Source organism: Myotis daubentonii, chromosome 9, assembly GCF_963259705.1.
Source record: "Myotis daubentonii chromosome 9, mMyoDau2.1, whole genome shotgun sequence".
Lineage (NCBI taxonomy): Eukaryota > Metazoa > Chordata > Mammalia > Chiroptera > Vespertilionidae > Myotis > Myotis daubentonii.
Window position 1 is genome coordinate 44,363,243 of NC_081848.1, and position 71,690 is coordinate 44,434,932.

Below are 71,690 nucleotides of genomic sequence, written 5' to 3' on the forward strand. Positions count from 1 at the left end.
TTTATTAGAACTTCAGATCTTTTTGTGTTTGAGGGGATGAGTACAAACCCTGGACATTCTCTTTTAGTCAAGTCCCAGTAATGATAAAGTCCCAGGATGAAAATGAGAATAAGTACTAGGTAAGTTTTGGTAGATGAAGAGACAGTTCATTTTCACCAGGTCACTGAGGACACTTAAATATATGGGTTCAGCCCTCATTGGGTAGCTCAGTTGGTTAGAGCATCATCCCAATATGCCAAGGCTTGGTCACCTGTCAGGGCACATAGAAGAAACAATCCATGAGTGCATAAAAAAGTGAAACAACAAATCAGTGTTTCCCTCTCTCACTTTCTCTCCCTCTCTCAAGTCAATAATAAAAATTTAAAAATATAGATTCTAAATATGCCTTGCCCAGAGAATATCAGGCAGAGTCACTGATGCCAGTGTAACCCAGGCTACACAGTGCTTTTTGAGGAATCAACTCATCATTCCATTTATTTAGCATTCCCCACAACCTTTACAATACCAGCCAAATGCTTTGTTCAGCCCCTTCCCACACCCATCTTGAGGCCTTGACTTGCCCTTGAATGTGCATCCCTGTAAATACTCAGTACTGACATCTGCTCTAGCTGGAGGGCCACAGCTGCAGGGCCAAGGACCAAACGTTAGCATTTCTATAGATACCAACTGAAAACATGAATCAAAGACATAAATGTAGGCACCTATAGTGTTCAGTGGGGTCTGTTCTAATTTTAGTGTTTGTTGCTGAGCAAACAGTAAACATTTATGGAGTTATAAGTCATTACATATCTCTTATGTTCCAGATATTAGATTTCTTATTTTTTTTTGTTTGAAAATTCAAAATTTAAATTCAGGTCTATTTGGCTTAAACACTTTGAAGTCTTACACTGCCTGTATTGGCCATGACAGTACTAGATACTGGAGATCTGTAAAGTGGGAGCTGGCTGGACCAGATGATCTGAATGAGCTTGTTCTCTTCTCATGTTCCATGGTGACATGATTTGGGGCCCTTCAAATAAAACCCCTTCCTATTTTTCAAAAAATCTTCGGTTTGCCCCTCTGCCATAGTGAGCCTTTGAGTTCTTCCTGCAGAGCCAAGCATTGTGATAATTATCTCCTCATTTTTACTATTTATTTTACTAATTCAAATCACATTTCTTCAGAAACCTCATTCAATCTCATTTTTTATTCATTTTGATGATTTCAAAATTTCTGTTCTCTTTTTTTTCAGTTACTATGAATGAAAGAGCAAGGAAACGAAGAACTGAATGAAAACTCGTTACTCTTTAATCTAGTTCCCTTTCATCCCAACCCTTAATACAGCATCTCTTAGATGAATATGTTTATTCACGATTAGTTTGTATATATAGTTTGTATATAATAAAGACCAGTGGCTCCTTCAGATTAAAACAATTTATATTATTTTTTTTAAAAAATATATGTTATTGATTTTTTACAGAGAGGAAGGGAGAGGAAAGGAGAGAGTTAGAAACATCGAACCGCTGCCTCCTGCACACCCCCTACTGGGGAAGTGCCTGCAACCAAGGTACATGCCCTTGACCTGAATCGAACCTGGGACCTTTCAATCCGCAGGCCGATGCTCTATCCACTGAGCCAAACAGATTAGGGCTATTTTTATCCAATTTTACTTGGGTTTCCATAGGACCAATCAGGAAATACTCCCTGTTATTGGCAGTTTAAAGTAGGTGAATTCTGCCCCCTCTGCATAACTTGTAGAAATATGAGGATTGATTTTTACCTGGGATGAATATCACAATTGTTTTTCTTTTATTCTGTATTGATTTGTCTATTATTGAGTAATTCACAAATCCTCAATCCCTTAGGTTAGAACTTGTCTAGTTGGTCTGTAGGTCCAATGAACCGTTGGATATTTGTGGGATCTATTGCTCTTGGCTGTGTTGGGAGGATCCAAATGCTAAATTAAGTTGAATATTAAAAGAACCTTAGAGCTCACAAGAGTAAAATTATAAACTACACTTTAAGACAAGTTGCCCCAAATGAGGGACAACCCTTATACAATCAAGCTTATTTTTCCCTGGTATCCAGATGATGGCTCTTTCCTTTTTATGTTTTGTGACTATTACAGTGTGATGAGGGGTGGCATTGTTAAGGGATTATGTATGGTGAAAGGACAGGGTTTTTTTGTTGTTGTTGTTTTGGTGTCTGTTTTTACTAAAATGCCCATTTTGGTAGCACAGTTGGATTGCCATGTTTTCTGATTCCTGTGAAATCCCAAAGCAATCACTTAAACCTGGAAATCAGATTAGGTTCGGTCTTATATTATTATCTCCAGGACAATAAAAGCTCAAAGATATTTAAAAATTATAGCTTTCCCTCCAGGATAAAATCATTTCTCTTCTACCACTCTAAGATTCTGTTACCTTGTGACTGGGTCTCTGGGAAAGTCAAGTTGCCTAGAAACAAAAGCTTGAATCCACCATGCTCTCTTTACCACAAACCAAATACTTTTCTTTCTTTTTTCCACACAAAAAGGAAATGGTAAATGTGTGATACGACAGAGGTGTAATCTGATGCTATGGTGGTAATTGTTTTTAACATACATATAAGCCAAATGCTTTTCTAAAAGGCTCTTCTTAATTGGAAGAATTGAAGGACAATCTCATAGTGAGAGTTGAGACACCAAGCATTCAGGCCACCGGCAGGATGTTATGTTGGATGGATCTTAAAATACCCTCATACTGTGGCCCAATTAGAGAAACAAAGGGGTAGTAATTTGCTTGGACACAGAGTCTGGGTTTCTGATAATTATCTGACTTGAGCAATCTCTGTGCTTCAGGAGAGTAGCCTTCTTCACTTCCTATCCCTTTTTGGGGCCATAGACCTGACATCCACGGCCCTAAGTACACCTCCTTATTTTCCTTCCAGTTTCTGCCATCTGCTCATCCCCCATCCCATCCTGCACCTGGCAGCAGCTGACAGAGAGGGGATGTCAGACTCACTAACCTGGACCCCACTCTTCTAAATAATATAGATGGGATTGTGCCTGGGCCTCAAGTTACTCACCCTGCTCGTTGTTGCAGCCCTCTCTGCCTGTCCACATTCTGAAGGAGCCCAAGATAACTCTGCAACTAAGATGTTACCTTTATAGCACTGGCTGGATGCCTTAGTGAGTTGCTGCTCCCCAGGGATGTCTGAGCTACAGGTCACAAAGGAGGCTCTGTGCTTATGTTTTTCTGAGCAATGGGAATGTGTGGGCTATGTGTGTTGCCAAGGAGAGTTATAAGGAAATCAGAGATATAATTTAAAAAATCTACATTTTTTAATTACTTGTGACAATGATAATTTTAGCATCCATTCTCTTCTTTTTAGACTCTTACAAGAACTTCCAAAACATTTTCTTTGCACTCTTTTTCTCCTGCACTTTCACCTTTTCAAAATAATAAACAAAGTTAAGGTGGTGCAACATTTTACAATTTGATAGCCTTTCCATAGCTGACTTTTATTATTATTATTTATATATATTTTTTGTTGATTTCAGAGCAGGAGAGAGAGAGAGAGAGAGAGAGAGAGAGAGAGAGAGAGAGAGAGAGAAATCAATGATGAGTGAGGATCATTGATTGGCTGCCTCCTGCACAACCCCAACTGGGGATTCAACCATGACTTTCTGGTTCATAGGTTGCCATGCAACCACTGAGCCATACCGTGCGGACCATGGCTGACTTTTAAACAAAGAACAAAGGACAAATATTTCAATGAGTTCTGAAAGATCCAAGAAATCTCACCCTTCCCATCTTCCTTAGCTCATTTCCTGTTCTTCCTCCAAGACTAACACAAATTCTGAGCCACATAAGCCTACTCACCTTTATGCAAGTAAACCAAATAATAGCATACTTCTTCTTGGTGTTTTTCTTTTAAATTGTTTCCCTTTATTAGGTATGGCTTCCCCTTGCCCATCATTTCTGCATGACTTACTCCTCCTTACCTTTCACCTCCTTCTTACCTGATTCCTTTCTGTTTTCCTCTAAGCAAAGCAGTAAACCCTCTTTGAGGTTCCTCCAGCACTTAGTGTGTACCTATCGGGCCCTATTACATGTGGTTTTAGTTGTGTATTTACAAACCTCTATCCTCAAAAGAAGAAGAGAGATCATGCACATTTCATTTTAATATATCTAATAATGAGCATAGATTCTTACACAAGTAAACACTGAATAAAATAGCGGAAATTAATGAGTGCAGAAAAGAATCAAGACTGTTCTTCACCCGTCAGTCTAAAGGTTTCCATTTGCCTGCCATACTCCTGATTATGTATCTGGGTCAAGGCTCAAAACAAGGACTTTCTGGACGTAAGATATGACTGATTGGCCATGTTTTCCTCAGGCTCCATGGCTAATTCCTGGTTTCATCAGCCTTGACACTTCTCCCTCAGCACTCTGAGCATGGCCTCCCTGATGGGCTTGGATTTGACACTGTAGATGATGGGGTTAAGTACAGGGGGCACGACCAGGTACACATAGGCAACCAGGGCATGTACAATTTGAGGCAGGTGCCTTCCAAAACGATGGATCATGGACATGGTGATGACTGGGATGAAGAAGACAAAGACAGCAAGGATGTGTGAGACACAGGTGTTGAGGGCCCGGATGCGCTCCCGGGGAGAGGCCAGCCCAAGGACTGTGCGCAAGATGAGAGAGTAGGATAGGATGATGAGCAGGGAGTCTATGCCCCCAGTGGACACAACCACATAAAATCCATAGCAGATGTTGATGGTGATATCAGCACAGGCTCTTCTCATTACATCAGGATGAAAACAGAATGAGTGGGATAAGAGGATCTTGTTAGGGCAGAAGTTCAAACGTTTAAGCAGGAATGGCACTGGGAAGAGAGATAGCATAGCACGGGCCACAACGGCCAGTCCAATTCTGATGATGACGTTGTTTGTGAGGACAGCTGCATAGCGCAGGGGGTTGGAGATGGCCACAAAGCGGTCAAATGACATGGCCAGGAGCACCGAGGACTCCACCACAGAGAAGGAGTGGAGGAAGAACATCTGCGCCAGGCAGGCATTGAAGGCGATGAGACGATGGTCAAACCAGAGCACGGCCAGGGTGGTGGGCATTGTGGACAAGGTGAGACCCACATCAGTGAGGGCCAGCATGGACAGGAAGTAGTACATGGGCTGGTGCAGGCTGGGAGTCCTCCTCACAGCCAGGAGGATGAGGCAGTTTCCAGTGAGGGCCACAGTGTACATGCAGGAGAAGGGAATGGAGATCCAGCCATGAGCCGCCTCCAGCCCTGGGATGCCAATCAGCAGGAAGGAAGCTGGCTGGAAGAAGGAGATGTTGACATAGGATTGGGAAGAGAGCATCGTTGGAAGGCAGAAGAGGTCTCCAGAAAGCTGTGACCTCCTCAATCTGGGCAGAGAAACGACACTGACAGTGCACCTGTCAGGAAAACATTTGTTTATACTGTATAGGCTTTTAAATGAATTATTTACTATTTCTCAGTTCTTACTTTGCATTATGAGTAAGATACATTAGCGAATATGTCTTCAAAACAAATACAGAATGTAGGGTATAGTTTAACTTCTTCATGATTACCAGAAAATGAATGACTGAAATGGATTTAGAATTTAGTTGTTTCTAAGTGTAAGTTTTATACTTTACCATGCAGAGTCTTCATTAAATAAAGTGATATTTATTAATATACTTTAATATATATAGTACTTTCTAAATGATCATCAACACCATCATCATCATCATCATCATCATCGTCGTCGTCATAGTCTTTGTCTTGGTCATTACTTTTATTTTATTCATGCTGCATTGTGCAGTATTTCTAAGTGCTTTCACATAGTTTTTCATTGTTGTCTTACAATGAAAGAGAAGGGAAATATTTTAGCTAATGTGAAAGGAGAGAAATTATGTACCCCACGATAGGGTGATAGCTTTCCCTTGGACCAGTTTATTAGAACTTCAGATCTTTTTGTGTTTGAGGGGATGAGTACAAACCCTGGACATTCTCTTTTAATCAAGTCCCAGTAATGATAAAGTCCCAGGATGAAAATGAGAATAAGTACTAGGTAAGTTTTGGTAAAGGAAGAGACAGCTGATTTTCACTAGGTCACTGAGGACACTTAAATATATGGGTTCAGCCCTCGTTGGGTAGCTCAGTTGGTTAGAGCATCATTCTGATACACCAAGGTTTGATTCCCTGTAAGGACTCATAGAAGTAGCAACCAATTAGTGCATAAATATGTGAAACAACAGATCACTGTCCTCCCTACCCCCGCCCTCGTAGTGGCTCTCTCTTTCTCAAATCAATAAATACAAATTTAAAAAATATGCTGTCTAAATATGCCTTGCCCAGAGAATATCAGGCAGAGTCACTGGATGCCAGTGTAACCCAGGCTACACATTACTTTTTTAGGAATCACCCCTCACTCCATTTATATAGCATTCCCCACAACCTTTACAATACCAGCCAAATGCTTTGTTCAGCCCCTTCCCACACTCAGTTGAGGCCTTGATTTGCCCTTGAATGTGCATCCCTGTAAATACTCAGCACTGACATCTGCTCTAGCTGGAGGTCCACAGCTGCAGGGCCAAGGACCCAAAATTAGAATTTCTACAGACACCAACTGAAAACATGAATCAAAGACAAATGCAGGCACCTATAGTGTTCAGTGGGGTCTGTTCTAATTTTAGTGTTTGATGCTGGGCAAATACATTTATTAATTTATCAATCATTGAATATATCTTATATTCCAGATATTAGATTTCTAATTTTTGGTTGTTTGTTTGAAAATTCAGAATCAGAATTAAGGTCTATTTGGCTTAATCACTTTGAAGTCTTACACTGCCTGTATTGGCCATGACAGTACTAGATGCTGGAGATCTGTAAAGTGGGAGCTGGCTGGACCAGATGATCTGAATGAGCTTGTCCTCTTCTCATGTTCCATGGTGACATGATTTGGGGCCCTTCAAATAAAACCCCTTCCTTTTTCTCTAAAAATCTCCTGTTTACCCCTCCGTCATAGTGAGCTTTTGAGTTCTTCCTACAGAGCCAGTCATCGTGCTATTCATCTTCTCATTTTTACTATTTATTTGTACTAATCCAAATCACATTTCTTCAGAAACCTCATTAAATCTCATTTTTTCCATTTTGATGATTTCATAATTTCTGTCCTCTTTTTTTTTCAGTTACTATCAATGAATGAACAAGAAAATGAAGAGCTGAATGAAAACTCCCTACTCTTTAATCTAGCTCCCTTCCATCCCAACCCGTAGTACAGCATCTCTTAGATGCATATGTGTGTTCATAATTTATACTATGTTGTTTGTATATAGTAAAGACCACTGACTCCTTCAGATTAATACAAGTGATATTTATTTTTAACCAATCTTATTTGGGTTTTCATAAGACCAATTATGAAATACTCCCTGTTATTGGTAGTTTAAATCAGAATAGCAGGTGAATTCTGCCCCCTCTATATAACTTACAGAAATATGAGGATTGATTTTTACCTGGGATGAGTATCACAATTGTTTTTCTTTTATTCTGTATTGATTTATCTATTATTGAGTAATTCACAAATCCTCAATCCCTTAGGTTAGAACTTATCTATAGGTCCAATGAACCGTTGGATATTTGTGGGATCTATTGCTCTTGGCTGTGTTGGAAGGATCCAAATGCTAAATTAAGCTGAATATTACAAGAACCTTAGAGCTCACAAGAGTAAAATTATAAACTACAATTTAAGACAAGTTGCCCCAAATGAGGGACAACCCTTATACAATCAAGCTTATTTTTCCCTGGTATCCAGATGATGGCTCTTTCCTTTTTATGTTTTGTGACTATTACAGTGTTATGAGGTGCCTGGCATTGGGAAGGGTTTCTTTGTGATAAAAAGACAGGTTTTTTTTGGTGTGTGGGTTTACTAAAATGCCCATTTTGGTAGCACAGTTGGATTGCCATGTTTTCTGATTCCTGTGAAATCCCAAAGGATTCACTTAAACCTGAAAATCAGATTAGGTTTGGCCTTATATTATTATGTCCAGGACAATAAAAGGTCAAAGATATTTAAAAATTGTAGGTTTCCTCCAGGAATGAAATCATTTCCATTTTCCTACTCTATGATTCTGTTACCTTGTGAGTGGGTGTGTCTGGGAAAGTTAAGATACCTAGAAACAGTCATGCTCTCTTTACTCCAAGCCAATTACTTTTCTTTTTTCACAAATCAGAAATAGTAAATATGTAATATGATGGAGGTACTATCTAATGCTATATTGTGGCAGTTATTTTTAAAATACATATAAGCCAAATGCTTTTCTAAAAGGCTCTTCTTAATTGGAAGAATTAAAGAACAATCTCATAGTGAGAGTTGAGAAACCAAGCATTCAGGCCACCGGCAGGATGTTATGTTGGATGGATCTTAAAATACCCTCATACTGTGGCCCCAATTAGAGAAACAAAGGGGTAGTAATTTGCTTGGACACAGAGTCTGTGTTTCTGATAATTATCTGACTGGAGAAATCTCTGTGCTTCAGGAGAGTAGCCTTCTTCACTTCCTATCCCTTTTCGGGGCCATAGACCTGACATCTATGGCCCTAAATAGACCTCCTTACCTTTCTTCCAGCTTCTGCCATCTGCTCATCCACCACCACATTGGCTCCTGCACCTGGCAGCAGCTGGGAGAAGCTGACAGAGAGGGGATGTCAGACTCACTAACCAGGCCCCCTTCTTCTAAATAATATAGATGGGATTGTGCCTGGGCCTCAAGTTACTCACCCTGCTTGTTGTCGTAGGCCTCTCTGCCTGTCCACATTCTGAAGGAGCCCAAGAAAACTCTGCAACTAAGATGTTACCTTTATAGCACTGGCTGGATGCCTTAGTGAGTTGCTGCTCCCCAGGGATGTCTGAGCTACAGGTCACAAAGGAGGCTCTGTGCTTATGTTTTTCTGAGCAATGGGAATGTGTGGGCTATGTGTGTTGCCAAGGAGAGTTATAAGGAAATACAGATATAATTTAAAAAAATGTACATTTTTTCCATTACTAGTGACACTCATAATTTTAGCTTCCATTGTCTTTTTTTTCTCTACTCTTACAAAACAACTCCCAAAATGTTTTCCTTGCATTCTTTTTCTCTTCCACTTTTACCTTTTTCAATGCAATATACACAGTTAAACTGGTGCAACATTTTACAATGTGATAGCATTTCCATGCCTGGCTTCTATATATATTTTAAATCCTTACACAAGAATATTTTTCTATTGATTTTTAGAGTGTGGATGAGAGAGGGAAAGATAAAAACACATTGATTGGTTGCCTCTTGAATGTGGCCTGACCAGGGCTGGGGCAGGGGAGGAGCCTGCAACTGAGGTAGGTGCCCTTGTTGGAATTGAACCTGTGTCCCTTAGATTCACAGGCTGATGGTCTATCCATTGAGTCAAACCTGCTAGGGCGCCATGCCTGACTTATAAACAAAGAACAAAGGACAAATGTTTCAATCAGGTCTGAAAGACCCAAGAAGTCTCACCACTGCCCATCATCCTTAGCTCATCTTCTGTTCTTCCTCCAAGACTCACACAAATTTTGAGCCATATATGTCTATTCACCTTTATGCAAGCAAACCAAATAGTTCCACACCTCAGTTTCCCCCCCTTTACTAGGTGTGCCTTCCTTTTACCCACCTTTTCTGCCTGACTAACTGCTCCTCACCTTTCAGCCTCCTTCTTACCTGTTTCCTTTCTGATTTAGTCTCAACAAGGCAGTTAACCCTCTTTGAGAGTCCTCCAGCACTTAGTGTGTACCTATTGCTGCCTCATTCCACTTGGTTTTAGTTGTGTATTTACAAGCCTCTGTCCTCCAAAGAAGGGGAGAGATCGTGCACAGTTCATTTTAATATATCTAGTAATGAGCACAGATTCTTACACAAGTAAACACTGAATAAAATAGCTGAAATTAATGCGTGAAGAAAAGAATCAAGACTGTTCTTCACCCATCAGTCTAAGGGTGTCCATTTGCCTGCCATACTCCTGATTATGTATCTAGGTCAAGGCTCTAAACAAGGGTTTTCTGGACGTAAGATATGACTGTTTGGCTATGTTTTCCTCAGACTCTATGGCTAATTCCTGGTTTCATCAGCCTTGCCCCTTCTCCCTCAGCACTCTGAGCATGGCCTCCCTGATGGGCTTGGATTTGACACTGTAGATGATGGGGTTAAGTACAGGGGGCACGACCAGGTACACATAGGCAATAAGAGCATGCACAATTTGAGGCAGGTGCCTTCCAAAGCGGTGGATCATGGATACACCTATGACTGGGATGTAGAAAACCAGAACAGCTAAGATATGAGAAACACAAGTGTTGAGGGCCCGAATGCGTTCTTTGGGAGCAGCCAGACCAATCACTGTATGAAGAATCAGGGTATAAGATAGCACAATAAGCAGGGAGTCTACACCCACCGTGGACAGAACTACATACAGTCCATAAAGGATGTTCACAGTAATGTCATCACAGGCCTTTTTCATGACATCTGCATGGAAACAGAATGAATGGGACAGGAGCATCTTGCCAGGGCAAAAGTTCAGTCGCTTCAGTAAGAAGGGTACTGGGAATAGGGACACAGTGGCTCTAGCCACAATGGCCAGTCCAATTCTGATGATGACGTTGTTTGTGAGGACAGCTGCATAGCGCAGGGGGTTGGAGATGGCCACAAAGCGGTCAAATGACATGGCCAGGAGCACCGAGGACTCCACCACAGAGAAGGAGTGGAGGAAGAACATCTGCGCCAGGCAGGCATTGAAGGCGATGAGCCGATGGTCAAACCAGAGCACGGCCAGGGTGGTGGGCATTGTGGACAAGGTGAGACCCACATCAGTGAGGGCCAGCATGGACAGGAAGTAGTACATGGGCTGGTGCAGGCTGGGAGTCCTCCTCACAGCCAGGAGGATGAGGCAGTTTCCAGTGAGGGCCACAGTGTACATGCAGGAGAAGGGAATGGAGATCCAGCCATGAGCGGCCTCCAGCCCTGGGATGCCAATCATCAGGAAGGAAGCTGGCTGGAAGAAGGAGATGTTGACATAGGATTGGGAAGAGAGCATCGTTGGAAGGCAGAAGAGGTCTCCAGAAAGATGGGACCTCTTCAATCTGGGCACAGAAAAGACATGTACAGGGCACCTGTCATTAGGAAAACATTTAGTTATGCTGTATAGGCTTTTAAATGAATTTTTTCCCATTTCTCACTTCTTACTTTGTATTATGAATAGTTATAAAAATATGCATACATTAGTGAATATGTCCTCAAAACAAATACAAAATGTGGGGGGTAGTTTAACTTCTTCATGATTACCAGAAAATAAGTGACTGAAATGGATTTAGAATTCAGTTGTTTCTAAATGTAATTTCTATGCTATTTTCACCTTACCATGCAGAGTCTTCACTAAATAAAGTGATGTTTATTAATATACTTTAATATATATATATATATATATATATATATATATATAGTACTCTCTCAATAATCATTAACACCATCATCATTATCATCATCATCATCATCATCGTCATCATCGTCATAGTCTTTGTCTTGGTCGTTACTGTTATTTTATTAAGGCTGCATTGTGCAGTATTTCTAAGTGCTTTCACATAGTTTCCTCACTGTTGTCTTACAATAACCTTGCTGATAGAGAAGGGAAATATTTTAGCTAATGTGAAAGGAGAGAAATTATGTAGCCCACCATAGGGTGAGAGCTTTCCCTTGGACCAGTTTATTAGAACTTCAGATCTTTTTGTGTTTGAGGGGTCTGAGTACAAATCCTAGGACATTCTCTTTTAGTCAAGTCCCAGTAATGATGAAGTCCCAGGATGAAAATGAGAATAAGTACTAGGTAAGTTTGGGTAAGTGAGGAGACAGTTGATTTTCCCCCAGGTCACTGAGGACACTTAAATATATGGGTTCAGCCCTAGCTGGGTAGCTTAGTTGGTTAGAGCATCATTCTGATACACCAAGGTTTGATTCCCTGTAAGGACTCATAGAAGCAGCAACCAATTAGTGCATAAATACGTGAAACAGCAAATCACTGTCCCCCCATCCCCTTCTCATAGTGACTCTCTCTTTCTCAAATCAATAAATACAAACTTGCTGGAACCAGTTTGGCTCAGTGGATAGAGCGTTGGCCTGCGGAGTGAAGGGTCCCAGTTTTGATTCCGGTCAAGGGCATGTGCCTAGGTTGCGGACACATCCCCAGTGGGGGATGTGCAGGAGGCAGCTGATCGATGTTTCTCTCTCATCGATGTTTCTAACTCTCTATCTCTCTCCCTTCCTCTCTGTAAAAAATCAATAAAATATATTTAAAAAATAAATACAAACTGAAAAAATATGCTGTCTAAATATGCCTTGCCCAGAGCATATCAGCCAGAGTCACTGGATGCCAGTGTAACCCAGGCTACACAGTGCTTTTTGAGGAATCAACCCCTCATTCCAGTTATGTAGCATTCCCCACAACATTTACAATACCAGCGAAATGCTTTGTTCAGCCCCTTCCCACACCCATCTTGAGGCCTTGACTTGCCCTTGAATGTGCATCCCTGTAAATACTCAGCACTGACATCTGCTCTAGCTGGAGGTCCACAGCTGCAGGGCCAAGAACCAAATGTTAGAATTTCTACAGACACCAACTGAAACACATGAATCAAAGACATAAATGTAGGCACCTATAGTGTTCAGTGGGGTCTGTTCTAATTTTAGTGTTTGATGCTGGGCAAATACATGTATTAATTTATCAATCATTGAATATCTCTCATGTTCCAGATATTAGATTTCTAATTTTTGGTTATTGTTTGAAAATTCAAAATCAGAATTAAGGTCTATTTGGCTTAAATACTCTGAAGTCTTACACTGCCTGTATTGGCCATGACAGTGCTAGATGCTGGAGATCTGTAAAGTGGGAGCTGGTTGGACCAGATGATCTGAATGAGCTTGTTCTCATCTCTTGTTCCATGGTGACATGATTTGGGGCCCTTCAAATAAAACCCCTTCCTTTTTCTCTAAAAATCTCCTGTTTACCCCTCCGTCATAGTGAGCTTTTGAGTTCTTCCTACAGAGCCAGTCATTGCGCTATTCATCTTCTCATTTTTACTATTTATTTTTACTAATCCAAGTCACATTTCTTCAGAAACGTCATTAAATCTCATTTTTTTTCCATTTTGATGATTTCATAATTACTTTTCTTTTTTTTTTCAGTTACTATGAATGAGTGAAAAAGACAATGAAGAGCCGAATGAAAACTCCCTACTCTTTAATCTAGTTCCCTTCCATCCCAACTCATAGTACAGCATCTCTTAGATGCATATGTTTGTTCTTAATTTATATTATGTTGTTTGTATATAGTAAAAACCAGTGGCTCCTTCAGATTAATACAATAGATATTATTTTTATCCAACCTTATTTGCATTTTCATAGGATAAATCCAAGAAATGCTCCCTGATATTCATAGTTTGAATCAGAATAGCAGGTGAATTTTGCCCTCTCTATATAACTTGCAGAAATATGAGGATTAATTTTTACCTGGATAAATATCACAATTCTTTTACTTTTATCCTGTATTGATTTATCTATTTTTGAGTAATTCAGAAATCCTCAATCCCTTAGGTTAGAACTTTTCTAGTTGGTCTGTAGGTCTGATGAACTGTTAGATAGTTGTGTGATCTATTGCTCTTGGTTGTGTTGGAAGGATCCACATGTTAAGTTAAGCTGAATATTACAAGAACCTTAAAGCTCACAAGGTTGAAATTATAGAGCACCATTTAAGACATGTTGCCAAAAATTAGAGACAACTCTTATACAATCAAGCTAATTTTTCCCTTGTATCCAGATGGTGGCTCTTTTTATGTTTTGTGACTATTACAGTGTTATGAGGGGTGGCATTGGGAAGGGATTCTTTGTGATAAAAAGACAGGTTTTTTTTGGTGTGTGTTTCTACTAAAATGCCCATTTTGGTAGCATAAATAATTGCCATGTTTTCTGATTCCTATGAATTCCCAAAGCAGTCACTTAAACTTGGAAATCAGGTTAGGTTTGGCCTTATATTATTATCTCTAGGACACCAAAAGGTCAAAGATATTTAAAAAATGTAGGTCTCCCCAAGGAATGAAATCATTTCTATTGTATTACTCTAAGACTCTGTTACCTTATGACCAGGTGTGTCTGGGAATGTCAAGTTGCCTAGAAACAGTCATGCTCTCTTTACCCCAAGCCAAGTACTTTTCTTTTTTCACAAATCAGAAATGGTAAATATGTAATATGATGGAGGCAGTATCTAATGCTCTATGGTGGTAATTATTTTTAATATACATACAAGCCAAATGCTTTTCTAAGAGGCTCTTTGTAATTGGAAGAATTGAAGGACAATCTCATAGTGAAGGTTGAGACACCAAGCATTCAGGTCACTGGCTGATGCTATATTGGATGGGATCTTAAGATACCCTCATACTGTGGCCTCAATTAGAGAAACAAAAGGGTCGTAATTTACTCGGACACAGAGTCTGTGTTTCTGATAATTATCTGACTGGAGCAATCTCAGTGCTTCAGGAGAGTAGCCTTCTTCACTTCCTATCCCTTTTTGGGGCCATAGACCTGACATGCATGGAGGTCTATGGCCCTAAATAGACCTCCTTACCTTTCTTCCAGCTTCTGCCATCTGCTCATCCACCATCACATTGGCTCCTGCACCGGGCAGCAGCTGGGAGCAGCTGACAGAGAGGGGATGTCAGACTCACTAACCAGGCCCCCTTCTTCTAAATAATATAGATGGGACTGTGCCTGAGCCTCAAGTTACTCACCCTGCTTGTTGTCGTAGGCCTCTCTGCCTGTCCACATTCTGAAGGAGCCCAAGAAAACTCTGCAACTAAGATGTTACCTTTATAGCACTGGCTGGATGCCTTAGTGAGTTGCTGCTCCCCAGGGATGTCTGAGCTACAGGTCACAAAGGAGGCTCTGTGCTTATGTTTTTCTGAGCAATGGGAATGTGTGGGCTATGTGTGTTGCCAAGGAGAGTTATAAGGAAATGCAGAGATATAATTAAAAAAATCTACATTTTTTCCATTACTGGTGACACTCATAATTTTAGCTTCCATTCTTTTCTTTCTAGACTCTTACAACAACTTCCAAAATGTTTTCTTTGCACTCTTTTTCTCCTTCACTTTCATCTTTTCAATCCAATATACACAATTAAACGGGTGCAGCATTTTACAATGTAATAGCATTTTTATGCCTGACTTTTATAAATTTTTAAATCCTTACACAAGAATATTTTTCCATTGATTTTTAGAGAGTGTGGACGAGAAAGGGAAAGATATAGAGAAGCACATTGATTGGTTGCCTCCTGCATGTGGCCTGACCAGGGCCGGGGCACGCGAGGGGCTTGCAACTGAGGTAGGTGCCCTGATTGGAATTGAACCTGCGTGCCTTAGATTCATAGGCTGATCGTCTATCCATTGAGTCAAACCTGCTAGGGCGCCATGCCTGACTTATAAACAAAGAACAAAGGACAAATATTTCAATCAGGTCTGAAAGACCCAAGAAGTCTCACCACTGCCCATCATCCTTAGCTCATCTTCTGTCTTTCCTCCAAGACTCACACAAATTCTGAGCCATATATGTCTATTCACCTTTATGCAAGCAAACCAAATAGTTCCACACCTCAGTTTCCCCCCCATTACTAGGTGTGCCTTCCTTTTACCCACCTTTTCTGCCTGACTAACTGCTCCTCACCTTTCAGCCTCCTTCTTACCTGTTTCCTTTCTGATTTAGTCTCAACAAGGCAGTTAACCCTCTTTGAGATTCCTCCAGCACTTAGTGTGTACCTATTGCTGCCTCATTCCACTTGGTTTTAGTTGTGTATTTACAAGCCTCTGTCCCCCAAAGAAGGGGAGAGATCGTGCACAGTTCATTTTAATATATCTAGTAATGAGCACAGATTCTTACACAAGTAAACACTGAATAAAATAGCTGAAATTAATGCGTGAAGAAAAGAATCAAGACTGTTCTTCACCCATCAGTCTAAGGGTGTCCATTTGCCTGCCATACTCCTGATTATGTATCTAGGTCAAGGCTCTAAACAAGGGTTTTCTGGACATAAGATATGACTGTTTGGCATGTTTTCCTCAGGCTCCATGGCTGATTCTTGGTTTCATCAGCCTTGCCCCTTCTCCCTCAGCACTCTGAGCATGGCCTCCCTGATGGGCTTGGATTTGACACTGTAGATGATGGGGTTAAGTACAGGGGGCACTACCAGGTACACATAGGCAATAAGAGCATGCACAATTTGAGGCAGGTGCCTTCCAAAGCGGTGGATCATGGATACACCTATGACTGGGATGTAGAAAACCAGAACAGCTAAGATATGAGAAACACAAGTGTTGAGGGCCCGAATGCGTTCTTTGGGAGCAGCCAGACCAATCACTGTATGAAGAATCAGGGTATAAGATAGCACAATAAGCAGGGAGTCTACACCCACCGTGGACAGAACTACATACAGTCCATAAAGGATGTTCACAGTAATGTCATCACAGGCCTTTTTCATGACATCTGCATGGAAACAGAATGAATGGGACAGGAGCATCTTGCCAGGGCAAAAGTTCAGTCGCTTCAGTAAGAAGGGTACTGGGAATAGGGACACAGTGGCTCTAGCCACAATGGCCAGTCCAATTCTGATGATGACGTTGTTTGTGAGGACAGCTGCATAGCGCAGGGGGTTGGAGATGGCCACAAAGCGGTCAAATGACATGGCCAGGAGCACCGAGGACTCCACCACAGAGAAGGAGTGGAGGAAGAACATCTGCACCAGGCAGGCATTGAAGGCGATGAGCCGATGGTCAAACCAGAGCACGGCCAGGGTGGTGGGCATTGTGGACAAGGTGAGACCCACATCAGTGAGGGCCAGCATGGACAGGAAGTAGTACATGGGCTGGTGCAGGCTGGGAGTCCTCCTCACAGCCAGGAGGATGAGGCAGTTTCCAGTGAGGGCCACAGTGTACATGCAGGAGAAGGGAATGGAGATCCAGCCATGAGCAGCCTCCAGCCCTGGGATGCCAATCATCAGGAAGGAAGCTGGCTGGAAGAAGGAGATGTTGACATAAGACTGGGAATGAAGCATCTTTGGAGGACAGATTAACTCTAGAAAGATTTGACCTGAAACTGGGCAGAAAAATAAGGAGATATGACAAAATTAATGGAAACACCCCAATTCTAATATTAGGTGACTGGGTTCAGAAACAATACCAAATATAAAATGTATAGATTTAAAAATATACTGCAATCTTATGACTCTTCTCCCCCCCCAACCCCAATATGTGGGATATAAATCATAATGCAACAAATGGACAAATAACAAACAAACAAATTCATAGGTTCAGACAATAGAATGATGGTTACCAGAAGAGGGGTGTGGGCAGGATGAAGAAGGTAAAATGGGTCAAATATAGGATGATGGAAGGACTTGAGATGGTTAGCTCATAATTGAATATACTAACAGTGTATTATAAAGTTGTACATCTGGAATTTATCTTATGTTATTAACCAGTGTTACCCCAATGTATTTAATATAACAGAATACTGCATCTAAAAGCAAGCTAGTTAATAACTACATTTTGACTTATTGACTATAAAAGTATCATTTCATAGTGTGAAACACTGATCTCTTCACACATAAATTAATAAAAGAACATAGGAGAAACCGCCACCAAATACCTTTTAGCAGAGATTTCTTTAGCAACCACCAAAAATAGGTCTGTGAGCAAAAAGAGTTTTAGTCTGAACACTGGGGTGTACAGTTATGCCATATTTAGCCAATAGCATGGACTTGCTCTGAAGGTAGGAATGACTTTTTTTTCCTTTTCTTTTAATTTAGGTGTGTGGGGGTTGCTTCTAGAGCAGAGGATTATGCATATTCTGGTTGAAGACTTTAAAAGGAAATAAATTTGCCCGTAGTATCAGTTCTGCATCCTCCATTCCTTCTCTCTCAGATACTATTTTGAGCAAATATGAAGCTCTGGTGGAACTCACCCCATTCAAAGATGAGCAACAAGCAGAGAAGGCCAACAGAATTTGAGCAGATGTATTTTGTAAAAACTCAAAGGGATAAAAGAAGTTACAGATATGTGAAAGTACTTTTGGAAATAAAGAATTATTCAGGAAAGAGCCTGTCCAAAACTTTCCTAAATAAGGAAATGATTAACCAAATTAAATTTTTTTGATATTAGAGTATAAAAATAATCTGGAATCTAATGAACAAAATAAAATGATGAACAAAATAGAAACAGATGCCTGGATACAAGGAACAGACTGATAGCTGTCCAAGGGAGGGGGAAGGTGAAGGGATTAGCCAAAGACATATATGCATAACACAGACACAGACAATAGTGAGGTGGTGGCCAGAGGGAAGGGGGATGTGAGGGACGTGTGGAGGTGGGAAAGGGGGTGGAAATAGGGACATCTGTAATAGTGTCAACAAAAATAAATAAAATAAAAAAAAACCTGATGATAATGCCAGATGGGAAGAGGACTTGACACCTTGTCTCATCCACTCCTTCTCTTCTCTCCCCAGAAATGTGGTCTGGGATTCCAGTTCATCTCTGACCTGTAACTCTCTGAACCGCAGCTAGGCAGCCTCCTCAGGCCCCCCTTTTTTTTTTCAAGCAAGGGATGAGACCACTGTCTCTTTTATTGTCCAAGACTGAATTTTCTTCTTCTCTGCATTATTTCCAGACCTGCTCACTGATATCTCCATCTGAGGCTAAGGTGCTGGCAGTCACCCATCTAAGAAGTGAAGAGGCAGGTGTATCGGGGCCCCAGTTACTCACCCAGGCTGCTCTGCCACTCCACATGCTGCAGAAGTCCAGGATGTCTTTGTGGCAGAGGACTGTTTTATCTCAGAGCACAGAGACGCCTTAGTAGCAGTGCCCAATCTTCAGGGAAGGTGAGGTTTGGGCCACAGAGGAAACACTCCACTCAGGTTCCTGGGGAATAAAAAAGTTGGGGAGTCTTTGGAATCAGGGGAATTGTGTGAAGGAAGTAAACACTAAGTGTGAAAGAGAGACAGAATCATAGACTCTCTAATACCCCATGAGGTTTAAATGATGATATTCAGAGATTATCAGCTTCAAAGGCCCATCTGCATTTGAAATCTTTCCAGCACAACATTCCCAGTGAGGCTTCAGGACGAGTCCCACAAGAGTTCCCAGTCTTTGCGGTGGATAGGGATATAGAGTGATGTGTTGGGAGCCTAGAAGTGTTGGCCTAACCCGGGCTGAGGGAGTCAGGGAAGGCTTTCTAGAGGAGGTAGAGAGGGAGCAGACTTCTGAAAGGCCCACAGACACTGTTCTAAAAACTCAGCTCTCATTCTGGTACAGACACCAGGACTCTGGGCTTAGAGCTCCAGACTTGGCTGACAAAGATTGTGCCCACACTTCTAGCCTAGGACTGACCTAATGAATCAGGCAGGTACGGGGCGGGGGGGGGGGGGGGGGAACATGGACAGTGAAAAGAACATGAACTGTTACAGAATTTACCAGGCAACCAAAAAATACACAGGAGTACTCCGAGATTCAGGATAAACCCATTTATTTCCAGATGCACTAGTACCATGACTCAGGGGAGCCTGTTTTCAAATCCTGAGCAAGCCAATATGGAGAAAGCTTTCTCTTTATACCCTTTGGTTTCTTTGTCCCCCAAATATGGATAAGACTTCCAGACCTTTTGAGAGCTTTGCAAAAAGCCCTGTGATGGGAGCCGTGAGACCACACCTAAAGGCCTGGCCTAGCACCAGCACTGATAACCTCCTCTGGGGGTTGTGTATGGTTCATGGTTTATGGCCTCTGTAAAATGTGAGTATTTAGGTAAACAGTTCTTGCAAGACCAGATAATTAAGGAAGGGGCAGTGACTTGATTATAGGCTAACAAGATAGTGTATTAGGGATACTGATTAACTAGGTACAGAGTCAGGCTGCTAGGCCACCAAAAAAAAAAAAAAAAAAAGAAAGTCTTATTTTCCTCATCAGAACTACAGAGCCAGTCAGACATGGGTTCTAATTCTTGTTCTATTTCTCACCACATACAAGGCCTGTCTCTGTTCTTTCTTCACCCCAAAATAGCTGTGGCCTCAGATGTTTCATAAATCAATTTGGACTAAGGTCATTGACCTGGAGCTGTTTTCTATGGACCCATTTGACTTCCCTTCGACTTTGATTGCACTTTCCCAGCTGAACGGGGTCTAGCCTGTCTACTTTTTCCCTCTTAAGGGAAATTTTGTATATATATATTCTCCCACTCTGTAGGTTGTCTGTTCATCCTCTTAATTGAATCTCGATATAGCAACAGGTTTTAATCGTAATGAAGCTCAATTTATGAAAATTTTCTTAAATAAATTATGCTTTTGGTGTCAATACTAAGAAAGCTTTGCCTTGGATCCTGAAGATTTTCTCCCATGTTTTTCTAAAAGTTTTAAATTTATACTCACATTAAACATTTTTTTACATTTAGGTCAGTGATCAATTTTGAGTTAATTTGTGCATGTATTGAGGTATAAGTAAGAAATAAAGTTGTAATATACTTAAAGTATAAGTAAGAAGTAAAGTTGTAATATACTTAAAGTGTACAATATGATGATTTCATATACATATACACTGTGAAAAGATTCCCACGACTGAGTCAATTACATATTCTTCACTTCACATATTTATCTTTATTTTCTGAGACTATTTAAGTTCTATTCTCAGCAAATTTCAATTATACAATATTGAATTATTAACTCTCATAATCACATTAAACATTAGATCCTTAGAATTTTTTTTTTATCTTATAACTAATTGTTTTGTTCTGATGAAAGAAAGCTCATTCCAACTTGGCTGGGACCTGGAAGCTCACCTGGAAATTCGGCCCCTCCTCCACATCTAGGAGCTGCCTGTTATGATGGAAAGATTAACAACCTTGTTGCAGAAACCAGAGTCATCAGCCCTTTGGATCCCCCAGCCCTTTGCATACCTGCAGGTCTTTGCAAATTTCCAGCTCACATTGCCTGTAAACTGCCCATTTTGCATACCCATTCTTATCCCTTTTGCTTCCTTCCCCATGTAATCTTCCTCCTTCTAACCAATATAAGCAGCTGATTTATGGTGGCGGGAGGGGGGAAAGAGCAGATTTTGTGGATGACCAGCTGTTCACCCATGCTGCTGGCATTATTGGAATAAGCGCTCATATACGGTTCAACCCTGTCTCTGCTCAATTGTCTCAGGTAGTGCCAGGCAGCCCTGACCCATTGATTGTCCAGTTACACTTAGACCATGTGCGAAGGAGATCCCGCTCCTGCAGGAGAGATGGAAGACTGTTGGACTCACCTGAGGCAGAGACGTATTCCACACTGAAGTGATACCATGCAGTATTTGTCTTTTTCTGTTTGGTTTATTTTACTTAACACAATGTCTTTCAGATTCATTTATCTGGTCGTAAATGGCAGGATTTCCTTTTTTGTTTTTAAGGCTGACTATTGTATAACACGTGTATCACATTTGCTTTATCCATTTGTTTATCGACAGACACTTAGGTGGTTTCCAATATCTGGGCTGTTGTGAATAATGCTGCACTTGATATGGGAGTATAGATATCTCTTTGAGATAATGATTTCAGTTCCTTTGGATATAAACCCAGACAAAGTTGGGATTGCTGAATCATACGGTATTTTTTTTTTTTTTTTGAGGACCTTCCATATTTTCTACAGTGGTTTCTCCAGTGACATTCTCACCAACAGTACACAGGGTTTCCTTTTCTCCATACCCTTGCTAACACTTATTATCTCTTATCTTTTGGATTCTATTTGACACTGTTAACACAAAAAAACGATTGAAACCTGTAAAGAATTTTTGTGAGTTTATTTGAGCCAAACTGTTGACATATGCTGGGAAGCACAACCTCAAGGAATTGAAGTAATGCTCTGGAGAAAGACAGGTTACATTTGTATTTATACATTGCAATCAAAGGAAAGGGACGTGGGTGAATTACATGAAATCCATTGATGATAGACTAGAGAGGCGGGAGAAAGCAAAGTGGGGAAACCCCTGGGATTGGATAAAAAGTAAAACGATGGACACATACTTAGGTGGGTGCAGGAACAATTAATATGATAATGAAGGAATTTGTGGTATCTGTCCTGGAGCCCAACACATTTGGGGTCCAGATGTTACAAGTTACCCAGACATTTCAAGGGTATGTTGTCATAGATGCAAAAAGACAGATAGGCTCAGTTAAGGTAAAGGTTGACCTTGCCAGTGAAGATACTGGCCTAGGATGTAACTGCCCACCATAACTACTTTTATTTAAAGTTTAATTTCAGACCATCCTTTGTGGTTACTGAAAGATCAGACAGAGGCTGAAAACCAGGACTACAGGCTTTATTGGAGGAGAAGGACCTGCTGGGCTGTCTCGCAAGGGAACAGCAGCACATGCAGAGGTGAGCATGCCTTTTGAGGGGCAGAATGGGAAGGAATGGGGGCTTATTGTACTTGGTGCACGCTGTTTGGTGGCTTAATTTATGGTCCATATAGGAACAAGTGTTTAGGTATTTGGCAGGTGTGGATTGGTGGTCCAATGTATAGTCCATATAAGGTACATGGTTAGTCGCTCAGGTATTTCCGGGCTGCAGGTTACGTCATACTCCGCCCACCAGTTGGGGGAAGGGAGGATCTATCAGTTACTTTAGGTCTCTGAGTTTGCAAGACTGCCATGCAGGCCTTCCCTGAGCTTGTCAGGTTAGCATGTGGTCCCTTTCATCCATAACAATCACTACAATACCATCTATTCTTTATTTTTGGATTTCCCCTTTTACAGGGCCTGGAATACTGAAATGATTTTTGAATATTTAACATTGAATGACATCAAAGAAATGACTACTAAGCATGACTTTTGGCATCAGCTAAAGAGTTGGTGGTGATCATTGTGGGAAAGAAACTCAAAAATGTGATGCTGGTAATCTCTGGTCATAAACATATACTGAGAGTAAATCTTGCCTTCAATTATAAAAAAGGCTGGGGAGAGCTCTTTTACTAGAAATAAAAAAAAATTATGTTCTGTCCTTATTTTTTGTTAATCCAGTTTGGGATAAATGATGTACTACTGAGATGGAAGCCTCAATGAAATTACTGGGGGATGTACTGTTCTACTTATGGGGCAACCTCACTCAGACTCTGACTCTCAAGGGGACTTGGCTACCTAAACTAGTGCCCTTCACTGACCAGGCCAACATAAACATGGCTGGGAACGGGACAGTGTTTTTTTGGTCTTCAGTCCCTGGAGACACTTTTTCACTGGGAAAGATATACTCACTCTGATGAGCAATTGCCTGAGTCCCAGAGTTCTCTCATAGCAGCACAGCGGCTGCCTGCCTGGGACCACCTCTATTAGTTAACTCAGCTCTCAAGCACCCAGAGGGTATCCTCCTGGAAGCTCTTCCTGACCAATGGGAACCAGAAGGCAAACACTCTCTCAGAACCCTAGTTCATGTGAACAAGGAATAAACAATGGCCATACCCCACTTTAGTTTGTCATCTTCTAGAATACAGTGACATTTTTCTGGAACAGCTTTAAAAACTATGACCTTTCTGTTGGTCTTCATCCTCTAGTGCATAAGATCAGTCATTTCAATCCTATTTAAATCCCACCTCTTTCATCCACCATACTACTCCCTTCCTTTTCCCCATCCCCCATCCTCAGACCTGGTACTGGTATGTGTAAGACCCAGGGGGCAGAGGGGCAGGGGGCGGGGGGTGGAAGAGAGGAAAGGCCAGTTTTTAAGTTCCACACTCCCAGGTTAATGTGACTCAATGAGTGATTTAAAAACAAACTCTGTGTGGCTTGCTTGTCATATCAGAACACACATTTCTATTCTTCCAGTATCCTGTCAGGCAGGGATTACTGCCTCCTCCATGGAAGTAATAATAATGAATACTTATTGACTACATACTTTGTACTAAATACTATCCCAAGTATTTTACATGGATGATTGTACACAATTCTCATAAAACACTGATGGGTAAGTACCGTTATCATCCCTAATAAACAGATGAGGATAACAAGCCTCACAGAAGGTGAATTGACTTCAAAGTCACAGAACTGTCTGCTCTTTCTGTTGGACTGGGCTTCCTTTTAGAGAGCCTGTGACTACTCCTGGGGTGGGCAATCCCCAATCTTTGGGAGCAGGATTGATTTTTGGAAAGAGCCTTAAGTGGTAGATTCAGGGAGTAGGAGATTGAGTTGGTACCATGTTTGGGAAAACAGCAGGTGTGGCCTCAGGGAAGGGGTCCCTGAAGGGTTTCAGCCTTACAGGCACTTTGGAACTGTTCATGGCTTCTCAATGCTCAGAGATTACATCCATCAGATAAGGTCACTCACCTAGTGGCAGAAAAGAAATAATAGCTCAGAGCTCCCAAATCCCATCCCAGGGCTATGTCTCCCAGTAATGCAAGGGATTAAATATCATCCCTTCTAGGCTGCTATACTACCTGCGGTAAAAAAGAAGGAATTCTTACCATTTGCAACAGCATGGATGGAACCGGAGAGCATTATGCTAAGTGAAATAAGCCAGTCAGAGAAAGATAAAGATCACATGATCTCACTCATTTGTGGAATATAATGAACAACATAAACTGATGAACAAAAACAGATCCAGTGACAGAGAAGCATGAAACAGACCGTCAAACCTCAGAGGGAAGGTGGGGGAGGGTGGGGGTAAGGGGGAGAGATCAACCAAAGGACTTATATGCAAGCATATAGGCCTAACCAATGGACACAGACAATAGAGGGGTGAGGGCATGAGTGGGGGGCTGGGGGGGACCAATGGGGCGATAAGGACCATATGTAGTACCTTAATCAATAAAGAAAAAAACCTTTAAATAATATATTTTCTTTAGTCCAATATATCCAAAATACTAGTACAACCATTTCAACATGTTCTTGACATAACATTGATAAGGAAATAGTTTATTATTTCTTTGGTAAGTATTGCAGTAAAACATATAACATAAAATTTATCATTTAACATTTAAATTTATTTAAATTTTTTTAAGTATACAACCCAGTGGGGTTAAGTATATTCACATTTTTGTACAACCATCACCACTATCCATTTCTACAACTTTTCATCACCCAAACTGAAATTCTGTACCCATTAAATAGTAACTCTTCATCCTCCCCTCCCTTTAGCCCATGGTAACCTCTATTCAGCTTTCTGTCTCTATGAATTTGCCGATTTTTATACCTTACATAAATGGAGTCATACAATATTTGTCCTTTTGTGCCGGGGTCCAACCCCAGCAGGTCCAGGGGTCCCCAAAGGTGTGGACGGAGTCGGTGAAGAAGGAATGGTCTCAATCTCCAGAGAGGTTCTGCTTAGGCTCTCCAGCGAGGTTCTGTAGCCATGTTCCCTCGCTAGGTTCTCCAGCCAGGTTCTGTCCAGGCTCTCCAGTCAGGTTCTCCTGCCAATCTCTGTAGTCAGGTTCAGTCCAGGATCCCTTGCCATGTTCTCCCGCTAGGCTCTGTCTCTAGGCTCCGAGGCCAGTCCCTCTCCAGGATCCTCCGGCATGCTCTCTCCAGCGAAGTTCTTCTGTCTCTAGGCTCCGTGTAGGCTCTGTCTTCTTGATTCTGTTCTAAGTTCTGAGTGTTTCTGTCTGGTTCTGTGTTCTGAGTTCTGTGTGTTTCTGTCTTGTTACAACTGTATTTATACCAGTTGATTCAATCCTATCAATCTCTATTACAAAGGTTAGGGCGTTTCTTATCTCCATTCCAGGGAGAAAAGATTATGTAGTTTAAGCATGATTGTTCATAGTTAAAGGGATTAATTACCCGCCTGGCACTTAGTTGAGGGGTTTTATTCCCTCCCTAACTTCAGGGGAAAATCCCTACCTGGGGATTCAACCTTTCTAGGAGAGGTGACCTTGGTTAAAACACAGCGCCAAGAAGGTGAGCAAACATATAAAGAACAGTATGCCATATATGCCAGGTCCCTTGAAACAGCAAGGATGGACCGGCTCCCGGCACTTTTGTGTTTTGCTTATTTCACTTGACATAATGTTCTCAGAGTTCATCCATCTTGCAGCATGTATCAGAATTTTGTTCCTTTTTTTATGGTTGAACAATATTCCATTATACGTATATACCACATTACGTTTATCTGTTCAGCTGTTGATGAACACTTGGGTTATTTCCACCTTTTGACTATTGTAAATAGTGCTGCTATGAATATTGGCATACAAGCCTTTAGATGACTTTTTAAAAATAAAAATCATAGGGCAGCGGGAAGGGTAGGAAAGACAGAAATAGAATATGAATACGTTGGACTTTGGTGGGACACAGTGAGGAATTTGGGAGCAAGAGATACACATTTTATTAAATTGTCTGTTTGACCATGCTCTTAGGCATATGGGAGTAGGCAGGAGGGTTTAACGGAGATATAGTAATGAATAGGAAGTCAGAAGCAGATGGAGGTTGTGGGGACCTCATTATTTGGAGTGAGGCCAAATACCGGAATCTCTACTTTCACAGAGCATGGACATCTCTTTGTTTCTTTAGGGAAATTACCTCTTTCTTCCATTCTCTCTCTTTCCTCAGTCCTGTTCTGGCTGCATTGATTGGCTGCATGACTTGACTGCTCTGAGCAGGGAATCACAGTTGAATGATCCGAGGGTCCCTCCTCTTAAGCAAGAGTCCACAGGTTGAAATCTATTCCAAGGTTTGTTCAGTGAAGCTACTGAGGGAAAATGTAGGCCCAAAGATTGCAGTAAGATTTCAGCTTTTCATCAGATCTTGAGAAAAGATTCATTAGAATCTTCACAGTTATACAAATGGTACCTATAAGGATTCCTGCACTGGTGGGAAAGAAGATTAGAAAACCTCTTGTATCTTCAAATCGGATTTTTTAGGATTCTATGAATATAAAGTCAATAGCCAGGACACTTAGCAAAATTTAAAATAGAATTTTATTAAATCTTATAGCTAAGTTAAAACTTAGACACTTGAACTGTTTGACAGATACAAAATGCATTAAAAAAAGGGAGATACGATTGAGAAGGTGCAAGAGGTAAATAGACAAAAATATTATTCTCCCTTAATCTGGAAAGAAGCAGGATGTAGAATATGAAGAGTAATCCAGATTTGTTGCCCACAACAAGGGCAGGGTTAACTCTCAAAACACATAGTCCTTCATCTCATTAAGCACACAGCAGAGAGAAAACAGAGAATTTGCACAGGCTGAGGAAATAAATGGCAGATGTTAAACAGGAAGCAATATAACATGGAAATTAAGTAACTATATTTGATCATCAAATGTAATTTCAAATCTTGGCGTAGCACACACAAACTGTATGAGTTATCTTGTTAATGTAAGCCTCATTTCTCTCACTTATAATAGGGGACAAAAATATACTTACCTCATAAAGTTGTTGTGAAGATCAGATAAAACCCATAAAACACTCATTACAGTGCCGGGAACATTGTAAGCACTCAAAATATTTTCATTGACATTATTATTTAGGGCTTAGATAAAATTCTCAGATAATGTATAGTAAGCAAACCGTGAGGTCTGTGATAAGCCCTGGTTTATATAAGTTACCTGTTTTATTTTCCCATTTAAAAAGTTATACATACAGCTAAATTTTAGAAAATAGGAAGAAAAATAAGTCACTAATAATTTGAGCATATTTCCTTCAAGGCATAGTTTATTTTTCAAGTTAGTTTCAAGCATGTGTCTATTGTTTTTCTTAAAATTATAGCATGTTTTGTTTTTTAGTAGAGTCTTTAAAGGCCATATAATATTTCTTTAATATGGATTATTCCACATAATATTCCATTAGGTAAATGGGCCATACTTGAGTTTACTCTTCCTTACTTTTACATATTATGGTAGGAGATTTCTAGTATATGATTACTGTAAATAGTGGGGTAATTAATATCTGTTTTGAAAAACCTGTTTTCTGCCACTTATAGATAGTTTGTTAGGATGTATTTTCAAAAGTGCAATTTCAGCATTAAAGCATACAACTTTTAAAAAGTTCTTTTTCATACTGCCAATTATGTCATCAGCTGTGATGTTTAAGACTGTACAGGGTGTCCCAAAAATGTATACATACTTTGAATGATTATAAAGTCAGTGTTTATTAACATACAGCTCATTTTCAAAATTTAAAAGAATCTGCAGAAATGGATAATTTATTTTTGTCATTGCCTGTTTTCAGACTGATGATCATTCTGGTACTGCTAATAACACGAAGCAATGGAATCACAAACATCAAGAATCATTTCGTTCGGTATTCATCTACTGTTGCTGGTTTCATACCATAAACTTTATATTTTGTCTAGTGATATTTTAGGATAAAGTTTCTTTGTTCAAAGCCTAGTCTGGCTTCACCCATTATTTCAAATCAGTTAAACTTGAAAAGGAGTGAAAATTAAGTGAGTTATCAGCTGTTAAAGTGTGTATACATTTTTTGGGACACTTTATATGTTTTAACATAATCTCCTTTTTTATTGTAAATTCTCATTAATAAAAATTGCTAAGTTGATAGACAAAAATGCTACCTTGGATTACTAGTCAGATAGAGTAATTTGTCTCTTGTTTCAAAGCCAACTGTATTTTTGGCACTCTTCTTTCTTTTTTTTTTTTTAAATACTTATTGGAGCATTGGTGGATTTTCTACTTAAATTTTTTACATAGTAAAGATATAAATAACATTTTGACCTATGGAAGGGAATTACGATATCTCCCCAAATTTCACTCTGAGCTGAGACAGAATTTGGAGATCAAACCGGAGAAAAGCATTGATATGCTTATCGGCTAGCATTAGTAAGTCATTATCAAGCCATTACAGATAAGGGAAAGTGAAGTGGGAAGGGTCACCTGCTTCACACAGTCTGAGGGTCCTTGTCACAGCTGAGCTTGAACATAGCTAGGACTCGAGTTCTGATCTGTTTGGTTTTGGCAGCATAGATAATGGGATTGAGCACAGGAGGCAGGAGTAGGTAGATATCACCCATGAGAACATGCACAATGGGATGAAGGCTGTTTCCAAAGCGATGGACCACTGAGAGGCCAATGAGAGGCACATAGAAGGCCAATACCACACTGATGTGTGACACACAGTTTCCAAAGGCCTTGGCCCGCTCTGACTTGGAAGGCAGTCGTAGAACTGTTCGTATAATCAGAAAATAGGACAAGGAGATGAACAAGACGTCCACGCCCATAATCAGGAGGATGGCAGTAAGACCATAGACCATATTGGGCAATGTGTCTGTTTGTGCCAACTTCATCACATCCTGGTGTACACAATAGGAGTGCGAGAGCACATTGGACTGGCAGAAGGCCAGCCGTTTGATGAGCAGAGGCAGTGGGATAAAGAAGAGGGATCCACGGACCACGGCCACCACACAAATTTGGGCTGTTACTGTGTTGTTGAGCACTGCAGCATGGCGCAATGGGTGGCAGATGGCTATATAACGGTCAAAGGCCATGGCCAGAAGGATGGTGGACTCAATGGCCGAGAGAGCATGAATAAAGAACATCTGGGCAATGCAGGCATCAAAGGCAATCTCCCTGGAATCAAACCAGAAGAGGGCGAGGATCTTGGGCATGGTGGATGTGGACAAGGCCAGGTCAATGGCTGCCAGCATGCAGAGAAAGAGGTACATGGGAGCATGCAGGCTGCGCTCCGTCTTTACGATAAAGACCACGATGCAGTTTCCAAACACGGCCACAGCATACATTGAAAGCAGAGGGAAGCCGATCCAGAAATGGACTTCTTCTAGTCCAGGGAAACCAATAAGCACGAAGGTGGCATGTGTGAAGTTGCAGGAACTCATAGCTGGCACGGAGAAGGGCACTGGAGAGGGTCAGGTCACACTGGCAGCCTGGTAAGAGATGGAACACAATCAGAGAAGCCAGCCCTGGAAACCTGGGGACTAATGCACCTCAGTTCTCCTTCCTTTATTCTTTCCTCCCTCTTCCAAGCCTTTTCGGCTTTTTCATAAGCTATGAAGCCCCCTCCAAAGAGAAAAGTGACAGCTCAAATTCATGTACTGTCATATTCTCAAGGTCTATTTATATTTTTAAAAGGGAACCTGGAAAGAACATGCTTATTCCCAAATGTATCCTTCTCAAGTTCCCTTAGACTCCTCCCAGCCCATATCTTCATTGTCTGGACACTGGGTGGTCCTTTTCTCAGATAGGTGTTAAGAGATACCCTTTTGGGAACCCCTTCCAGATATGGCTGTGTCCTCCTCCTCTCACCTCCCCTTCCCTCCCCTCCCCTCCCCTCCCCTCCCCTCCCCTCCCCTCCCCTCCCCTCCCCTCCCCTCCCCTCCTCTCCCCTCCCCTCCCCTCCCCTCCTCTTCCCTTCCTTCCCCTCCTGTCCTCTTTCTTTCCCCTTCTGTCCTCTTTCCTTCCCCTCCTGTCCCCTTCCCTTCCCTTCCTTTCCCTTCCCTTCCCTTCCCTTCCCTTCCCTTCCCTTCCCTTCCCTTCCCTTCCCTTCCCTTCCCTTCCCTTCCCTTCCCTTCCCTTCCCTTCCCTTCCCTTCTCCATTCTCCCTTCCATTCCCCTCTTCTCCCTTCTCCTCTCCTGTCTCCCTTCTTTCCTTCAATTTTTCATTCATTCCATGAACATTGACTTACATGACATACTATGTACAAGGTTATTTGTTAGATGCTGTTGATACAGAGGTGAAAGACACCTTTTGCCCTTCAGATGCCCTACTTAGAGTGAAAAAGGGACAAGTAACCAAATTATTAGGGTTTGGGAATGTGGTAGCATAAGGTGTGCATTTAATGCATGGGAAGAGGAGAAGCATGATCATATTCCTGAAAAAGATGATCCTTCTGTTCAGTTTTGAAACATGAGTAGAAATCAAACAGAGAAGGGAATAAAGGGTATATTGAGGATAGGGAGGGTTTTGTTTTGTTTTATTTTGCTTTGCAATTTTTCAGGATTCCAAGTACCCAGGTTTAAGGTCAGTGTGGGGAGAAAGAAACACAATAGTATTTTTTAAAAAATTAAAAAGAAAAAGAATATGAAGCAAAAGGCCAAAAGTCAATCTATTAAGAAGAAAAAAAAAAAGGAAAATCGCCGAAACCGGTTTGGCTCAGTGGATAGAGCGTTGGCCTGCGGACTGAAAGGTCCCAGGTTCGATTCCGGTCAAGGGCATGTACCTTGGTTGCGGGCACATCCCCAGTGGGAGATGTGCAGGAGGCGGCTGATCGATGTTTCTCTCTCATCGATGTTTCTAACTCTCTATCTCTCTACCTTCCTCTCTGTAAAAAATCAATAAAATATATTAAAAAAAAAGGAAAATCATCTGGGGGTCATTGAATGAAAAGCAGGAACTCCCTCCAATGACTTCTCTGGAGATAAAAGTGCTGGCAGGGTGTGGGGCCTCCAGCAGATCTTAGCTGTTTGGCATGTTCCCTGCGAAGGCTCTTCTCTCTCCCTCCTTGCTGATGGGATCCTACACATGTGAAAGCTGCCTACAAGGCCACTCTTATTGTCCCAAGAACTTGTTCCGAGTCCAGATATTCCTAGAGCTTTGTCTTACCTGGAACATTGGCCAACATGGCATTCATATTTGGGCAGACATTTCCTTTTTAGAAACCCAGTGCTGTTCTGCCGCAACCTCCTCAACCTTAAACACATGTACTCTGACTTCATTAAATGTTTCCCTGCTAGGTTCCCTAGTGTCCTGGCTTTTAGAGATAATTGTATCTCAAGAGCCAAGGAAATGGCTTCAATAAGAACCTCTGAGTCTTGGGAATAAATTCTGCAGGAGTCTTCATCAATTGTGTTCAGGTTAACTGTTCATCTCGCCAAGATTCTTCTTCACTCCTAACCTCAGTCCTTAACTGCAACTGGGAGATGCTCTTCCATTTGGCCTTAGTGGAGAGAGTTTGGAAACCAGCAGTCTTACATAAATATAATAAGATGAGAACTAAAAGATTTGACTTGTATTATCCCCATTGGAGACAAACTAGTAGTAACAAATCCAGGGATTAAAGATTATAAAATCCACACCTCTGACTGCTATTTGCTTTTCTCCATCCTCAGAACATGTACAAAGGCATAACAGCTACCCTCCTTGACAAGCACAGATCCCAACTTTGGACCCTAGCTGCTGTCAGAGAATAAAAAGTCCTTTTCAGAGGCAGATAATTGCATCCCTCAGTGAGATCAAAGGAAGCTTATATCTTGCATCCATCCAACCATCTATGTATCTGACATAGGTAACCTGGGGAAAGGAGATTCAGAAATCCAAACAAATCAGGCTGGTAAGTATGTGGTAATGCTAAGGTAACTTCCTTGGAGGGAGGCCATATCACTGGACCTCTGTGTGCAAGAGAAATGGGGCCCAGCTGAAAAAAAGGGTAGGAATAGAAGTAGCAAGAGGAGCATAGTAACATATTTCAAGGCCTCCTACCCATCCCACTGCATGTAGCACTTTAGATCAGTGGTTCTCAACCATCTGGCCCTTTAAATACAGTTCCTCATGTTGTGACCCAACCATAACATTATTTTCGTTGCTACTTCATAACTGTAATGTTGCTACTGTTATGAATCGTAATGAGTCTGATGTGCAGGATGGTCTTAGGCGACCCCTGTGAAAGGGTCATTCGACCGCCAAAGGGGTTGCAACCCACAGGTTAAGAACCGCTGCTTTAGATCGACATAAGGGTCTCTGTTGGCCGCAGAGTCAGCTACTGTCCTCTGTCCTGACCCATCACTCCACAGGACATCGTTTCTGCTTTCCTGGTAGCAGTCTAAGACTTTGGGCCGTCATCTTGTTTCCCTAGTTACCTATCCCAGAAGACCTTATGTCTCCCTCCCAGGTTGCCTTGCCTTTTGCCTAAGGTGTCCCCTGGCTAGACCCAATTTCTGATTATCTTTGGGTCCAAATGTGGCAATTGCATTTATACTCACTTGCTAATGCTCTGAGACATTCCTTCTTGGCCCATGGAGGTGTAGGTGGCATGCAAGGGCTTTCCCTGCCCTGCTGTGAGGCAGTGTGTGGGGTCTTCAAGGTCCCTTAGGACGCAGGATTTGGGCTGCCTAACCCCAGATGAGGTTGCACTCACTTGAAAACGGTGCAGAGAAAACAGCTGGAGCTGGCTTGCCCTTTTAGGCACAGGCCTATTTATAATGCTGCCCAGGAGGCCCATGGGAACAGGCTGTGGGAGCATGGACTGGGGCTCCAGGGGCTTGGCAGACGGGGAAAATATCTCCATGTCCTTTTGTGTGCCACTCCCACAGGTTTCCCACTGTTTCTCTCTGGGGGGAGGGGAGGGAATCACAAGGGCCCCTGCCTCTGGCATCACTCCCACACTTACAGATACAGGGCTCTCGCCAATCTGTCTCCACTCTTCCAGGTAACTCAGACTCCTCAGTCACTGCTCTTCCTCATTACCCACTTTCCCAAACACAGCAGCCAATGTGCATTTACTAGTGATGTCCGTGGGCTCTAGGAGTTCATATTCTCTTTAAAAACCAAGGTAGGCCCCCAAATGTGCAGTCCCATCATTCAAAATAAGGGCATTCACTTCTTCAGCTTTTCTTTTCCCATCTTTTCTTTCCGTTGATGAAACAGACCTTGATGTATGGAAATCACTCTTTATTGCACCTGTGTTACAGATAAAGATTAGATGAGATAAAAGCTAGTTAATTCGTGATAATATCAGTTGGATAACCAGTTTTTCTGACTCTTTATTCATTCATATTCAACAGATATTTATCAAGGGCTTACAGTGTAAAAAGAAAAATAGACAGCCCCTCCAGAAACTCCCATCCTCATGGAGCGGTATAGACAATACATGGAGCTGCTGTGAAAAACCGAAAAGCATGTTCAATAGTTTAAGGAGGAAAATAAAGGGAATGTGGGAACAGATAAATATCAGGGGGCAGTTGACATTTTGTAATAATATATTTTATTGATTTTTTACAGAGAGGAAGGGAGAGGGATAGAGAGTTAGAAACATCGATCAGCTGCCTCCTGCACAGCCCCAACTGGGGATGTGCCCTCAACCAAGGTACATGCCCTTGACTGGAATCGAACCTGGGACCTTTCAGTCCACAGGCCGATGCTCTATCCACTGAGCCAAACCAGTTAGGGCAGGCAGTTGACATTTTAAGTGAAGCTGCCAGGGAAGAGCTCACATAATGGAAACATTTGAGAAGAAGCCTGAAGGGAGTGAAGAATGTGTCTATAGAGATATTTGAGAAAGGCCATTTCAGGAAGAAGACAGAGAAACTACAAATAAAGTTCCTGAGAAGGGGGTGTATTTGATAGGTTAGAACAACAAGGAAGTCAGTGTGCCTGTGTAACAGACAAGGGGCAGAATAGTAGGGAGATGAAATCACAGAGGTGAAGGGGAGTTGAGTCACATAGGCCCTTATAGGACATTTAAGGGTTTTCACTTGGGCTCTGAGTTTGGTGGCTACAACAGTGGTCTTGTGTCTTCATTTATTTTTCTCCTTAAACTACTGGCTTTTGGGAAAGTCTCCAATTCATTGTGAGCTTGTTTACCTTAGTCAGAACACAACATTTGCTCTGCAAATCACCCATTCCTGATGTGTCCATATTACCCACACCCTAGGGATGAAAGCTTATAAGTTTTCAAAATTATTAGGCAGTGGGGCTGTTCACACATTAGTGTGTGTGGGTGAGGGTGGGGAGACATCTGTAGAAGTAGTGTGAACATCTTGGCCGTCTGGATCTTGAGACTGAAGTTACCTCTTCTCTTTCCTATTTGTAAGACTCTGAATACCCTCAACCTTCTTCTCTAGTCTACGTCACTCTTTTTCTTTCTCCTCTTCCTCTCTTCATACCCTATCTTATGTGGTGTGTTCAAACAAAGAAACAAACAAACACCCAGTATTTAATTCCACATCATCTGAACTTTTCCACCAGTTTCCAACTGTGAATAAGATATTGTCCCTGGTCATGACAAGTGGGCACGGAAGTGGGCTAGCTGCAGTAGATTCTGAAGAGGGAAGTTGTGCAAGAGAAAGAAGCACAGGTACTGTAGGAGCACCTGGAAAGGGCACCAGCCAGACTTGAGCAGTCAAGAAAAAGTCTCTGAAGGAAAGTCATTTTTAAGTCAGGAGAACAGAGAGAGTGAAGGTGACACAGGTGGAAGTAAGGGCTTGTCGAAGGAATGAAGTGAGATAGAGCAACCAGGGTTACGGAAATGCAAGTTGCTTGTTGTGCCTGGAGTATCACATACTGGGGAAGTAATAAGGCTTGAGAGGAAAATAGAGCTAGGTCATCAGAGATTTTATTATTTTTACTATGTGGTAGGCCCTGTTTCAGGGTCTGGAAGACACCATAAATGAAGCAAAGGCCTTATACTCAGTGATCTTACCTTGTAATGGGGAACAAGAAAAGAAATTACCAGATATGTAGTATGTTGAGGAATGAAAATCTAGAAACTAAAAACAAGATGGGCAGAGAAGAGAGTGAATGCAGACAGGAATTGAGGGAGAGGTTGTTGTTATTTTTATGTCAAGAGCCCTGTAATAAGATGACACTTCAGCAGAAACCTGCATGAAGTGAAACAGTAAATCAGGTGGGTACCTGGGGGAAGAATATTTCAGGTAGAGAGAACAGCAAGTGTGAAGTCTGATGTTGAAGTATGTTTGGTGAGTTTAAGAAAATATTGGAGGCTAGTGTGGATGTAGGAGAGTGTATAAAGGGGGGAGTCGTTGGAGCAGTTGAGATGATGGAAAGGAGTCAGATATAACATATAATGACTGTGAATATTCCCTGGGTAAGAGAGGAGACCACTGGAGCATGTTGAACAGAGGAAGTGACATGATTTCTCTTGTGTATTTGTCTTGTCTAGATTGTAAAGCAGAAGTGGATGAAGAAAGACCCATCAGGAGGCTATTATATTTCAGGTCCAAGGTGACGATGGATTGGATCATGGTAGTAGTAGTAGTAAAGGTGGTGGAAAGCAGTTGGATTCCAGATATCAATACTTGAAATATCTGGAAGAGTCATCAGCATTTTTTGATAAACTGGACGTGGAATGGAAGAGAAAGAAGTGCCATGACTCCAAGAGTTCTATCTCAGTGAATAGGCAGTTGGATATGCATCTGGAGTGTACATATTAACTTGGGATTTGTCAGGATGTAGTTGGTATTTAAAACCACAAAGCCAAATAAGATGACCAAAATTCAAATACAGCAAAGAAAAAACACACAGGTCTGAAAATAAAAACCTGGGGTATTCCAGCATGCGAATATCAGGGAGATAAGGATTACAATCATTGAGACTAAAATACTATTGATGAACATGCTGAGAATTTTGACACCATTCTCATTATTAAATAGTAATATAATCACTTAGTGAGTCCTCTGTAGATATGAAAGACTACTGCTACTTCCTTGTTGGATTAGATGCCAGCTATAGGGCCCACATTTACGGAATGATTCTAATGTGACATTGAAATATGTGCTTTAAAATTTGAGAATTAATGGATATACCCAAGTTGAAAAACTTGGTGGATTAAGCTCTTACATAAAATATATGCCACAAATTAAAACATCTATATATATAAAAAGCCAGCAACTGCAACTTTGTAATGACCATAACAACCGGTCACTATGATGCCCACTACTGCCAGCAAATTGGCCCGATCAGGGGATGAGGCTGGCTGGCCCACCTCCCATGGCCCCTCCCTCTGGCCATTCTGCCCCTGATCGGCTCTCCCATTCTGATCAAGGGGGGGCGGTGGCTGGCCAACCCCCCTGCAGCCCTTCCTCCCAGCTGCCCCACCCCTGATCGCCACCACCCTACCCCAAAAGGGAGTGGGGTCAGCCGGCCCCCCCCTGCAGCCCCTCCCCCTGGCAAGCCCACCTCCTGAAGCCCCTCCCCCCAGCCAGTCCTGCCCCTGATCGCCCTCCTTACCCCAATAGGGGGCAGGGCCGACCGGCCAACCTCCTGCATCCCCTCCCTTTGGCCAGCCCCGCCCCAGATGGGTCCCCACCACCCCAATCAGGGGCAGGGCCAGCTGGCCAACTGCCTGCAGCCCCTCCCCCTGGCTGGCCCCACCCCCAATAGCCCCCCACCATCCCAATAGGCCCATGGCCTCTACCCCCAGCCAGCTCCGCCCCCAATCAGCCCCCCTCTCTGAGCAAAAGCAGGGTCAGCTGGCCAATCACCCATGGCCTCTCCCTCAGGCTGCTGGCTTCCAATCAGCTCCCCCACACCAATTGGGGGGTGGGGCTGGCTGGCCAACCTCCCATGGCCCCTTCCCTGGCCCCATTCAAGGGCAGGGCTGGCCAGACCGCACCCACACTGCTGATTGGGGCCAGGCCAGCCGAACTCCACCTGTGCATGAATTCATGCACTGGGACTCTAGTTTCTAAATAAATACCACAAATTATAATTCATTTGCAGTCTATAGTCACTTTTTAGTTTCTGGTAGAGCAGAAAGTTGATGGAGGTTTGGGACATATTCTAGAATATATTTAGTTGGGAAAGAACATCAGAAATACATTTGTAAAATTTAAAAATTTTGTTTTGGGCTTTTTCTCCATAATTTGGTTGAAAATTTCTAGAGGACAGAGTTGCATAATTATATACATATATAACTATATATATATATCTATGTAAGCAGATATACATATATGTAAATAGATATACATATATATACCAATTATATATATAATCATATCTAATAATAGACAAACATGGTAACTGACCATACCTTCGCTACACCTCCCATCAGCTAATCAGCACCATATGCAAATTAACCGCCAACAAATATGGTGGCTAATTTGCATACTGCAGGCAGGGCGGTTCAGCACCACCCCGCCTGCCCCATTACCATCCGGGCCTGCTATTTGCCATCCCGCCTGCCCTGCCGCCATCCAGGCCTGCTATCTGTGACCTGGGGCAGTGGGTGTCCCGTGTGCGACCCAACCTGGGTCAGCCGGGTGGGGCAGCAGCGATCGGCCTGCCCACCCGGGTGTCCTGTGTGTGACCCGACCTGGGGTGGCAGGGCGGGACAGCGTGGCTCCTCTGTCTCCCCAGCTTCCTTATCACAGCTCCCTTGGGGGCCTAAGCCTTTAGTCGGACATCCCCTGAGGGCTCCCTGGCTGCCAGAAGGATGTATGACTGCAAGCTTAGGCCTGATCCCCCAGGGAGTGGGCCTAAGTCGACAGATGGACATCCCCCAAGGGGAAAAGCCTAAGCCAGCAGTTCTCCACCTGTGGGTTGCAACCTCTGAAAATACATCCTGCATATCAGATATTTACATTACGATTCATAACAGTAGCAAAATTACAGTTATGAAGTAGCAACGAAAATAATTTTATGGTTGGGGGTCACCACAACATGAGGAACTGTATTAAAGGGTCGCGGCATTAGGAAGGTTGAGAACCACTGGAAGCAACCGTTGCAACCAGATGACTGGAATGACCAGTTGACCAGCTGTTCTGATGCACACTGACCACCAGGGGGCAGATGCTCAATGCAGGAGCTGTCCCCTGGTAGTCAGTGCACTCCCATAGCAGAAGAGCTGCTCAGCCAGAAGCCAGGCTCTTGGCTGGTGAACACAGCGGCAGCGGTGGTGGCAGGTGCAGGAGGGCCGGGGTGAGTGGGAGCAGTGCTGCGCCCGGCCCTGGCTTGGGATCCTCCTCAGCCACCTGCTTCTTATCCTTTGTACCCCATAAGCCTGCAGTTACAATCTCCAAAGAACAGTTGAAGCACAAACACTCAGAGTAACCAGGACGAGCCTGATATTGCCACTGGGCTCCTGGAGCTCTGCCTTGGGCATCAAGATCAAATCTCATCCCTTACTGATTGCCCTGAAGCTACAGAAGAAGGCAGCAATATAACAGTGGCCACAAGATGGTGACTAACAATCAGGGTAAAAGTCAAAGAGAGATGGATCTGAAGGGTGGGGGTGTGGGCAACAGAACACCCCCGCTGACTAAGATCCTCAACTATGTATTGTTCACCTCGGAGTGTCTCTTATCCTGCTCGAGCTGTGGAAAGCATCCAGCATGGCCCAAGGTGTCCACGGGGGACCTCCCGGCCGGCAAGACGTAACCCTGGCCACAGAAGGGACATTTGGAAATATTTTTTCAGAAAGCTGCGAGGAGGAGGATAGACTCCCCACTCGACTTCCCTGTGACTCAAGGGGACGTGGAAACTCCCCAGGCATGGAGGCGTGGTCTCCCGATTTCCTTTCAATGTGCATGAATCTGTGCACCCGGCCACTAGTCAACACTAATAAAAGAGAAAAATGGTAATTGGCGTACGAGCTACCCTTTTCATTGGCTAATCAGGGCTATATGCAAATTAACTGCCAACTAAGATTGGCAGTTAACTGCCAACTAAGATTGGCAGTTAACGGCCAACAAGATGGCGGTTAATTTGCATATGTAGGCACAATGCAGGGAGGCGAAAGGGAAAGCAGGAAGAAGCCCCCTGCCACTGACAGTAATCGGAAACCCAGGGGGGATCTAAGAGCTGGGGGGCAGGGCAAAGGCGGCCCTGGGGCCACCTTTGCCCTGCCCCCCAGCCATGATCGGAGAATCAGGTGCCTTTTCCGCCCTGGCCAGTGATAGCAGGAAGTAGGGGTGGAGCCAGCGATGGGAGCTGGGCACGGTCGAAGCTGGCAGTCCCAGGAGCTAGGGGTCCCTTGCCTGGGCCTAAAGCGAAGACCACGATCGTGGGGCCACTGTAGCTGTGGGTCCCCGCTGCCCGGGCCAGACGCCTCAGCCAGAGGCGTCAGGCCTGGGCAAGGAGCCGATCCTGCGATTGGAGGGTGATGGGGGTCAATGCCTGAGGGTTCCCAGTATGTGAGAGGGGGCAGGCTGGGCTGAGGGACACTCCCCCCCACCCCCCGCACACACCCAGTGCACGAATTTCGTGCACCGGGCCCCTAGTCTATATAATAAAAACCTAAGCGACTGTTATGGAATGACCAGAACAATTGATTGCTATGATGCGCACTGACCACCAGGGGGCAGCTACTCAATGCAGGATCTGCCCCTTGGTGGTCAGTGCGCTCCCACAGGGAGATAGAGATAGAAACATCAATGATGAGAGAGAATCATTGATTGGCTGCCTCCTGCATGCCCCATACTGGGGATCAAGCCCACAACCCAGGCATGTGCCCTGACAGAGAATCAAACTGTGACCTCCTAGTTCATAAGTCGATGATCAACCACTGAGCTACGCCAGGCAGGCATCCCTCACATTCTTATGTCTCTGTATCCACATTTGTAAAATAAAGGAGTCAAGCTAGCTGATATTCTACATATAACCCAATCTGTAATTTTTTGCTCAGTTTTACTGAGTGCTAGTTCTATTTTTTTAATAACATGACTCGATGTAGAGTGGCTAGAATTCTATGCATCTATATGCCTTTAGAATGGAGAATTTTTATCACAGCTCTACGTATCTGTTTGGTCTTCACAATGTAAATGATGGGGTTCATCACAGGTGGGATCAGCAGGTAGGTGTTAGCAACCATAGTATGTACATATGGTGGGGCCTGTTTTCCAAATCTGTGAACAAAGGATAGACTGATCAATGGGATATAGAAAATACCAACAGCCCCAATATGGGAGATGCATGTGCTGAAAGCTTTCTTTCTCTCTTCTGGGGATGCAATGCCGAGGACAGTCTTAATGATCAAAACATAAGAAAGGAGGATGAGGATTGAGTCCACCCCAACAGTAGAGATCATGGCTGTCAACCCCACTGCATTGTTGATCTTGGTGTCTGTGCAGGAGAGCTTCATCACATCGGGGTGGAAGCAGTAAGAGTGGTGTAGCACGAGGCTGCGGCAGTACGACAGTCTTTTTAGAAGGGCTACCATTGGTGTCAGCATAAGTGTCCCCCTGATGACAATTGCTACTCCAATTTGAGCTATTCTGGAGTCAGTTAAAATGGTTGCATACTTGAGAGGATGAGAGATGGCTACAAAACGATCAAAGGCCATGGCCAACAGCACTGAGGATTCCATGACAGTGAAGAGTTTAATAAAGAACATCTGTGACAAGCAGGCATTAAAGCTGATCTTCCGGGCATTGAACCAGAATATACCCAACATGGTGACTAGGGTGGATATGGACAAGCCGAGATCAGTAGTGGACAGCATGGAGAGGAAATAATACATGGGTTCGTGGAGGCTGGGCTGAGTGACAACGGCAAAGAGAATCAGGCTGTTTCCTGAGAGGGCAGTTATATAGAGAAGGCAGAAGGGAATGGAGATCCAGATGTGGAAGGCTTCCAGCCCAGGAACACCAGTTAGCAGGAAAATGATGGAAGAGGATGTGGCATTCTGGAAGTTGGACATGCTGAATTATAAGTACAGAATTCCAAGGTGAAATTCTGGAAAAATGAAAAAACTAAATTTAAAAAATTAATCTAAACTACAATTAATTAATTTAAACTACAATTTAAAAATAAAACCTATAATTTTATTGAACCCCAAATAAACCCAAGATGAATATCTCTATATTACATAAATATAAATAGCTCATTTAAATTGACAAAAGAATTGTAAGTTTTCAGCTGCTGTAGTAGATTTAAAATGTCTGTATTTTTTATTTTTTGTATTTATCTTAGCCCACAATTTTTCTTCCCTGGGGCCCTTTACTTGTAGCTATGTTTATACTATGTGACCTTTTCTTTCATTCCTCTAGTCAGAGATGTCTGGACTAAATAAAGACATTTTACCCAAGACTGGCAGATCATATTTCATTCTTTTTGGAATGTTTAAATTGTGATAAAGAGGTAGCAGGTTGGTTTTCCTGTATAGTTGACATAAGAGAAAAATAGATTGGGGCTTTAGAGCAGTAGTATTACATCAGCCATAAGTATAGAAAACAGAGAATCTTAGGACGATGTGGGAAGCCAGAAAATATGAGAGATATTTATAATATACGGAACACATATGAAATGATAATAAATGGCTTAGGCACCAGTGCAGTGTGTCTACAGTATCTAACCTTTGCAGTGACCCTTAGAATGCAGTACCTGGCAACACATTTGTGAGGGATGGAGAGTTAGAGCACAGACCTACCGCCATAGGGACAGAGGCCTTTGCCCTCACTTGATATCTGTGCTGCCATGTTCAGACATATTTGGTTCTTCAATCTTCCTGAAGACTAGTTGTTCTCCAGACAGATTTTCTCCATTTTGTTGAGACATACTTTTTCAAGAGATACCTAGTACAGTGTTACTGTTTTGCTTTGGAGGAAAAGATAAAACTGTATGGAAAACATCTTGTCTCTTTTTTCATTGAGTAAAAAATTCAAATTAGGTATGTGGGTTTGTATGAGTTGGAAGAGGAAGCCTGGGGAGAGCAGAGTTTAGGGTTGTGGCTGGAGAGGGCTTGATCAGTGAGAAGTAGCCAATATTATGGTAACTGTTTCTTAGGGGAACCTAAGAGTTTCCAAGACACACAAGTTTACCCAAATAAAGTGCCACCTCAAGGATTCCCTAAAGAAACATTAGATTGAAAATTGGGAAATTTTGGCCCTGGTTGGTGTGATTATGATAATATGCAATGACTGAGTTGTAATTTTGCTCACTGAGTTCTAGGAAATTTTATGAGATCAGTTGTTTTAAAAAAAATATTTTTATTGATTTTTTTTTTTTTTACAGAGAGGAAGGGAGTAGGATAGAGAGTTAGACACACTGATGAGAGAGAAACATCGATCAGCTGCCTCTTGCATACCCCCCACCGGGGATGTGCCTGCAAGCAAGGTACATGCCCTTGATGGGAATCAAACCTGGGACCCCCCAGTCCGCAGGCCTATGCTCCATCCACTAAGCCAAACCGGTCAAGGCTCATTTTTTTTAAAATTATTAATTGCTATCTGAAATTTCTCATTCATCCTAACTTCTTCATGGCTCCCCTTACATTATTTCATTAATTCAAACAATTTGTTCCTTGCTCATCTGCATTCTTCTTATCAGTTTCTTCCCTTCCTTTTCTGGCTTGGATATCAGAAGAAAAACATAGAGTTTAGGTTGAAATGATCTGTGCCGAGTCTGGCAGAAGGGAGCTCATCCAAATCCTTTTTCCCACCCTTCTACATCTTCCTACACCTGCTCCTCATTCATGCTGGGCTCCAACACAGGGGATTCCTTATTCCGTTTCATAGCCAGTAACTCCACTCAAGCTCTTGATCATCCATAAACACTAGTTCGTTTCAACATCAAACAGAGCACACACTGTATTGTGTCAGCATTAAGCATATGAAGCAAGTAAAATAACAGGTTTGGTGTCTGAGAAAACCAGAGAGTTTGCCAGCACCTCATCTTTTGGTTCATGAGTTGATGCTCAACCACTGAGCACATAAGCTGAGCAGAACCTCATCTTTTTAAAGCTGAAAACCTTATCCTAATATATAAAAAACCCTGGGTCCGTCACATCCACAATGACTGGAGGTTTGACCTAATGCCCAGGCTGCATGCACAGCAGGCTCTGGTGGGTGGGGACTTGTGGCAGCAGAGACAGGGTAGGAGGAGGCAGGGCCGGCACTCACACTCACTCACAATCGCACACATGCACAGACACACACAGCGCCCACCAGCTCACAGTCTTTTCTCCCTTTCTTTTCCTCCCACCCACCTTGCTCTCAGAGCCTCTCTCAGAATGAGGAAAGAAACCAGACTGGGCCTGAAGAGGCCTGGATGGAAGGGAGGGTGGGCAGAGGGTGGAGTGGCCCCCTACTGGCCCCTCCCCTTCACAGCCAGGAAAGAAGAAGCGGGAGACAGGGAGGCAGGGAGGCCTGGAGGACTGCTGAGAAAAACAAAGAGAGACAGAGACTGGGCAAGATCAGGCCAGCAGGGGAGGGCAGTTAGGGGTGATCAGGCAGGCAGGCAGAGACAGTTCGGGGTGATCAGGCAGGCAGGCAGAGATGTTAGGGGCTATCAGGCAGGCAGGCAGAGGGGTTAGGGACAATCAGGCAGGCAGGCAGGTGAAAGGTTAGGAGCCAGCAGTCCCAGATTGCAGTCCCACATGGATCAGGCCTAAACCGGCAGTCGGACATCCCCCAAGGGGTCCCGATTGGAGAGGGTGCAGGCTTGGCAGAGGGAACCCCACCTCCATGCACGAATTTCATGCACCGGGCCACTAGTTTTTAATAAGAGCCCAGTAATTCTTAAGAAAATAAGAAATAAAAAAGTGCCAATTTTGAATACCTACTACATCAGAGGATATGTAATTCTACTGCTACCTGTAGAGTGCACAAGGATAAGATGCTTCTAAGCAATAAGACCAAAATAGTGTGGGGTGACAGGTAGTGTGTGTATGTAAGCATATGTCTGTGTGTGTTCAACAATGATCACTTCCAAGAAATCTTAACAGAGTAGATAAAATATAACTGTGTAAAGTTCTGATGAGCAGAAGTGAGTTCACAAGGATGAAAAACAGGAAAGAGTGTTTTTGACATAAAGACATGAGCAGGGGCTGAGTGAAATAACAAAATACAAGAGAATTACTATGCTGGAACCTCACATGCAAAGCTAAAGGAATCCGTGGGGGCAAGGACATGAAACTCTTGCATTCCAAGGGAAGAATAAGGAACTTAGATTTTAGTTGCAGAGCATCAAGAGCCAGGCATTTCTAAATATTTTAGGAATAAGTAAACAAATCATTCTCATCTCTCCTGATTAACTCCAACAAAATTCCTTTCTGCTTTAGTAACTTATTTTGCAACATTGGCTCTCATTTGGCATTCTACAATACTCAAGTTTTACTCCCCCCACACACTTTTCTATAGATATTTTCAACACACACCCAATTCACCCAAGATATATTGACCATATCTCATCATTGGCCATTGTGCTTAGCTAGTGAGGGCAGTAAGACAAACTTTGTTTCTTTTTTTTTTTTTAATATTTTATTGATTTTTTACAGAGAGGAAGGGAGAGGGATAGAGAGTTAGAAACATCGATGAGAGAGAAACATTGATCAGCCACCTCCTGCACACCCCCAATGGGGATGTGCCCTCAACCAAGGTACATGCCCTTGACCGGAATCGAACCTGGGACCTTCCAGTCCATAGGCCGACGCTCTATCCACTGACCCAAACCGGTCAGGGCCAAACCCTGTTTCTTTCCCCATTCCCTGCCATATATTTTATGACAAAAAATGTTCTTTGAACAATCTGCTTCACCTTCAGTAACAATCTGAAAATATTCTGCAATGACTCACAGAAAGTTCTCCAACTGATGCCATCAATGACTTTCTAAACAGCAAATACAAAAATTTATTTTCAGATTTGTTTCCCTGTCCCTCTTCTCAAATTTCTTCCATGTTGCCCACCTCCTCTTTGAAACTCTGCTTCATTACCTTCAAGATAGTTATTCTGTGTGCTCCCCCGCTACTCCCATTTACCAAACAACATTTTTGAACTCTATCTTTTAATTGTGGTATTCCTTAGAAATCTGTTCTTTTCTTTTTAATGTTTTTATTGATTTCAGAGAGAGAGGAAGGGAAAAGGAGAGAGAGATAGAAACATCAATGAAGAGAGAGAATCATTCATTGGCTACTTCTTGCAGGCTCCCTACTGGGGACTGAGCCTGTAACCCAGGCATGTGCTCTGACTGGGAATCAAACCTCAACCTCCTGGTTCATGGGTTGATGCTCACATGACCTACTGAACCACACTATCTGGGATTTTTTGTGTTTGTTTCTTTTTGAGAAGTCTCTCTTTTTTTCCTGCTGTCCCAGATATTATACTCTCTTTGGGATATCTTAGTTACTCCCATGGTATTAAATAGTATTTATATCCAGATGACTTGCAAATCTGAAGTCTAATCGTGGTCTTTCCTGAGTTCTATATTTCAAAAGTTAATAGAATTTTTAAAGCTGTGGCAAGGTTTCAAACTTGAAGGCAGTAACAAATTTTGGAACTAGAGTGAGGAGATCACATCAACAATTTAGGAAAATGACTGGAATCAATTTGGAGAACAAATCAAGGCTCTCTGCTTAGTGCCAGTGAGTAAAACTTTATCTCGCCTTGAGGGACATCTTTAACCATATTCCCTCAGATAACGCAACCCCAATATGAGCCAAACCCAGGGTATTCCTTCCCCCATTCCAATTTCACTCTCCCTTCTATGCTTTATTTTTTACAAAATGACATCAAATTCTAGCAAATCATCTAATTAGCATTACCTCCCTCCCACACACAAACATATACACACATTCTTCTCCCCTCTCTCATCCCCTACATGCAAATATTAATTAAATTATTATTGATTCTACTTTTGAAATGTCAAAAATGAGGGCATCCGGTGGTCTACATATGAAGACTAAGGGATAGCAATGTGGTTGGTAGTGGGTACTTAAAGCTGTATTTCATTGCATTTTCTCACATTGAAAGATTGTAACTGCTCATATCTATACTAATAAAAGGGTAATATGCTAATTAGACCAGATGTCTTCTGGACAACCTTCCAGACGTCCTTCCTGACAAAGCTGGCTTGGGTCCCAGGTGCCTGCAGCCAGCCAGAGGAAGGGAATCCTGGGTCCTGGGTGCCTGCAGCTGCGGCTAGCCCAGGCGAAGCTGCCCCTGGTCCCAGGTGCCTGTGGCCTGCCTGGGTGAAGCTTGCCCAGTTCCCAGGTGTCTGTGGCCGGCCAGAGGGAGGGAAGCCCAGGTCCTGGGTGCAGGGGCTGAGGCAGAGGTGGTTAGGGGCGATCAGGCAGGCAGAGGTGGTTAGGGGCAATCAGGCAGGCGAGTGGTTAGGAGCCAGTGGTCCTGGATTGTAGGGGGTGCAGACTGGGCTGAGGGACTCCTGCAGGCATGAATTTCATGCACCGGGCCTCTAGTCAAAGAATAAAGGAGGACTAATGGATACTATTAGGAAGAGGTGCTAAAGTTACCCCAAGCTACTCTTTTAAAAAAAAATTATTTTATTGATTTCAGAGAGGAAGGAAGAAGGATAGACAGATAGAAACATCAATGATGAGAGAGTCATTGATTGGTTGCCTCCTGCACACCCTCTACTGGGGATTGAGCCAGCAACCCAGGCATGTGCACTTGGCTGGAATCGAACCTCGCACCCTTCAGTCCTCAGGCCAATGCTCTATCCACTGAGCAAAACCAGCTAGGGCGCCCAGGCTACTCTTTTGCACTGCAATCATCCTCAGATCTGTTCAATCCATCCTCTTCAATCCATGCACAACCTTCATTTTCTTTGTAAGAAATGAGCTATCATCTCTCAACTATTTTTTCTGTCCACTTAGATCACAATGATTCTCTCTTTTTTTGTTGTTGCACTATTGTGACCTGCAACTCATGTTTATGTCTTTAACTGTTAATTTAGACCATATGGCAATTATCACTATTATCCAAGCCATTGTCAATGTGTGTGACTGACGTGGGTTCAGATCCTTTCTCAAACACTAACTAGTTTTGAGACCTTGTACAGCAATACTAATTGAATACATTAATCTTAACAATAGTTACCGGTGATTGGAGCTTGTTACTTGAATGTTATGTTACTGTGCTGAGCACTTTATCACTTTATAATCTTACTTTTTAATTCCTATGAGGCAAGTATTATTAAATTCACTTTAAATTATCTTTTCTGTTAAAGAATCTGAGCATCAGAGAGGTTATGAAACATATTCAGGGTCCCACACAACTAGTGAATGTCAGAGCTGGGATTCTAAAACCAGTTCTTCCGAATTCCAAGGCTCATGCTCTTAAGAAGTATTGTCACCTGCAAGTAATATAAACTTTTTTTGATCCAGTTTCCTCATCTATAAGGTAGAATATACCTAATGCAGTGCCTGGCATAAAGTAGGTGTTCAAATTGGCATTTTTTTCATTTTTATTAAGAAATATTAAGCTTAGAAATAACTTTTTTAAAATCCCCACCTGAGGATATTTTCCACTGATTTTTTGAAAGAATGGAAGGGAGAAAGGAGGGAGGGAGGGAGGGAGGGAGAGAAAGAAATCAAGAGAGAGAGCGAGAGAGAGAGAGATATAAATGTGAGAGAGATACATCAACTGGTTTCTTCCCACACACACCCTGACTGGGGTCAGGGATTGAGCCCACAACAGAGGTATGTGCCCTTGACCAGGAATTGAATTTATGGCACTCTAACCACTGAGCAACTGGCCAGGGCTAGAAATAAGGTTTTAAGCCCCTGACAACCTTTTTGGTTTCTCAAGCACCAAACCAGTAACCACCATAAATATATTAGCACAATGATTAGATCATATAACTAACCAACAACCAGCTAATCAAACTACACCGGGCAGAACAAAATTATTTCCTAATAATACATAATTTTATAATTCTACCATCTACCTCAGTACAGCACCTCACTGTCTAATCTAACTTTAAACAATGTGAGGAAATTCTCCCCTATGGATAAGACATCTCAGCTAATCCAGAATTAAGCTTTGTTATTGAATAAAAAATTTTTACTTACAGAAGCAGTTCTCTCAGGCTGACTTAGAAGGCTGAGGAAGCTTTAGATTCCAGGGGAGATCCGAGCTTATGAAAAGACTCGTTCCAGCTTGGCTGCAGACAGTCACAGAGCTGAGAGACCAATTCCTGGTGGTGGTGTAACTCACTGAGTCTCCAGTGTCTGGAGGATCCCAGAAGACTTTTTTTTTCCTCATATAGCCTTTTGATATCTGTCCCATTATGCAATTACTATTGTGGCTATGTGCTTCATAGGCTGATATAATTTTTTCTGTCCTTGTGCACTTTTATGGACGGGCTTAAAAACAGTTTTCAATATAATTCATATACCACCAAATTCACTCCTTTGTAAGTACAATTCAATAGGTCTGCAAATTTACAGACTTGTGCAATAACCATTATCACAGTCTAATTTTAAAAAAGTTTCATCACTCCAACAAGAAACCCCATACCCATTAACAGCCACTCTGAGGAGGCTTTTTAAAAATGAAATTTTATTCCAGATTGTGAAAAGGCATCACCCTTTGTAAATGTAAATCAGACTTTACTCCATAGCATCAATTGCTATTCACAGCAGTTATGTTTCATTAACCTACCTGTGCTTCTTAGCATCAGTTCTTTCTTTTTTTCATTATAAACATATAATACATATGTTATATTTATTCAAAGATATAATTATAAGGACATTAATTGTTTTACAAAGCAGGATCACATTATGCTTAGTTGTGTGTTATTTTACTATATAAAAAGATACTTTTAGCAATTTGTCTCAAATCCTTTGTCTGCATATTGCAGGTACTTATTCTTTTTTTTAATTTTGTTTTATTGCTTAAGTATTACAAAGAGTATTACATATGTCTTCTTTTTTTTTTCCCTCTTGACCTTCCCTGGCCTCCCCTACTCCCCAGTGTCTTCTGTCCATTGGTTATGCTTATATGCATGCATACAAGTCCTTCGGTTGATCTCTTACCCCCACCACCAATTAGCATCATTTCTTTACACTATTTATTGCCTTGTAAGACTCTCAGCCCTGAATTCTGCTTTTCTGTTTCCTGCTTCAGCATGACCATCCATATCAGCTGCTACATGCATGAATTGTAAAGGTTGTATAACATCTTACAATTGAATATAAATCCTTTATTTCTGGGTCACTGAAAATTTTTGTTACCTGTAGTTTTGACTACTGCTGTGAATAATGCTGCAATCAATGTTCCTCTCTGTAAAACATGGCTTGAGTCTCTGATATTTTGCTTTGGATGAATTGCTAGAAATAGAATATTATGGGCCTGTTGAGGCAATAATATATTGGAAAATCCACTTCCAGAAAGTTCATACAAATATCATAAAACAGTGCTTAGTTCACCATAACACAGAAACACTGTACATTGTAAGGACAGAAAAAAAGGCCTCTTTTTTTCTTCGGTGTGGCCTTCCGCAATTATGAATAATAACTATTATTGGTAGTTAGATGCGAAGATTGCTGGCTCCCCTGTTTCAAGCTGCCCCTCTATTCAAACAGGGGGAGGAGATAAGACTATACTCTCAAGGTTGCATTCTTGCACCCCCCTCCTCCCTGCTGTTTTAACAACTCAGGGATAATTTACAACAAGGAGCCTCTAGATAGTAGACTGTTCCCTCCCCCCTCCCTTTCACACAAGCCTCTTTTGAGCTCTTCATAACTTTTGTTCTAAGCTTGTTTTACAGGCTTGGGAAAAATACTGATAAGACACCTCCTTAGAACATCTGCTGGACTGTCTCTTCGAATGCAAACAAACTGTAACTTTTTAAGACAACCCTACCTTCCTCCCCATTAGCTTAACTTTAACACAGTCCCCCTTCCTTCCTTGTCTCCTAGCAGCAGTCACCACCGGTTCGTTAAAATGTGCAAGCTACTCTTTCTTCTCTGCCCTCCCTGTATTGATTACCAATACACAGGCCCCCTTTTCCCCTTAGAAAGTAAAGTAAATTTCTTCTCTGCATCTCTTCTCTTAGATATCAAGTCTTTCAAGCCCATGTCACTTGCCAAAACTTCCCATGTATTACGTTTTAAAAAACATTTTCTGATTTGATAGAATTAATTTATCCATACAAGTGTTTAGTAAATATTTCCATAGGGTGTCCTTTATTCCAAACATCATGCTAATACCAAGTAATAGGAACTTTTTTAAAAAGAATACAACATAGTTTTTACTGTCTAGGGTCTCCCAGTTTAGTGTAGAAAACAGACAAGTTAACCAATGATTATAAGTGTTGATAACCAATAATAAAGTGATCTTGAGGCATGAACCAAGTGCTTGAGGAATATAGTAGGTAAAAATTTCAGTCCACAAATTAGGTGTACAGAAGTAAAGTTTTTTATAATTCAAGCTATTTTCCATTTTAAAATCCCAGCCCACTAGGTAGAAGAAAACTGATCATAATAATTTGAGGTATTTCCCATCTGTTCAAATTTTGAGCATCTTATATCACAGCATTTGGGTAGATGGATCTGGCCAGCAATGTCATCTGATGTGAGGTGACTGTTTCCCTCTTTAGTCTTTAGTAAATAGTCCCCGTAGACTGATGTAGACTTATGGCCCCTTTAGAACCTCAGATATTCCCACCATTTTTGGACCACTCTTGAGCATATAAGTATTGGAGTCATCCTTGATTTCTGCCTCCTGCACTCTGTATAAAAACCTGAAAATCCTTCCAATATCTTTGAAAAATAACCAGAATTTAATCACGCTTCATCACCTGCAAAAATGCTTTTCCTATCCAAATCACAAGTATCTCCCACTTGGATAATTTTAGCAGTTTCTTACCCATTCTCTCGGTTTCCATTCTTATCTCTCCCCACCACCCAATCTGTTTCACCATGGAAAATGTCTTGGCCTGAAATTTTATTGTTTATAATGCAACAAAAACAGTAACAACAAAACAATATCTTACCATGCATTCTATGTCTAATCTATTATGTCAGTTGTTTATGGTAGGTGAAATAATGACTCATGACGATGTCCACATCCTAATGCCTGGAACCTGTGAATATGTTACCTTTACCTGCAGAAGGAACTTTGCAGCTATGATTCAAATTGAAGATCTTGAGATGGGGATATCATCCTGGATTATCTGGGTGGGTCTAATCTAAGCAAATGAATCCTTAAAAGTAGAGAACTAGGAAGATGACAGCATGAGAAGAACTTGATTCACTGTTGTTGGCTTTGAAGATGACAGAAGGAGATCATGAGCCAAGCAATGTGGGAAGCCTGTAAAAGGAGAAAACATGGTTTTTGTTCTCTCCCAGACCCTTTGGAAAGGAATGTAGTCCTGCTGATGCCTTAATTTTAGCTCAGTAAGACTCATTTCAGACTTTTGACCTACGCAACTGGAAGATAATAAGTTTGGTAGAAGAATCCATTATTACTTTGACTTATGCTGTTCCAAGGATTTAAGGGTTAAGTAATTATTTAAGTCTCTCAGTTAATAAGCGGCATAACGAGTATTCAAATCTTGGGCTATTTGGAGGCTTTTTCAGTTTTTAAAACTCATTCCTTAGAGAATCTTCATGTCCTCCTTCTAACACTAATTCCTGTTCAAGTCATTCTAAACCCTACAGCACACATGCTTGCTAACACATTGTCACTTGTGTAAGCTCATATTTGACATATGACATATGCAGTTTTGTTCTCTTGTGTCTCCTTACAATGAACTCCTTGAGACCTTTGGAAACATTTTCTCTACCAGGCTGGGCAAATTCTAGGGCAGTGACTGATTTCCCATTAGTTTCAGAAATGACTTGGGAATGATTACATTTATTTTTACTTAGGCTGAAAGAATGTGACTTTTTTCTCAGAGCAATAGTTATTACAGGATTATCACGTACATTCCGTGCCAGAGCTTGGTGCAAGCTCTTGGAACTGGTGTGCATACTGGCACACTACTTTAAAAATATGGCTCTTCTCACTGCCCTCCTCTCCCCCAGCCTAGCAGAAGAGTCACTGGTAATTTGATTCAATCTTCTAAAAGTCTGAGATAAGTCCCTCAATGAAATCTCATAGCAACAAGAATATGCAGTTGTCAATATCAATACCATCCACCCCAGGAGACATACCACAGTCTGTGATGTCATTCACCTTCATATTAATGTTTTCTAAAGTTGTAAATCCAAACAGGAAGAGCAGACATAGAAACAAGAAAACTGTGCCATAGGTACTTGCAATAAATATTATCTATTGAGTGTCAACATTTTGCTACAGTCAATAGTGAAATATTCTTGCTTATAAAATCAGCAAATATTTTTTTAAAACATAATACATATTAGAGTTTGGCCAATGATGTGGGCTTGAAAGAATTCACAACTAAAAGGAGAGATGCAGAGAGGAAATTTATTTTACTTTTTAAGGGAAAAAAGGGCCTGTGTTTTGTTAGTCAATACAGGGCAGGGAAGAAAGAGTAGCTTGCACTGTTTAAAGAGCCAGTGGTTGCTGTTGCTAGGAGACAAGGAAGGAAGGAGGATTGGGTTGAAGTTGAGCTAATGGGGAGGGAGTATTGTCTTAAAAAGTTACAGTTTGTTTGCATTCGAAGAGACAGTCCAGCAGATGTTCTAAGGAGGTGTCTTATCAGTATTTTTCCCAAGCCTGTAAAACAAGCTTAGAACAAAAGTTATGAAGAGCTCAAAAGAGGCTTGTGTGAAAGGGAGGAGGGAGAGAACAGTCTACTAACTAGAGGCTCCTTGTTGTGAATTATCCCTGAGTTGTTAAAACAGCAGGGAGGAGGGGGGTGCAAGAATGCAACCTTGAGAGTATAGTCTTATCTCCTCCCCCTGTTTGAATAGAGAGGCAGCTTGAAACAGGGAAGCTAGCAATCTTGCCATCTAACTACCAAGTGCTTCTCATAATTTGTGGAAGGCCACAGCAAAGAAAAAAAGAGGCCTTTTTTTCTGTCCTTACAATGTACAGTGTTACTGTGTTATGGTGGACTAAGCACTGTTTTATGATATTTGTATGAACTTTCTGGAAGTGGATTTTCCAATATATTATTGCCTCAACAGGCCCATAATATTCTATTCCTAGCAATTCATCCAAAGCAAAATATCAGAGACTCAGGCCATGTTTTATAGAGAGGAGCATTGATTGCAGCATTATTCACAGCAGTAGTCAAAACTACAGGTAACAAAAATTCTCAGTGACACAGAAATAAAGGACTTACATTCAATTATAAGATGTTATACAACCTTTAAAATTCAGCCATGTAGCAGCTGATATGGACGCTCATGCTGAAGCAGAAACAGAAAAGCAGAATTCAGGGCTGGGAGTCTTATAAGGCAATAAATAGCGTAAGTTCTGAAAGAAACAGAGAGGATGAGATAGGAGTAAGTGGCTTGAGGCTTATGTATTCAATTTGTAGAAACAAACCTAAAGCAAGCAAGCAAACAATAATAACAACAAATGGTTGCTACAACAATGGTTATTCTGTTTATGCCACCATTTACAAAATATACCTGGGTTCTATAACCTTTAGTGACCCTCCATGGTCTGGTAAAAGTCTCATTTTCATCTTTTCCTGGCTCTAGTAATGCCAAATTACTAGCAGTTCTTCTACCCAGTTGATTTAGCCAACACCAACCATTCAATTTTAGTGGATAAGGAAAAGAAGCTCATTCTTACCTCTCATTCAACTTCTGGCTATTCCGATTATTCCTATTTATCCCTTTCCTCTCTGCTTCTAACATGTCTTGTATATGCTTCCACCAACATTCTCCATTCATTATTATAAGAATATTGTATAAAATCTGTATATCTGTTTTTAAACAAGATCTGAGAGTGCAACAGTGAATACAAATGACATTGCCCCAGATATTACAAAGTCTAGTGGAGGACATAGGTAAGTACATGAGAAATTACAATACAGTGTTTTAGTTACTCTAACTATAGAGATCTTTGCTACTGAAAGAACAATAGTGTTGATATCACCTGACAGCTTGTTAGAAATGCAAAATATTAGATGTACTATATCATACTTTGCACTTTTGCAAGATAGCTAAGGGACTCATGTGACAATCATGTTTGAGAATGTGTGTAGATCACACAAGTGTTGGGACAACCTAGCCTCATGTGTTCAAGGGAGGTTAATCAAATATTTGTGCTAAAAGGAGATCTGAGGAAATAAGAATAATAACTAATTAAATGTACTTCTTGGCATAAAAAGCTGTGCCAAGAATTACATTGCCTTGCAAAGATCTACAATATAGAAAAGGGTGTGAAGTAACTATTTCCAGGGGAGCTAGGAAGGAAGACAGGAGAGTAGAGGGCAGTGCGAAGAGACGATAAAAGGTTAAGAAAATGTTTTAAGCACAGTGAGCAGTTGTGGTATTTCATCCCATAGGCAGACTGAGCACTATATTCAGAAACCACATAGCAAGGCAACTGAAAACAAACAAAAAAACAAAACACAACTTAGTGAAATTAAAACACACACACAATATCCAGCTTAATTAATATATCTTCAATTTTGAAATAAAAAAACTTAGGAAAAAAACTATTTTTAAAAATATATTTTTATTGATTTCAGAGAGGACGGGAGAGGGAAAGAGAGATAGATACATCAATGATGAGAGAGAATCATTAATTGGCTGCATCCTGCACTCCCCTTACTGGGGATTGTGCCCGCAACCTGGGCATGTGTCCTTGACCGCAATCAAACCCAGGACCCTTCAACCCACTGGCCAACACTCTATCCAGAGTCAAATCAGGTAGGGCTGGAAAAAGCTATTTTAATTGTAATATAAATGTAAATTTTATAACAATAAAATATCTTTTGGGTTACATTTGAGGCAGAATTTGAGGAATCAATAAAAACGTAAGTAGTGCCATGGAGAACAGGATGAGACAAGGCTCAGAGGTGAGCCAAGCGTGCCATGTTCAGATGTCCCCCATTTAGTGCTGTCAGTGTTCTGGATTTTGGCCACTTGTGTAGTGGTATCTCATTGTTTTTTTAATTTGCATCTCCCTAATGACATATAATGTGGAGCATGTTTTCATATGCTTGCCATTTCCTATGCCTGTGCAGAAGTTAGTAACAACCCCCAAGATATTCATAATGCACAGAAAAGGTCTTGGACTCTGAAACACATAGTATTGCACTAGTGTCAGTGAATATGAGTTACTCAGCAACTCCTTGCTACACGGGTTGTCTTATGATTGCTGGGTCCTGGCAAATGAATGGAGAGTGAACTCATGGGAGATTCTGTAACAATTTTTATCTCTTACTTTTGCACTATGCAAAGCTTTGATCTATAGCTGCTCTTGAATGAGAACTGAAATCATAGTGCATCTCCAGGAGTCTCCTTTGGGGAAATACGAGCGAAGCTAGACTGAAAAGAAGTTGCCCTTTATAGTCTGTTGTTCTGGGCACAAAGAATTATCAGGGCACAGTGGTATAGAGAACTCTCCTAGGAATTTGTGTTTCTGCTGGGTAAAGGCCTCTCACCAGACAGCTCTGGGCTCTTTATAAAGGCTCTCTTTCTCAAATCCGATCGCTCTCCTTTCCTGAGAAGTCCCTGGGTTCTTCTGCAGAAGAGATATATTTGGAGATGGGGCAGGGCTGATGAGAGACTGTTTCCCAGACTTAGCCCCTTTCTATCTGGCTTTAAAAAGATGCTCTGTTACTGTCTGAGGTGACTCTTCAAAGAGCAGGGGGTAGGACCAAGTGAACTCCCTTTCCAGACCCAAGAATTCTTCTTAGCATGAGGTCAGTATTTTAGTTTATCCGAGTCTTTTCTGAATACATCAGGGACTGTATAATTTTTGGGTAGTTTATAAAACCAACAGTTTAGAGGAAATTGGTAACCTCAGTAGAATATATTCAACACATTTACATATTATATGTATTCATGTATTATAGCATTTAAAAAACAATTTCTATATTGTTCAAAATTGTCATTAAAATATAGACTGCAGTCTTGAAGTTGTGAACATATGTTCATTCCACATTTTTTTTTAAAAAGTTGAAGTTCTTTTAAAATAAAGAGTGGTAAAACATGTGGTTTGAAGTCAGAGAAAAGAAAGTAACTTGAGTCTTCTGAGCCTTGGTTTTCTAATCTGAGCCTCAGTTTTCTCATCTGTAAAAAGTAGCCAACAATACCCAATGCATGTTGCTGTGATAGTGATTGATATGAAGCTTTGTAGTTGGGGCAATCTGTTTATACATTCTTGGTGATATGGCTATAAGGATGTTTAAGTCACAGCCCTGGAAGAATTCTCCTCAGGAGAGAACAAAGAATTAAAATATATCTTTCCAAGAAGAGTTATTTAATATTTGCTCATTAGTTTTAATGAAAAAACATACTCAAGAGTGGTTTCAAAATCATAGAATTAAAAACAAACAAATAAAAAACAAACAGACAAAAAACAAAAGTTTTTCCTGCCCAGAAGCCTAGCTAATAGAGTTTCCTGCATTGGAATAGTCCTACTATGTTGCTTTGATTATATAAGTGGAACTGAAAAGAGATTCCAGGAGGATCATGCAGAGTTGTGGAAAGAAGGATTCTGAGAAAGAGGTATAATAAAGAAAATTGTTGGGTACTTAGGGAGTATTTAATACATTATTAGCATTGTTTTCAAAAAGAAGGCTAGCTATGCCTTAGCTGGTTTGGCTCAATGGATAGAGCATCAGACTGTGGACTAGAGGGTCCGGGTTTGATTCCAGTCAAGGGCACATGGGTTGCGGACTAGTACGTAGGGGCATGCGGGAGGAAGTTGATAAATGTTTCTCTCTCATCATTGATGTTTCTATCTCTCTCTCCCTTCCTCTCTGAAAAAAAAAAAGATAAAATGAAGGCTAGCTTGGACACTTAGCTAATCCACTGGGGTCTCTTAATTTATTTGCTATAATAAAAAGAGCCTTAACTTGAAAACCTGCTTCCTCATCTTTAAAATAAAGAAGATATGTTTTAAAGGTCCTTAATACTTTATCTAGAAAAAAATTGTTTTTTTTTTCACCATGTCTAAGCAAAGTCCTAGCATCAAGGATAAATACCAGATTAATAAGAATACTGTTAGTTTGTCATCTCCTCTTTTAATATATGTCAATTTGTTTACATGACTTTTACACCTAATTTGAGGGAGCCATATATCAGGAATCACAATATGTGCCTGATAGTAAGTGTCTGGGGTCTATAACTATGATTAGATGCAATTCCTTTTTTTATTCAGCCCATACTCTTAGATGCTATTGTGCCAGGTGTTTTTTCTGGCTCTGAGGTCACAGGTCTGGGAGAAACTAATGAGGTCCTTGTGTGTTGCTGGGGGTCATTTTCACCTTAGAGGCTATGCCTCTGCAATCTTTTTTAAAAGTTATTATTTTGATTTTTATTAATTTCAGAGAGGACGGGAGAGGGAGAGAGAGATAGAAACATCAGTGATGAGAGAGAATCATAGATGGGCTGCTTCCTGCATGCCCCTTACTGGGGATCAAGTCTGAAATCTGGGCATATGCCCTTGAGTGGAATCGAACCCTGGACCCATCAGTCTACAGACTGATGCTCTATTCACTGAGCCAAACAGGCTAGGGCATATGCCTCTGCAGCCTTAACAGTAGATACTTTTTTTGTCTTCCTTAAATACTGCTATTTCCCAGGGCTATTCTCCTCAGACCTCCTTTCCCTTAGATTTTATTACTCCCAGGTATTTTTGCCACTCCTGTGACTTCAATCCAGACACCACTTTGACAACTCTCAAGACGTTATCAGGGGGCCATCACTGAGGTTCTTGCATGTATGTTGCAGGTGAAAAAGGGAGGCTTGTCTTACAACTGATGTCCAAGTGCTCACCCCAAACCTGTGAATTATATATATTTTTTGCATTGTCTCAGGCCAAGCTTTCCAGCCATTAAATTTTTAGTGAGTTCTCAAGAGGCTTTCTATATTGAACATTTCTTCAGATACCCAGAGAAATACCTTCTTGGTCACATCTCCTGTAACCAGTTATTTTCACTCAAGTTGAAGCCACTGCCTGCTCATTGAGGGGGTAGGCGGGGGGGGGGGGGGGGTTGGGGGGGGGTGGGTGTTGAAATGAGACTCTCCACGTTAACTTACACTCAGATATTTTCTTTTCCGAATCATGTATGAACCTTCTTGGAATATCATGTCAAATTCTAGTTCTGTCCATTGTACACACTGCCACTTGGTAGATATATACATATTTGTTGAGAGAAAGCATGCATCAGTGATTGAAAGAGGAACATAGACTTTAAAAACTAAGCGTTCTTTCTGTAGATAAAAATAGGGTGGCTGAATAGCTAGTGCTAGTACAAGAATGAATATAAGGAACTTCTTTCATCCTATCAATTTCTTGATCTGGCTGAATAGATGCTCATAAACTCAAGCAGTGATGGCTTCTTGGGGAACTCCCTCCCCCAATATATTTTCAATGCCCTCTGGCAAAAATGGAACAAAAAGAAACCTTTGAGATATCTTCTCCAATTGATATTTGAGAGCTTCCAATGAGTTTCATTGTTCTTGTTGAGCTTACCTTTAGGCCATCTGTCTTCTGGGAGAATTTTCCTTAAATAATACCAGGTTCACAGCTTAAACATTAAACACTTTAATATCATATCTATCACTCATTGTGGTCTATTTGAATAATTTTTTAAAAAAAATATATTTTATTGATTTTTTACAGATAGGAAGGGAGAGGGATAGAGAGTTAGAAACATCGATGAGAGAGAAACATCGATTCAGCTGCCTCCTGCACACTCCCTACTGGGAATGTGCCCACAACCAAGGTACATGCCCTTGACTGGAACCGAACCTGGGACCCTTGAGTCCGCAGGCCGACGCTCTATCCACTGAGCCAAACCGGTTAGGGCTATTTGAATAATTTTAAAAAAATATGTCTTTATTGATTTCAGAGAGGAAGGGAGAGGGAAAGAAAGATAACAATATCAATGATGAGAGAGAATCATTGATTCTGCCTCCTGCACATCCCCATGTTCCCTTGGCTGGAATCAAACCTGGGACCCTTCAGTTGACAGGTTGACACTCTATCCATTGAGCCAAACCAGCTAGGGCTATTTGAATAATTTTAGTTGGTTCTCTCCCAGTATTTACCAGTAGTTTTTTTTTTTAAACCAATAGTTGTTTTGTATTTGTTCAATCAGAATTATTTTTCTGATTGAATTTTCTGATGAATATTGAATATTATCTTTATTATCTTATTTTCATTGGGTTCCGAAGGACTTATACATCTTAATATCCTCTTAAGAGTTTTTGTCTTGGAAACTGATAAGTAAACAAAAGCAGGATGAATTGCCTTTTGTGTTGTTGTATGATTGCCCAGAACTAGCCTATTTGCCCATGAACATAGATGGTAAAACTAGAAAATGTTACCATCATCTATGTAGCCCCCTGTTTCATACATAGATGGAAATATGCTGAAGCCTAGATATAACATGTGGGAATCTTGCTAAAGCCCAGGTGTTGTCATACAGTTTAGTGGTCTGTCTCTTCCCCTAGATTAACTAAATCTAAGAAAAAAATAACTGGGTATGCACTTCACTTCCGCTGAAGAACAGGACAAGGTTCATAGTGAACGTACTTTATGCAATATATAGAAGAGAATGAAAATGATTTTCTTCCCTATTTTTACAGGATATGCGTTTCTTTCCCTAGGGAAAGCTACTTCTTTCACTCATCATGCCATCCTCCAATCAGAGCATCTCCCACCCTGCAGTTTTCCTCCTTACGGGCATCCCTGGTTTTGAAACTTACCATGCCTGGATCTCTATCCCATTCTGTTGTCTCTATGCCGTTGCCATCTCTGGGAATGGAATGATCTTGTTTGTCATCATCACTGAGTCCAGCCTTCATGAACCCATGTACTATTTCCTCTCTATGCTATCCTGCACGGACCTAGGACTGTGCCTTTCCACACTGGTCACCATACTGGGTATTTTCTGGTTTAATGCTCGAGAAATCAGCTTTGACGCCTGCGTTGGCCAAATGTTCTTTATCCACGGTTTCACCTTCATGGAGTCCTCAGTACTCCTGGCGATGGCCTTTGACCGCTTCATCGCCATCTGTAACCCGCTGAGATACGCCACGATCTTAACCAATGCACGGATCATCAAAGTGGGCTTTGCAGTAGTTATTAGGGGAACAACAGCTCTAGTGCCTTTACTTCTGCTCCTTAAGCGTCTGTCCTTCTGCCGTAGTCATGTTCTGCACCATTCCTATTGTTTCCACCCAGATGTGATGAAGCTTTCATGCACGGACACCAAGATCAACAGCGCATTTGGCCTGTCCATTGTTATCTCTACTGCTGGCGTAGACTCTGTCTTGATCCTCCTCTCGTATATTCTGATCATCCACTCTGTGCTCAGCATTGCCTCCCCAGAGGAAAGGAAAAAGGCCTTTGGAACCTGTGTCTCACACATAAGTGCTGTTGCCATTTTCTACATCCCCATGATCAGCTTGTCACTGGTGCATAGATTTGGGCAGCACGCCCCTCCCCTTGTGCACACTCTCATTGCCAATGTCTATCTACTTATCCCTCCTGTAATGAATCCCATAATCTACAGTGTAAAGACCAAGCAAATTCGTAAGGCTGTGCTCAAAATATTTCTTTCTAAGCTAATTTAGGAAATTTTTAGATTACCATATCTTTACAAAGTCCTATCTAACTCATATTTTATCATTTACCAATGAGTTACAATCATACCTTGAAAAAGCATGTTTCTATATGCTTCCAGTCTATTCTGAGGAACTGGTACTTTATTAATGCCTTTACCTTCTTTCATCCAGCCACTCAACCCACCTCTGACAGGTCTCAGCCTGTTCCATGTATCCATGCCTCTGTTTCTACTTTGTTCATCAGTTTATTTTGTTCATTAAATTAGATTCCTCATATTTTGTTCATTGTATTCCACATATTTTTAAATGGAGTTCTATTTCAACACTTGGAATATCCCTTTTAATAGCTTCCACTTTCCCTTCAGTATGTTCCTGTATAAAATTTCAGCTGTAGTTTCATCTATCAATGTTATTTCATCATTTGTTCTATTTTTTATGAATTTTACAAATTTGTAGATCACTAATTATGCTGTTATCCAGTGATACTACTAATTTAATCTTTATTTCAACTCAAATTCTCCCCATTCTTGGGTGAAAGTAGTTTGGGCATGTGTGCTCTCTCCACTTGCCTTATAATCTTGAATTCATCTTTGTTTTTGTTGTAACAGTATTGTTATTGTGATAGAATTCACACACAACACAATTTATCAATTAAATGTACAAAATTGAATGGTTTTTATTATATTCACAGAGTTGTGCAACTGTCACCACAAAAAGTTTTAGAACATATTCATAATCATAAAAGAAAAACTGAGCAAATCCATTCCTACCTGGTTCTATGTCTTATGATTGCTGTGATACTGGCAAACCACTGGTGAGCAAACACAGGGGAAATTCATTAACATCATTTGTCCCTTACTTTTGCCCTATTAAAGCTTTGACTTGCAGCTGTTCAGGGTTGAATTGCTATTGAATAAGAAGTGGAATTGAAATTCATCTCTAGGACTATCCTTTGGGGAAGTAGACTGAGTTAGACTGAAAAAAAATTGCCCTTCATACTTTGTCATTTGGGGCACAAAGGTTAGCAGGACACAGCTATTTAGAGTTCTCTCCTAGGAATTTGTGTTCCTGCTGGGTAAATGTCTCTCACCAGGCAGCTTCTGGATTCTTCATAAAGGTTTTCTTTCTTAAATCTGGTTGCTCTGTCTTCCTGAGAACTCCTCATGAATACTCCTGCAAAAGAGAACATCTTTGGAGATGGTTTAAGAGGACAAGATTGGGCAGGGACTGTTTCCCTGACCTTAGAACAGAAAGACTTTTTATTTTTATTTTTATTTTTTAAGTTTGTGAGATTGAGATAATTTCTCTTCTCTCTCACTTTTAAAAGACTATCTGCTCAAGTATCTTCTGGCAAGGATGTGGTGAAAAGGAAACCCTTATATATTGATGGTGGGAGTAAAAATTGGCCCAACTACTATAGAAAACAATAAGGAGTTTTCTCAAAAAATTAAAAATAAATCTACTATATAATCCAGCCTTTCCACCCAAAGGAAATGAAAATAGGATTTGAAAGAGATATATACACTCTCATGTTTATTGCAGCATTATTCCCAATAACCAAGATATGAAGATGACCCAAATATTCATCAATGGTTGAATGGATAAAAAAATGTGGTACATATACACAATAGAATATTTTTCACCCATGAAAAATGAATTTATTCTCCCATTTATGACAACATGAGTGTATCTTAACACTATGCTAAGTAAGATAAATGAGAGAGAGAAAGGCAAGACTGTATGATTTCACTTATATGTAGAATCTAAAAAAGCTAAACGTTTAAAAAACAGCGTAAAATGGTGATTACTGGGTAGTAGGGCGTGGAAAAGAGTGATGGTGTTTAAGGGAACAAACGTATAATGAGTTGTAAAAAAGTAATAGAGATCTACTACCCAGTGTAATGGATATAGACAATAATATTATGCTATAATTATTAATGTAATAAATATTGGTACATTAGAAATCATATTATAATATATAAATGTAGCAAAGCAACACACACTGCATCTTAAATATACACAGTGTTATACATCAAATTTATTTTAAAAAAATGAGTAAGTAAGTAAGTAAATAAATAAAGACTGCTGCTTCCTGGGATGACTTTTCAAAAAGCACAGGATAGGGTTGAATAACTTCCCCTTCCACACCAAATAATTTTTCTTTGCACGATGTCAGTGTTTAGTGCATTGAAATATTTTCTGAATGCATCAGGGACTGTATGATATTCAGATAGTTTATAAAACCAACAGCTCAGAAATTGGTTAACTCAGTAGTAGATATTCAACTGATTCATTTATTATGTTAACTTAAAAATAATTGCTGCAATGTTTAAAAGTTTTTACAAATATAGAATATAGTCAAGAGCTCATATTCATTCATTCCACAGTTTTTAAAAAATTGAGTTCTTTTAAAATAAGGACTGGTAGAAAACATGGCATTTGGAGTCAGAAAGGAGAAAATTCAGTTCCTAAATCTGCTATTGACTCGGGTGAATGTGAGCACATGATTCCTTTGAGCCTCAGTTTTCTAATCTTAGCCTTAGTTCTTCCACCTTAAAAAAGAACTGAGATCCAATGCATGTTGTTGTGATAGCCACGGTTATGAGACTTAATACTGGGAGCTGTCTATTTATATGTTCCTGGTGATCTGGTTACAGAAAAGAATTCCCAGAGGGAGGAAAGAGGCATTTAAATAAATATATCTTTCCAAAAATAGTTATTTACATTGGCTCAGGAGTTTCGTGCAAGAAGTTCCAGGGTGGTTTAAGAGTCAGAATTTAAGAAAAGGGATCTCTTAGGTGACCTGTGGTCTTTGGGTGATAATGATGTGTCCATATAGGTTAATTAGTTGTAACAAATGTACCATCTAGTTGGGGGATGGTTCTATTGGGGAAAGCTATGTATGTGTGGGGGCAAGGTGTATTTGGGCATTCCTTGTATTTTCTTTTAAATTTTGCTGTGAACTTAAAACTGCTCTAAAAAATAGTCTTAAACAACAATAAAAATTAAGTAGGGGGATATTTACACATTTTCATTATGATTATTTCTGTATCTAAACTTGATACTGCCTATTAGTTTTAATGTACTTTAAAGTTTTTCAATTTTTTAAAAATAATTCTCTACATGAAGATTTTTTGCCAATCAAAAAAGAAAATCTTAAGCAGCATTCTCAGGCAATATGTGAAGATGTACATACACATACAAACACACACACACACACACACACACGCGGCAAAAGAAAGAGAATGGGATACTGTGAACAGGAAAAGAAAAACATAAAAGGAAAGCTACCCTTGCTCCCAAGCTTTGCTAATAGAGATCCCTGCATTAGAATAGTTCTACTATTTCCCAGGAGTTTTCTGATTAAGAGATTTCAGGCAGCCTGGGTCACGGTGCTTATATATACCACCCATCCCTGAAGAAAACACTTCGCCAGCTCCTGAGGCACTTCTTGGCAAACAGGGCAGGAGCTGTTTTGGTCAGTTCAAATTAATGTGGACTTGATAAATGAACCAATGGAGCAAATAATGAGTCTTGGATTTAAACTGTATCAAAAAGTATCTATTATCTTCTCACACTGCATAATACAGTGCAAAGGCACTGGGAATAAATGATAAATAAGCAATTATCTACTTGCCAGTACTTTATGTTAGTGTAAGAGGAATATTTTAAAAAAACTATGATCATACAATGGAACAATTTCTATTCCAGATGAATAAATAAAAAAGAATGTGACTCCAGTGGAAGGAGCATTTCCTTCTGACTTGACATAGAGAAGGTGATGTCACAAAGTGCTTCCAGAAGTAAATAAATTAATGCTGAATCGATAAATGGACCAAAGGAGAAAATAATTAATCTTTAGAATTTAGGCTCATTCAAAGAAGAGTGGGAAATACCTGAATAAAGCAAATGACAGCATTGTGAAAGAACTTGCTACATTTGGTAGCTTGCTGAAGTAGGAAAAAAATCCCAGGTTGACTTTATGGGTTTGGGAAGAGGTTAGGTAGCAGTAATAGTAGGTTTTGGTGAGATTGGAAAGATCCTTGGCTGCTGTAGTGAAGCGATAAAGAATTTTAACCTTTTGCTGAAGGTAGTGAAGAGCTCTGTATAAGGAGTGATGTGAAGATTATTTTCATGCAATATGGAAAATTTGGAAACACTTGCAATTTATGACAGAGAAATTATTTGTGAGAATATTGCTGTAGTTCCTGCAAAAACTAATGAGAGTTTTATATAAAATGGAGGTGATGGAACTGGAGGATAAGGATGGTCAATCAAAGGCTATGTAAGATCTGAATCTATAGAAGGTTGGAGATTGAATGACCTAGAGAGTTGTGTAGGCAGAATTCTAAGAGGGCCCTCAAGCTTCCTGCCCGCTATGTCCTTTCTAGTATAAAACCCACAACTTGACTGTGAGTGAACCTTTAAATGTGATGGGGTATCACGTCTGTGATTATGTTATATTGTATAGCAAGGGGAGTTTACAGATGTAAATAAGGTCCCTGATTATTTGACTTAGTGCAAATCAAAAAGGAGATTATACTGGATTAGACTGACCTAATCATTTGAGCCTTTTAAAGAGTCAAGAAACAGCAGAGAGATTCCTCTACTGGAGTAGAAGATGCAAATATCATGTTGTGACAGAACAACATGGCTGGGAGCTAAGAGCTACCCCCAGCCCACAGCAGCAAGAAAACGGAGACCCCAGTCCTACACCACAAGGAGCTCAATGTGAGATCCTGAGCAGAGATCCTAGTCATGTTGTGTCAGATGTCTGACTTACTGAAATGTGAGATAAGGGAGGTGTCTTATTTTAAGTCATGCATTTGTGCTAGTTTTCATGCAGCAACAGAGAACTAATGCGACAGAGTATGTTTCAGTCTAAAAAGAAGCCAGATTTCAACTATAGGTGTGAACCATCAGGGAAATGAGGATAAACAAATGTTCAATAAACTGTTGGTTAAACAAAGGATATCAGTCCATGCTACAGGGAAGCAGGGTTAATAAGAGAGGATTTTTTTTTTAATTGTGTGTTTGTGTTTGTTTTTTGTTTTACATTGTGTTTAGCTTGAAAATGAAGTTGGCATACTTACAAACTATGCTAATGTTACACATGAAAAGGAATATAAATCAAAGAAAAAACAAAAAATGTTGGAGTTACTTCCTGGAGCAGAAAGAGATCTTATATTCATTCTTTTTTCAGTGTTTAAATAATTTCCACATTCCTTACTATCTTAAAGATAATTCCATATTAGATCCTGGTTACCTTCAAACACAACCTTTCAACACGCTGTATCTCATGCTATAGTGGCATTGTAGAATACCGAAATCCACTTACCTTGACGTGCTTAGAATTTCTTCATGGTGATTTTTATCTATCATCTTCTGCACAAGTTGTCTTCATGTCTTCAAGACCGCCTTTCTTGACCTTTCCCCACACAAGTTTTTCATATATACAACCTCTGTATTTTAAACACAAACACTTTAGTGTGTATATCATACTGCATTTTACTTGTTTGTTTACACATTCATTTTCTTCACTATCTACTAATATCCTTGAGGGCAGGTGCCATGTCTAATTTGCTTCTGTATCCCTATTGTATGGATTATAACATGTACCCAATAATTTAATGTTAAACTAAAATTCCAAAAGTGATTGAGAAGCTGGGTGGTAGTGTTGTCTTTGAAAAGAAGCATAGAGTTATTCTCATTAAAGAAGGAATTAAGAAAGGTTGAGAAAGTCATAGATGTGGAGGAAGAAGGGACCACATAAAGAAAATATTAATCAGGGGACATTGTCTAAGTCAGATGGATAATATATCTATATTTTCTCTCTGCTATCAGATCATAAGGCATGTGGATAAGTATAAGGGACATGCAAATAAAAGTGGAAAATGAAGTGAAAGAAATTATGGTACAATGTTAGCTTTAATTTTTAAAAGTGACAATACCTAATATTTGGTGATTTTTTACATTACAGTGAGATAGTCAAGTTTTTCACACACATTAAGTAATTTAATCCTCACAATAATTCTATGCAGTATATATATTATCATTACTTAGAAATAGAGAATTCCATCGCTTCTCGGCCTTTTGGCTACGATCAAGTGTAGAAATAGAGAATTCCAGACACACACTGTTTAGTAACACATCCTGTGGGTTGTTCAGTTGATATGTATATCAGTCCATGCTTGAATCCATCAGTTTAGAATATGCAATCCTAAAAAATTAATTTGGGATGCCAATTAAAAGTTCATAACATCAAAATATTTATAATACTGACCTTGGAGACTCTCTATACTCAAATAGTCCTGATTATCATTGTCTTGATTTGTTTATACTTGTTATGTGGTATGAAAATTAATTAGGTACAGTTCAAGTTATGAGATTGCAAATAGGGTGTATGTTCATAAAGGATATTATCACAACATCTAACAGATAGTAGGGGCTCAACAAATGTTAGCTCTTCATTATGATTAGATATTATCAACCTGATTGACAGAAAGTACTCAGGTGATAAAGAGAAGATTTCTCTTTGGGTCACTGGAAGTTAACTTACTTTATTGACTAAATTGAATCACTGCATATATTGTTTGCTGTTCATCTAAAATTTTGTACAACTCTATAGACATATTTCAACAAATACTTATTGACTGTTGACCAAGTGAAATCAGGAAGTGAATGGGTATAAACCTCCCTGAACAGACATGTGAATTCAAATAAAGTAGGCCTCTATTAGATTTGTTTGTGTACAAGGTCTGTATCCTCACATAATTGTTTGTTTCCTATTTTATGCTTCTTGATTAGATGTAATCTTAGTTTTCTTTTTTGAAACCAATCTTTTGAGCTTTTAATATAATATAGAGATTATCTTTTATAAATGTTTATGTGGTGAAGTAATTAATTTCAAGTTGACTGCATTTTAGAGAAATATGATTTATCATTGCAGGATACTCAGATTAAGATTCTGCAGTTTGAGTTCAACATGTCAATGTTCTAGAATGCCACATCCTCCTCCATCATTTTCCTGCTAACTGGTGTTCCTGGGCTGGAAGCCTTCCACATCTGGATCTCCATTCCCTTCTGCCTTCTCTATATAACTGCCCTCTCGGGAAACAGCCTGATTCTCTTTGCCGTTGTCACTCAGCCCGGCCTCCACGAACCCATGTATTATTCCCTCTCCCTGCTGTCCACCACTGACCTCGGCCTGTCCATATCCACCCTAGTCACCATGTTGGGTATATTGTGGTTCAGTGCCCGGAAGATCAGCTTGATGCTTGCTTGTCACAGATGTTCTTTATTAAACTCTTCACTGTTATGGAATCTTCAGTGTTGTTGGCCACGGCTTTTGATCGTTTTGTGGCCATTTCTAATCCTCTTAGATATGCCTCTATCTTAACTGATCTTAAAATAGCACAGATTGGAGTAGCAATCATCACCAGAGGGACACTAATACAGACTCCTTTGGTGTTGCTTCTGAAAAGACTATCCTACTGTTGCAACCATGTGCTCCACCACTCCTATTGTTTCCACCCCGATGTGATGAAGCTCTCATGCACAGACACCAGGATTAATAGTGCAGTTGGATTGACTGCCCTGATCACCACTGCTGGAGTAGACTCGGTCTTTATCATCCTTTCTTATGTTTTGATCATTAAAACTGTCCTCAGCATTGCATCCTCAGAAGAAAGGAAGAAAGCCTTCAACACATGCATCTCCCATATTGGGGCCGTTACTGTATTCTATATCCCATTGATCAGTTTGTCCTTTGTTCACAGATTTGGGAAACAGGCCCCACCATATGTACATACTATGATCGCCAATGCCTATCTGCTGATCCCCCCTGTGATGAACCCCATTATCTACAGTGTGAAGACCAAACAGATACGCAGGGCTGTGCTGAAAGTTCTCCATCCCAGTGCAGCAAAGAACTAGCTGGGTTTTTTAATTTCCTATTTCTGGTCATTAAATAGATGAGTAAAATGCCACTTACAGGAGTTAAAATGTTGAGTCTTATGCTTGGATTAAAGCATCCCTAAAGATCTCTCTAACTTTAAGTAAGAAGGCTAAGGGCTAGAAATAAATTTAAGATCAAAATTCTCTATCACTATTTTTTTTTCCAGATAGGCATGTTTCTCTGTGACCTAAAATATGGCACAAATAGAGCTAAGTTAGGTTTGAGGAAGAGAAGTAAAATGACTTGAGATTTCGCTAGAATTCTCTAACCCAACACTCAGAATTTAGAGCATGTCTTCGAGTAGCCTCCTCTTCCCCTTCAATATTCTCCTGTACTTATTTGGGCTACAGTTTCATCTGTCAATGTTATTTTATCTTTGTTCTACATTTCACAGATTCCCAAAATTTATAGATTGGTGGTGATTATATTTTTATTTATATTCTTATGTTACTACTAATTTATCTTTCTCCCAAACATATTTTCTTTTTAAAAAATATATATTTTATTGATTTTTTTACAGAGAGGAAGGGAGAGGGATAGAGAGTTAAAAACATCAATGAGAGAGAAACATCGATCAGCTGCCTCCTGCACACTCCCCACTGGGGATGTGCCCGCAAAAAAGGTACATGCCCTTGACCGGAATCGAACCTGGGACCCTTGAGTCCGCAGGCCGACGCTCTATCCGCTGAGCCAAACCGGTTAGGGCTCCCAAACATATTTTCTTCTTTTTTTTTTTAAAAAAATTGGGCACATGTGCTCACCCCACCTTCCTTATGTAATGTCCAGTCATTTTTTTTTTAATGTGACAGTTTTATTATTATTTAATTCCCAGATAGTATAATTTACCCATTTAATATGTAAAAGTTTAATGTTTTTACTATTTACAGAGTTGTGCAACTACTGCTACAATAAATTTTAGATTATTTAAAAAATATTTTTATTGATTTCAGAGAGAAGGTAGAGGGAGAGAGATAGAAACATCAATGATAAGAGAGATGATTGATAGACTGCCTCCTGCACGGCCCCTATTGAGGATTGAGCCTGCAACCATGGCATGTGTCCTTACTGGGAATCAAACAGATTCATGGTTCCTCTCTTAAATAAATAAAATTTTTTAAAAAAAAACTCAACAAGAAATGTGAAAGTTTATTTTTGTATTCTCAATTCTATTGCATTGGTCTCTATATCTATCCTATGCAGAACCATACTGTCTGGATCACTGTAGCTTTGTAGTAAAATTTGAAATCGTTAAATGTGAATCCTCCAACTTTGCACTCTCCCCGCCCTCTCCCCAAGATGATTTTGGCTATTCTGGGTTGCGGGGAAGCATGGGAGTTGGTTGGAAAGTCTGCATGAAGGATTCTTCGAAAGGTTGAGGGCCTGGACTTTTCCAAAGAAGTCTGAACCCCCGGGTGTTTATTTCTATGTTTAGTCTTTAGACATGCCCTTGTTTAAAGAACACTGCAGATGCGTATGTTTTCTCAAGGATACTCTACCCTAATGATAGTATCTAGAGGTTAATTTAGTTCAAGCTGTTGCTACAATAAAAGCCTTAGGAGGCAGGCAAAGAGGGTTGTCTGGTTTCTTTAGCCAGGCAGTCCTTTAGCCCTCTCATTCACAGGAACATGTGTCAGAGTAATTATTCATCCGTCACTCAGGGTCTGCTGGTCAGTCCCAGCACTAGGTGTCTTAAAATTCAATATGTATTTTAAAACCAGCTGTCAATTTATCCAAGGAAACAAACTTTTGGTTTTCTTGATCATATTTATTGTTTTTTTTCTCAATTCTCTATTTCATTAATTTCCACCAATATAATCATTATTATTTTTTTCTTTTTCTTGATTTTAGTTTTTCCCCTCCCCTCAGAATATTAAAGTGGAGGTTTAGGTAATTAATTTTAGATATTTCTTTATTCAATATAGGCATTTAGCTATAAATTTTCCTATAAGCACTCTTTCATTTCACCTCACATTTTCATTCATCTATCTCAAAAATTTTTCTGATTTCCTTTGTGATTTCTTTTTTGGACTATTGATTATGAGTGTATTGTTTAATTTTCAAATTTCTAATTTTTTGTTATTAATTTATAATTTAATTTCACCATGGCTTACTTCTCTTGGAGCTAAACCCCTGCTTTATGTGCATGGCACTAGACAAGAGAGCATACAGTCTTTTCAACTTTTCAGCTTGCAGCTCTGCCTTATGATAGAAGCTGGGAGGATGGTGATTGGGGTCCCCAGTATTCTCTGACTGTCATGCCTGGAATTGAGTCTCTGCCATATGATTAGGGCTGGAGATTAGCCACTGATTTCTTGACTGCACTCACCTGAATTTAACTCCCACAATTAGAGCTGGGGTATGGGGAATGAGAAATACTATAGTCTGACCTTCCTGGGAGATACTATAGCCTAACACTAAGGAGCTGGTGGGAATGGAGGTGGGGTGAAGACATGGGGAAGGAAGCCCTGTGTCCTTGACTACACCTACTAGGAGTGGAGCTATCAGTGTGCTGAGCTGGGGTGGGGCAGGGCGGGGGGTGGGGGGAGAGTGAGGGTGAAAGCTGGCTGCAATTCAAGTGAACAATGACTGTTCTTACAGTGATTTAACAGATTTTCTTAAATAAATGGTTTTTCATTTGCTATATAACTT

General features: G+C 40.8%; 6 protein-coding genes and 1 pseudogene across 8 annotated transcripts; 2 read left to right on the forward strand and 5 right to left on the reverse strand.

The window, feature by feature from the left end:
• Nucleotides 1-4,384: 4,384 nt before the first annotated feature.
• LOC132242093 (olfactory receptor 51I2-like) lies at nt 4,385-5,347 on the reverse strand. The gene has a single exon (XM_059711009.1). The coding sequence runs from the start codon at nt 5,345-5,347 to the stop codon at nt 4,385-4,387; it is 963 nt and encodes a 320-aa protein (XP_059566992.1).
• A 4,774-nt stretch (nt 5,348-10,121) lies between these two features.
• LOC132242094 (olfactory receptor 51I2-like) lies at nt 10,122-11,084 on the reverse strand. The gene has a single exon (XM_059711010.1). The coding sequence runs from the start codon at nt 11,082-11,084 to the stop codon at nt 10,122-10,124; it is 963 nt and encodes a 320-aa protein (XP_059566993.1).
• A 5,091-nt stretch (nt 11,085-16,175) lies between these two features.
• LOC132242095 (olfactory receptor 51I2-like) lies at nt 16,176-17,138 on the reverse strand. The gene has a single exon (XM_059711011.1). It carries the CDS (start codon nt 17,136-17,138, stop codon nt 16,176-16,178), a length of 963 nt encoding a protein of 320 aa, XP_059566994.1.
• A 9,847-nt stretch (nt 17,139-26,985) lies between these two features.
• LOC132240884 (olfactory receptor 51E2) lies at nt 26,986-48,597 on the reverse strand. Of its 3 annotated transcripts, XM_059708691.1 has the most exons (3): nt 48,479-48,597; nt 33,596-33,675; nt 26,986-29,926 (listed from the first exon to the last, which is right to left on the reverse strand). In XM_059708691.1, exon 3 carries the CDS (start codon nt 29,876-29,878, stop codon nt 28,925-28,927), a length of 954 nt encoding a protein of 317 aa, XP_059564674.1. In that variant the 5' UTR covers nt 29,879-29,926; nt 33,596-33,675; nt 48,479-48,597; the 3' UTR covers nt 26,986-28,924. The 3 variants fall into 3 exon arrangements, with proteins under 3 accessions (XP_059564674.1, XP_059564675.1, XP_059564676.1); XM_059708692.1 differs by lacking the exons at nt 33,596-33,675; nt 48,479-48,597 and adding an exon at nt 33,386-33,581; XM_059708693.1 differs by lacking the exons at nt 33,596-33,675; nt 48,479-48,597 and adding an exon at nt 32,979-33,346.
• On the reverse strand, nt 40,393-48,606 carry LOC132240885 (olfactory receptor 51F2-like). Its single transcript, XM_059708695.1, has 2 exons — nt 48,479-48,606; nt 40,393-41,406 (listed from the first exon to the last, which is right to left on the reverse strand). The coding sequence occupies exon 2, from the start codon at nt 41,369-41,371 to the stop codon at nt 40,427-40,429; it is 945 nt and encodes a 314-aa protein (XP_059564678.1). The 5' UTR covers nt 41,372-41,406; nt 48,479-48,606; the 3' UTR covers nt 40,393-40,426.
• Nucleotides 48,607-60,145: 11,539 nt separating this feature from the next.
• LOC132242096 (olfactory receptor 51F2-like) lies at nt 60,146-61,093 on the forward strand. The gene has a single exon (XM_059711012.1). The coding sequence runs from the start codon at nt 60,149-60,151 to the stop codon at nt 61,091-61,093; it is 945 nt and encodes a 314-aa protein (XP_059566995.1). The 5' UTR covers nt 60,146-60,148.
• A 6,976-nt stretch (nt 61,094-68,069) lies between these two features.
• LOC132242097 (olfactory receptor 51F2-like) lies at nt 68,070-69,019 on the forward strand (annotated as a pseudogene).
• The last annotated feature ends 2,671 nt before the right edge of the window (nt 69,020-71,690 follow it).

Coding starts and splice junctions, on each gene's coding strand:
- LOC132242093 (XM_059711009.1), bottom strand. CDS start 5,347: ATGCTCTCTTCCCAATCCTATGTCAACATCTCCTTCTTCCAGCCAGCT.
- LOC132242094 (XM_059711010.1), bottom strand. CDS start 11,084: ATGCTCTCTTCCCAATCCTATGTCAACATCTCCTTCTTCCAGCCAGCT.
- LOC132242095 (XM_059711011.1), bottom strand. CDS start 17,138: ATGCTTCATTCCCAGTCTTATGTCAACATCTCCTTCTTCCAGCCAGCT.
- LOC132240884 (XM_059708691.1), bottom strand. CDS start 29,878: ATGAGTTCCTGCAACTTCACACATGCCACCTTCGTGCTTATTGGTTTC.
- LOC132240885 (XM_059708695.1), bottom strand. CDS start 41,371: ATGTCCAACTTCCAGAATGCCACATCCTCTTCCATCATTTTCCTGCTA.
- LOC132242096 (XM_059711012.1), top strand. CDS start 60,149: ATGCCATCCTCCAATCAGAGCATCTCCCACCCTGCAGTTTTCCTCCTT.